At 39.6% G+C, this 61,094-nt stretch overlaps 2 protein-coding genes across 3 annotated transcripts; one reads left to right on the top strand and one right to left on the bottom strand.

Annotated features, from left to right (window-relative positions):
• The first annotated feature begins 1,179 nt into the window (after positions 1–1,179).
• Positions 1,180–2,204, top strand: FAM181A (family with sequence similarity 181 member A). Its single transcript, XM_089523587.1, has one exon. The coding sequence runs from the start codon at positions 1,242–1,244 to the stop codon at positions 2,202–2,204; it is 963 nt and encodes a 320-aa protein (XP_089379713.1). The 5' UTR covers positions 1,180–1,241.
• Positions 2,205–10,532: 8,328 nt separating this feature from the next.
• ASB2 (ankyrin repeat and SOCS box containing 2) lies at positions 10,533–50,076 on the bottom strand. 2 transcript variants are annotated; one of them, XM_089522446.1, is made up of 10 exons: positions 49,807–50,076; positions 43,391–43,684; positions 37,226–37,330; positions 32,019–32,185; positions 30,765–30,920; positions 28,525–28,770; positions 23,036–23,207; positions 17,498–18,059; positions 12,813–12,966; positions 10,533–10,804 (listed from the first exon to the last, which is right to left on the bottom strand). In XM_089522446.1, the coding sequence occupies exons 2-10, from the start codon at positions 43,636–43,638 to the stop codon at positions 10,668–10,670; spliced, it is 1,947 nt and encodes a 648-aa protein (XP_089378572.1). In that variant the 5' UTR covers positions 43,639–43,684; positions 49,807–50,076; the 3' UTR covers positions 10,533–10,667. The 2 variants fall into 2 exon arrangements, with proteins under 2 accessions (XP_089378572.1, XP_089378573.1); XM_089522447.1 differs by lacking the exon at positions 37,226–37,330.
• Between the last annotated feature and the right edge of the window lie 11,018 nt (positions 50,077–61,094).

The following is a 61,094-nucleotide window of genomic DNA, read 5'->3' on the forward strand; positions in this document are numbered from 1 at the left end:
TGCAGCGTAAACCCAAGATGTTAAGCGGTAATATAAAAATGATGCAGCTCCACATTGTGTACACCTAATAAATAAATAAATACCATGTGGCCAGTTATCCCACTCATTATGGGAGACAAATGCATATATTCAAATGCATGCATATACATTTTATATCCCTCACAGCAGATGCTTCCACACCTTGCAATTGCCATACTTCAAATGGAAACTTTTACAGGGATTCCAGGTGTCATCTGCCTATGTTTTCTGACTTCTTTGGTACCACTCTGGGTGGGGGGAAAGCAACATTAGCTTGTAAAAGACAAACAACTGCAAAATATTTTTGCTGATATTCCCAAATGCCTCTCCAAAATTTATAGAGAAAAATAGCATCTAAACATTTCCATCACATTCTGCATCTAAGCCTCTTCTGAATGAAATAACTGTGCATCAGTTTAAGAAATCATAATAAGTAAGTCTACCTGTCTCTTTCCTCACCCCCTCACTTCAAGAGTGGGCTAGCTGATTTTAACTCTCTTTTAAATTTTTAATTGTAAAGTTTTAAAAATGGTTTTATTTGTGAAGCGCCTTGTGTTCCTTACTGGGAGAAAGGCGGCATAAGAAAAGAAAAGAAATGAAATGAATAAATAACTTTGTTGCTGTGTGCCTTCAAGTCATTTCCAACTTATGGTAACCCTAAGGGGAACCTATCATGGGATTTTCTTGGCAAGTTTTATCAGAGGGGATTTGCCAGTGTGATACTGTGGTCTGAGTGTTGGCAGGGTGACCAGATGTTCTAGACACAAAGGAGGACAATGCACCTCAGAATGTAGGGCACGCAAGAAAAATGTGGGACATGACAAAGCAAAAACTAAAAACATTCATATCAACGTATATCCATATTTCTTAGCCATGCTCAAAATGGAGGATATTTTGCAATTCCTCCTGGACAGAAGGTTGAAATGTAGAGCATATCCTGGAGAAGGAGGATGTCTGTTCACTCTGAGCATTGGACTAGGACACTGGGAGGACAGGGTTTGAATCTTGGTTCCACTATGGAAACCTTGGGCAAGTCACACTCTCTCAGCCCCAGAGGATGGCAATAAAATAAGTAACTAGGATGTGGGATTTGTATCAAGGCTCATAGCTGTTGTGTGTCTGTGTTTGTCTCCCACAGAGGCCTGTGATAAAGAGAATAGAGCCTCCATGGACGAGCCCTTCTTCTTTTTCCCACTCGTGATGACTCCTTGAGTGAGGAAGACATGACCTCAGCAGACAGTGAGGTGAAAACCCTCCTCAACTTCGTCAACTTGGCCTCCAGCGACATCAAGGCTGCCTTGGACAAGTCGGCCCCTTGCCGCCGCTCTGTTGACCACAGGAAATACCTCCAGAAGCAGCTCAAGCGCTTCTCCCAGAAATATTCTCGCCTGCCCCGATGCCACCACCATCACCACCACCACCACCATCATCCCCAACAACAACAACAGCCATTGCCACCTGTTAGGGAACGAAAGACGCCTGAGGGAAAAGGACGAGGAGGCCTCAGTGCTGTCACCACTGACTTACCCGAGGCCTCAGTCAGCCAAGGTGGAAGCCTCATCCTCTCCTCAGTTCTAGGCCACAGTGACCAAGTCAACAAAGCTTCAGAAGCCGAGGCTGAGCACCAACATGGTGCTTCTGAGGTGACTACTAGGCCTGACCAAGTGCCCATGAGGAAAAGACAGCTCCCAGCCTCCTTTTGGGAAGAGCCTAGGCCACCTCCAGGCCCTCTGGGCTTAAGCAGCCTGGCCTTTTCTTCCTCTTCCTCCTCTTCCAAAGACCTGTCATTTTATGAGGGAAAGAAAATGCAAAAAGACCCCAATGGAGGGACTGAGGTGGCTGAGAGTCCCCCTGGTGGGCCAGCCACAGAGGCCATGAAGGTGCTGAGCGCCTGGAGCTACTGTCCATTTCAATACCACAGACCACAAGCTGGCATCTATCCTCCATCCCTGGCAGCCACCACCACCCTCCACTCAGCCCCAGCAGCCCCCTTCCCAAGCTTGGGTCTGTGGAGGAAGAACGTGGCTTCCCCGATGGAGGGAGAGGCCTTTAGCAGCAAAATGGAAGGCGGTGGTAGTGGTGGTGGGACGGGGCAGAAAGTGCACCGGCCAGTGGTGTGGAAACCCATCCCCACCAAGCCAGCCGCACCTCCTCCCTCCCTCTTCAGTGTTTTTGGGTACATTTAGACCTAGTGAGGTTCCCACCGTTGGTGATAGCGTCATCTCTAGTCTCTAAAGGAGTCATTGTGGCATAGTGGTTTGAGTGTTGGACCAGAGACCAGGGTTTGAATCCTAAAGTGGCCATGGAAACCCACTGGGTGACCTTGGGCAAGTTGCACTCTCTCAGCCTCAGAGGGTGGCAATGGCAACCCCCCCCCCTGAAGAAACTTGCCAAACCCCATGACAGGTTCTCCTTAGAGTCACCTTAAGTTGGAAACGATTTGAAGGCACACAACAACACTGGGTGGCCTTGGGCAAGTCACAATCTCTCAGTCTCTGAGGAAGGCAATGGCAAACCTCCTCTGAAGAAACCCCCTGTGATAGATTTGCCTTAGGGTTGCCATAAGTCGGAAATGACTGGAAGGCACACAACAACAACAACAACATTGGATGATCTTGGGCAAGTCACATTCTCTCAGCTTAGAGGGTGGCAATGACAAACCCCCTCTGAAGAAACTTGCCAAACCCCATAACAGGTTCTTCTTAGAGTCACCTTAAATTGGAAATGACTTGAAGGCACGGAACAACACTGGGTGACCTTGATCAAGTCACAATCTCTTGACCTCTGAAGAAGGCAATGGCAAATCTCTTCTGCAGAAAACCCCCATGATAGGTTTGCCTTAGGGTCGCCATAAGTCAGAAATGACTGGAAGGTGCACAACAACGTCTCTAGTTGGACTGTTGGCTGCGTTACTTTTAAGCGGCCTTGTTTGCAAGGGAGAGACAGAAGGAAGGAAGGAAGGAAGGAAGGAAGGAAGGAAGGAAAGAAAGAAAGAAAGAAAGAAAGAAAGGCGACTTTCTTTAGTTTGGGGGCTTGAAAGAATAGTTGGCTGGGTAGTCTTTCTCTCCCAGAGTTGGGGTTTCCTTGCTTGTGGGTCCAGAAAAATGGAGGGAAATTACATTCACAAGAACCCACATTCTCAGGAGGGTCTCCCATTTTACCACTAAGCCAAGAATGTCATGTGTCAGTCATCTTCCCTCATCTCACCAATCTCACATTGCTGCTGCGAGGATAACACTGAGGTGGAAGGGTAGGGTTTGAGGGGAGCCCAGCACTGGTTTTAAAATGTAATAATAATAAAAATAATAACAAAAATGAGAGCCAGTCGTTTGAACGTTGGACTATGACTCTGGAAACCAAGGGTTTGAATTCCTGCTCAGCCATAGGAATCCAGTTAGCCTGGACAAGTCACACACACTCAGCCTCAGAGGAAGGCAAAGGCAAACTGCCTCTGAACAAATCTTGCCAAGAAAACCCCATGATAGGGTTGCCATAATTCAGAAATAACTTGAAGCCACACCACCAACTCCCCCATAATCTAATATATAGTTGGTCCTCTGTATCCATGGATTTCTTATTCACAGATTCAACCATCCATGGCTTAAAACGATTTAAAAAATATATACATTCCAAAAAAGCAACCCTTGATTTTGCCATTTTATAGGGGGTTGGACTGGATGGCCCTTGTGGTCTCTTCCAACGCTATGATGCTAAATGCTAAATATAAAGAGCACCGTTTTACTACACCGTTGTACTTAACGGGACTTGAGCATCCATGGATTTTGATATCCACAGGCGGTCCTGGAGCAAAATCCCAGTGGATAACAAAGGAGTAAAACCTGTGTGCCTAAGCTGGCCAAGCATCTATTAATAAGAAGTCATGATGAATATGAAGTTCTTCAGTGGGAGGCTTTGCTTGCACAGTTGTAGAAAGGGTGCAGAACCATACTTCTGTAAACAAGAACTCAGTTTCTGCCATGTAAATACTTAGAGTGTTCAAGCAAACAAACAAAAATAAAGTTTAAAAGTTGTTTTCTTTTTGTCTCCCCTGTATGAATGCTTTCAAGTGGGAAAGTGCATTCCTGTCAGCAAAGGAAGAGATGGGAACTGTTTTACTATTTTGGTGTAAATGCAGCAATAGCTCTTTCTTCTGTGCGTAGGTAGTCTGACCCCTAAGAACACGTCCCTTTAACAAGATTGGCTTTAGTCATTTCCCATTCTGTGAACTGCCTAATATTTAGAAGCAAGAAAAATGAAATCTAAGACAGCATGGTTTAGTGTTTTGAGTGTTGGACTACGACTCTGGAGAATGAGGTCCAATTCCCACTTGGCCATGAAACTCACTAAGTTCTCAGCCTCAGGAGAAGACAATGGCAAAACACTGAACAAATCTTGCCATGAAAACCCCATGTTAGAGTTGCCTTAGAGTAGTCATAAGTCAGAAATGACTTGAAGGCCCATAATAATAATAACAACGCAGTGCTATTCATAGTGATCAATGAGACATTGGCTACCAGTCTCATGATGGGTTCACCTTAAGGACATCATAAATTGGAAGCTTATAGTTAGTAGGCATACAACAAAATAGCCTAGCACATTGGAAGAAAATAATTGCCAGTCCCCCAGATCAGAGATGCACTGAAATACACTAGGCAATCGTAACAGCATTTATTTGTTACATATTTGCACCTGGCCAGCTTAAATACTGTGTTCACCCCACCTCACCCCCGGACTAGTACTATATGCTTTTGCAAACTCATGTTTATTGCTGTTAATGGGGCCTATACTAAAGGTCTTTTACATCCATATTAAATGTATTTCACATGTTTTGTATAAATGAAACCTTAGGTTCAGATAAAAGTGTGAGAAAGATCCTTGCTAGCCGAGGCCTTAACTTAAGGTGCTGTCAATCAGAGAGCTGTGATTATTGTTGCAGGTGATCAATAAAGCTGTTTTATATAATTAACATTTGGGGAGACAGGGAAGTGGCAAGAACTATTTATGTAATGTTCCATAGGTGACAAGGCACATACTGTTATGAAGTGCTGCATACAGTGCAAATACTGATGCAGTGGCTGAGAGGGCTGGCATTTAGAAGAAAAACCAGTATTTGCAAATACCATTAAGATATTAGTCAAATAAATTAAATATATTTATGTATTTGATTACCATGATGTGTTAAGTGATGTAAACCAGATTTTATCAAAAGTAGACTGTCCTGAAAAGATTGAAATACATGAGGCAAATGTGATATGTGTGCCTCCTAAATGAGGAATCTATATATAAATGGACTTTTGAAAAGGAGGCCATATGGAACCTCCTTGTTCAGGAGCAGTAAACTGTACCACTGAATATCAGTTAATGAGGAGAAGCGGCAGCAGGAGAACTGTTGTCTTTTCTTGCTTGAAAGCTTTCCAGAGACACCTGGCTGGCCACAAAACAGAATACTAACCAGATAGTTTCGGAATCTAATCTAGTTTTTCTTGGTCTTGATGCTAAACAAGGACTAGAAGGCTTGTGGGGAGGGGGGCATTTTGTTTTTCTGTTCTTCACAGTCCACTTCTGGGTTGTTTTAATATAGAATGAGGTAAAGAGAAATAGCATGGACACTCTTTAGGAAATAACCTCTTACATTTTATGCAGACACCTATCCAATTTTTTTTATCTGGGATTATTCTACAGCATCGGTCACCTTTACTTCTGCTTACCATAATATGTGGTCTCATACTGCTGAAAACTAAGGTGTTGTATAGACTGGCGCAAAGCGCTGGCCTGCACACATACTAGGGCTGCCTCAGGGCGTCCTTTCCAGACGCCCCGCAACCCTAGTACATTGCCGCTGCGTTGTAATGGAGGCGCCCTTTCTACATGGGCGCCACTATTTCGACGTCACAGCCGCGCCGCCTCCAAATGGGGCGGCGCGGATGTGACGTCTTGGCGCCGATGAAAGGCGCTTGTGACACCCTTTCAGCAGTGTCAGAAGGAGCTCCGTTTCGTGAGGCCGTACATATCGCTGGCGTGGTCTTTAAATGGCTGTGCCAGTGATACAAAGAGAAAGAGGCCAAGCGGCCCCTTTCTCCCTTTCCCCGCCGCTGTCAGGGTGTCCTTGGGGCTTGAAGCCCCAAGGGCACCCCTTTCCAAGCCATGGGGAAGCGGCCTTTTGCCACTTCCCTGCGGCCTTGAAAAGTGGCGGATCGGGGCCTCGGGGCTGCCGCTGTGGCAGCTGAGGGCCTGATCCGTTGGGGAAAGGGGCGGGTGCAGGCTGCCCCAAAGGGGCTGTCTGTATCCCGCCTAAGTAACTCCAACAAATGCTTGTAAATCTTACTGCTTTTGTTCAATTCAATCTCGAATACATAGCAAGCTATCCATTTAAACCTTAGGAATTTTGCCTCCTCACACTGAAATCTTTTCCTACTGAAATGTGAAATGATGGCCATATTAAAATCTTGCTGTGAATAAACCAGGGTTGTTTTATGTGATGTTACCTTGCCTCTTTCCAGGAATTATATTTGAGAGTATTTATACTTTTCTTAGTTAATTCTTATCTTCAAGAAGACATTGACTGTGGCAAAAAATTAGTAATATTCACAGTTAATAAAATATATGAAGGAATGTAGAGCTTCATTAGGCTCCCATGAATGTAAAAAATCAAACAGCAGCATTCTGGCTGTAGGCAGATATTTTGTCATGAGATGTTCTGTTTGCAGTTTGTTCTCTATTCCATAGGTTTATTCATGGCTTCATGCTTCAGTGACTGCATGGGTATCAAATCATGTGCCTCCCCAAAAACAAAACAAAACAAAAAAAAAAAAACCCCACTAGCAACCTAGCAGTTTATTATATTTTATATTCTTTTTGTGCACCTTTTAAAAATTCTTTGTATTATCTTAGGCTTGTAAACTGACTCCTGTGGTGAGTCAGAACTGATTCTAAGGGACAAGACAGAAAAAGGTTTGCAATTTTAAAAAATGGTAGCTATCTTTGCTTTGATATAAAATATGCCACAAATGGCTAATGTACACCCACGTGTGCAGGGTAGTATTATAAATGTACATTTGTAACTTCTATGAATTTATTTGTAAAGCTGTTCAAGAGTGTGCAGAAAACTGTATCTCCCTGCCACATTATACTGACTTTAGACAACTTTATATGATGTCATGTGGTAGATGTGTGTGTGTTGGACTGTTGGTTTTATAGGGGCTGGGGGACAAATTCCAGAACATGTTTCTAATCTATACATTTGCACTGTGGCTCTGACTTTTACTTGCAGTTTTGCTAAAGTTACCACATTTTTTCTAATAATATGATACTTGATACCTACCAGTCGTGTGTGAGCACAGGGACTCCAATGCAGATATGAACTCACCTTGCTCTCAACTTCTCAATTCACTTTAGTGGAGGAAGCAACAACATCTACATTGTTTTATAGGAGGGAAAGTTACCCTTCTACTGAACTGAATGGGAAAACTCGTGCCTGAGCTCTAGACATACATCTAATGCACATCACAAATTCCAGATAAGGGCAAATGGGACATGTTTATGGTGTGAGAAAAATGGCAGCCAAGAACATCTGAAAATGCAGCTCTCTTTGCAGTGATTATTGTGATTTACAACATTTGGGTTCCTGTTGCAAATGTGCCTCAGTAAACAGGTACATTTCTTGTTTTGCCTATATTATTGTATTTTTTTAAAAAAAACAGTCACATAACAATTTTACTCAAATTTAATGCAAACAATAAAACCTAAAAATATAACACTTTTATAAATACTGCACACACACATCATTTCCTGTGATCAAATACCACAGTTTTAAAAAGCTGTAACAAAACCAAAGTTCAAAAGTGCCTTATTACATAAAATGGATTGCACACGTGTCTATAGAAATAATACATCAATCAGGCAACAGTGTGGAAAAAGTCATAGAATATTCCTTGAATATCTGATATATGCTGCTAAGGAATTTTCTATCACCATCATCCGTTAATATATGCCTGCATTCTATATACTGGGACTGTTGGACTTGTTATAAAGTCCTAACTGTTCCATCTTTCAAATTTACAATCATTTTTATACAGATGCATTGACTTTTTATAAAAAGATAATTTATACAAATTTGGTATAACTGGTGAAATAATTAGTTAAAACTCAAGTTTATTAGAAAATCACTGGAGCAATCGAAGGCCATATACTAACTATAGAGCCTGTCACCCACCCACTCCCAAAAGACAGTTTTGTGTGTATTAATCCAGTGCTCAAGGAGTTTTAATTTTTCTAATACATTAGTCTCCTGCAAACCAAATTTTGCTGACCTATGCATGAAAATATTTCTCTACATATAGCTCAACTGCTACGTAGGTGGAAGAAAATGAGTGAGAGGTAGCATGTACTATGTGCAAAAAAATGTAAACCAACTGTATAAAAAGGATGGCAGTATCAAGTGAAAGCACAGTTACCCAGGGAACTTTTCAATGGACCATTTCTTCTTCTCTTTATGTACATAATCTCCTGAGGTTTGTGTTAACTTTTTTCTGCAGAGTAATCACTTAATTGCCATTGTTCATGGTTTATGGACATGTGAGTGTTCTTCATGTGGGATGGAAGAAAAGTTAGGAAAGCCTTTTCTGTGATGCTTATCCTTCAATATACAGTACTGGATAACAGAAAAGTGACTTTTTCCCTTTTAAAATCCTGAGCCAACTGACTCTTCAACTCCTTCATGCACACTGGACTTTAGATTCAAGAACAATATCATTGTTCCATTCACAATTCAAATATTTTTTTAAAAACTTTTAAGCTTAATGTAAACTTGCAGTTTTGGTAATATTGTTGGGAATATTTTCTTTTACTCAATAGCAAAAACTGCTGTGTTCTGTATCTTACAGTGTTTATTATGCCACAGCCCTGCATTGCAATGTTAGAAGATATAGTCTGCTTGATTCTATTTAGGTAGCTGGGCTTTAGAGTCACCAGGATTATTATTGTCACTTTTCAAAAAAAAAAAAAAAAAAAACAAAATCTTATCAAAGCTCAAGCTTCTAGATATAATCTATATATGGAATTTTTTTATGTACATCAGGGATCTATTTAGCCAATATATATTATAAAGAGGATAAAGAAGACATAAAAAGATCATATGGAAGTGTTCAACATGAACAGAATGCCAACCAATTATAATCACAGCCCCCTCTGAAAATGAATTTGCTTTCAGCGACATTGTAAGGGATCACTTTATTAGCTCATTTAAATGTATCCCAAGCAAACTACAGTTTCATTTTGGAGTAATTTTTATTGCTATTTAGCCTCTATTTAGATAATATAAAGTATAGGATGTGAAGACTACTCTGTTTCAGCCCTTGTTCATACAGCTATATATCAGGATTCCAAATCCACAATCAAATTAAAATAAACTACTTGATCAGAAGCTAGCCTATTATCTCCTGACAGTTATGAAAATCACACTGTTTTACAGCAACAGAAGTTCTATATGTTTCTTCTGAAGTCTTTCTGAAGCCATGTAGGACCCGAATCATTATTGCTATAATAGGATTAAACATTATTGGCTTCAGTGATATCAGAATTGAAGGTTGCTGTGCTATAACAAACTAAATTATAATCCTGTATGATTCTTATGACTATTTAACATGATATACATATCCCCTATGGTTAAATCTTTAAGAATCATTCTGTTCTTACCTGTAAAATCTTCACCTTTTTTTTTTTTTTTTGGAGGAGGGGGGGATGCCATGGGCAAAAATCCAATTTATCACTAGCAGAATGAAAATCCCTTCTAGTGCAGTTGCATTGGATTGAATATTTGGTAAATGGTTGTGCAAACAGCTGTACAACCATTTTATGGAACTTGGACAATAACTCTATTGGCATCCACCTTTCTGCTAATCTGAAAATGCACAACCATTAGCTCAGTGGGCTTTGTGTTAAGATGAAATAATGGAACGCAGGCCAAATATTCTTTACAATACCAACTCTTTAAAATATGAGTTATGTGCAACAACAACAAAAATTGCTGAAGGCCCTTGATATTTATCACTGAAAATATCAACTTTGATAGAAAAAGCCAGCTAAATTAGAAGAAAAATGTGAATGAAAAAACAGCTAGAAAGCTGTATCACTCTAGAAAACCATGCTGCAATAATCTTTGCCCATTTAACCATTCTGATGTTTTTGTGTGCCTTATAATTGGGCTCATATACTACATTTATCTATGTGAGAGTGTATTATGAGATAATCGTGATTGCCTTTGTGAACTTGTCCCATGTGCTCTTTCACTCTCTCCTCCTTGCATACCATCATAGTACTGATGTGCTCAGCAATTCAAGGTGAATTTCTCTAAAAGATAGCATACAAGCTCTTTTGCCACTTGCTCCTAGTATCCTTTAACCTGATATTTCTCACCAGTTACCCATACATTTAACATTGCTGGATCATCTCCAATTATTCATATATTTAACATTGCTAGATCATCTCCTCCCATGCAGACATCTTTTTTTTAAAAAAAAAAAAAACTTCTTACATGGCAAAGCAAAATCTTTCTTCTGTTATATCAGTCTGACCCCAACATTTGATTGTGTGCTCTGTCATAAATATGGCTGTCACTCCATGAAATGATTGACTGACAAGCTCATCCAAGGTCAGTGCCTATAATCATGTTGCAAATAGCGAATTAATCTTCCCGGTAGAGGCAAAGAGTCAATAAGAGAAATACGTTTCTTCCCAATCAGACTTCGAACTTTGATGCGGCAGAGGTGAACAAGTGGCCTTGGTGGCTCTGGAAATGAGAAAATAACCTCAGGTTAGTAAGTAAATAATTATACATTTGTTTTTCAACCATTTCTTGGCTTGAAGGTTCCAAATTTCCAATTTCCAGGTTCTAATTTCTATACAATATTTTTTTTAAAAAAAAACATAGAAGTACAGCTCATTTTAAAATTCCTATACCATCAAACAATTTTAAAAATTCCAAGGTGGCCACAGGGACAACATTAAAAATAGAGAAATAGAAAAAAATCATTACAAAGACAATTCAAAAGGCAGTATTAACACTAGCATCTAGTTTGGATCATCAGATTCTTGGTTTAATTTTTAATTTTTGCAGGTTAAAATATAAATGACCTCCAAATACTTGTTCATTGCTGCTTCACTTCTCATTTTGTCCCATTACAGCAGGGCTATGGTAAATGGTTTTCAAATCAGCTAGAATATGGAAGCCGACTTTAAACCATGAATACTAATAAACACAATGTTCTACTTTGGTTGCAACATGAAGTTATGGTTAACAGAGGTTCCTGGTATACACTGGATTCCTAATTCAAAGATGTACAAGATGCAAGAATAAGGATTAGAAACAAGCATCCTCTGCTATCAGAAATCCCTTTTGTCCAGAAGTACCTTTATGCCAGGTGATCAGAGAGCTGCTGCTAGAGAGATCTGCCAATAGATCTCCCCTAGGATCTGTCAGCATAAGAGCCAAGAAAGAGGTGGACTGAGGATGGAGCAAAATTATACCAGATCTAAATCTCCTCCAGCTCAGCAACAGCTACAGTGCCAACAAAACACTAGGCCAAGGCATGGGTAGTCCTAAGTAATTTCCGGCACTCCCAGACTGAAAGGCACAACATCAGCTGCATAGTGTTCACTCAGCTGGCCTCTGGACATTTGGGTTTTAGCTCTTATATTGATATTTTCTTGAAGGAAGATGCCTGAACCTCACATATATTGCATTTTAGGTTATAATGGTTTGAGCACTGGATTATGACTCTGGAGACAAGGGTTCAAATCCCCACTTGGCATGGAAACCCACTGAATGACCTTTGGCAAGTCACTCTCTCTTAGCCCCAGAGCAAGATACAGGCAAATTCCCTCTGATCAAATTGTGCCAGGAAAAACCTGGGAATGGGTCACCTTAGGGTCACCAAAAGTCGGAAACAACTTGAAGGCACAAAATTGAGTTTAATTCTTGATTTTCCTAAAGTGCCTGCATATTATGATAATAAGCCAAATGTGTAATCATGATCTGTAAACCTGACAGTAGAACGGGGTTATCCTCCTTCCCCTGATCTTGCAATCATAAGAACTGGCATTTTAACTACTAAGCCACCCCATCCCTCTCCCAATAGAAAGGAAGGTTCAAATTTCCAAAGAGAGAGGAAGGTAGTTTTCAGTGATAAATACATCAATATAGAACATGATTCTGCTAATTACTGTTTATAACTATCCCTTGGTTATCAAAGGGATAGTATTTTAGAACAGTGTTTAGATCACTGTGAGAGCAAAGAGCCTGAGTTAAGCTCAAGCTGCAGCTGAAGAAATTTATGATTTTTAAAAACCTTTGTAGCTCAGTTGTAGCCTAGAACTGCATATTGCCTCATTCCCTATCCTCCCATGAGAGGTATAATGTTGAGCACAATATTTTTTCCATGGGTTCAGCATGTGTTTTTTTTTTTTTTATGGCAAACTTTCATAATCTTTCACCAATGAAAATTGATCTAAGAAGGGAACTACCTTACCCATCTTTTTTTTTTGCACCTGCTTTCAAAAATCCTAATGTTATCACACACACAACTGCTATCATAATGCATTATATGAAATGGTACAGTAGTAACTCTAATAATTTGCTTTTGGTATTATCATACTGGGAGGGCCCATTCTTGAATAAAGAAGATTCTGCCTGGGCCAAGGGAATTGCTGCCAGTGGACTGGAGCATCTTACCAGCAAACAGCAATTTGCAATGAATCAATTACATTCCTATATAGAACCACACCCTATATTAACCAACCTGCTTTGGTTTTAATGTTAGACCACCCTTCATAACTATCAATGTGCTCCTTCAGCCGGGAACAAAGTTGCACATTGCCCACGTAATCCAAAAGAACATCAATAATCGGTCCTGCCCAACGACTTATCTCCGGTGCTGAAACCATTTCACAAAACTGGGGAGAAGAATAAGACATTAGTTAATATTCATTACTTAACTAAAGCAATTAATTAAATATATGATCTACCATTCCCATAGTAAAGCTCTTTGAGCAATGTAGAAAAAATGAAAACAATAAAATAACAACAAAAACAAATTCATTAATAAAACCAGCAGGCAATAACACTTAACCAGGCAGATAAAAGAGGAAACTGCTCATTTAAAAGAAAAGTGCATAGTAATGCATATTGCAGGATAAGAGATTATATTGCACATATGTACAATATGTATTAAAAGTGTACAAAGCATAGTTCTTAATTTACTGTCTTACTATATATACTTGTAGCCACTATTTGCTGATTTTTTGACCTGCTTCCCCCCCCCAACACACATGGTATTCTGAAAAATATCTGGCATTGGATGAGGAACTAACCCAAATATTTCCTATGAATGAAAAAACTTTAAAATTGTAACTTTAGTGACCTAGTAGTTTTGTACGTCAGGCTGAAAAATATGTAGCTAGGATATGTAAATGTAAATTATCTAAATGTAAACATGATTTATTTATTTTACAAGAAGTTTGCTTCAAGTTTCAGTCCAAACTTTAAATGAGCTACTTCTTGGTGTAGCCCCGCTCCAGAATTGAAGCAGTGTGGCACCACTTTAAATGCCATAATGTTATCCTGAAATTTGCAGTTTTGTGAGACACCGAGCTCTCTGAGAAACCAGGGCGAATATCTCATCAAACTACAAATCCCAGAACTCCATAGGATAGAGTCATGGCAGTTAAAGTGGTGTCCAACTGCTTTAATTCTGCAGTGTGTGGTTATACCTCAGGTTGCTGAATCTATCCCTCGGACAGGTACATCTCTTTGAATAGGTCCTTTACATTTGAGAGTGAAACCAAGATCACATTTACTGGCCCATGGATTGCCACCAGCTGCCCTTGCTCTGGTGTTAAAAAATGATATTTCAAATCTGATTCCAAAATGTTTTTCTTGAGACTCTTATGCTGTCTTCTGGCAATTCCACTTGAGGGAGCTATACACACTTTCATTTGGCAAATATTGGAGGGCATACATTTGTGACTGGATGGGGAGCAGTTTTCAGGGAAATTGAATGGGGATATTCTTTTATTAAGCATGTTATGCAGCTGAATTCATATTTATATAGTCCATTTCTTCTTTTGAGACTCCCTTTCTGCCATTACTGTTATGGCAATTGTAACTATTATTATTTACTCATCTACTTTACACACACCATGATGTTGGATAAACGCTGGTAAGGAAATTAAAGAAAGGTAATGACTGCTGGGAAATTGCATTTCTTCAGTAGATTGACTTTACAGGTATGCAAGCCAGACACATAAGCAGTGTCAGATTAGCTCTGTATAATATGCAGAGCGAGGTAATGTACACTAATTTTTTTCACAATACCATTGAAAGTTCTAGGTGTAAAGAGCCTGTTCTGAATATACCCCTCTGTAAAACTTGTCACTGCAGGCAATAAAGTAGCATAACAGGGAGAAAGCTTTGATTCAGCCCACTGCCTGATGTGCTAGTTTACTACATATATGGAAGAGATTTTACAAATCTATAGTACCCCTCTTGTTGACAAGTTAAAGGCAGCATATATATTAAAATAAATACAGTCTAGAATTCTATTACTTCAATGTGTGCTGATCTTTCAGCTTTTGGCCTTTGGTCTGCAGATGTCAAAACCTGCTGTTTTACATATGTCTGGTCATGTCATAGCAATTTCCAAAAAGGATAGCCTAGATCCTTTATAATTTAGCCTTAATTTAACTGCATAATGAATTCTGCATTTAGCTAACACAAAAAAACTGATTTGCCTACATATATGTAAAACACAAAATGCAAGGCTACATTGAATCAACTTTCACACAGTGTCTTATTACAGTCTTCTTTAGCATAGTTCATTGCTCAGCTCTTAAAACACCAGTAACATCATGGGAAAATATGTTTTGAGACTATCACCCTCCTCCATTTCCATTTTTAATACTGCTCTGAAAATAAAAAAATAAAAAAGGAGTATTTTGCTGCTGTATGAAGTAAGGAAAGAACAAGAATGGGGAAACAAGTTGTAAATAAGAGTTTCTCTCTTGGTGAAATAGTTCAAATGCCCTCTAGTGGTATTCAAATCTAATCTCTCTCAAAGTTATATATACTCTAAATTTTTTAGCAACCCACTTTCTGAGTTTCTTTTCCAGTGCAGCTAAGCACCATCCTCCATGCCTAAGATGTGAATATCGGCAGGCTTGGGAGAAACATCAAGAGGGATCCCAATCCCAAAAAGAAAGTACAAAAATTCTTTAGAAACATAAAACTAAGGGATGGAGGACTTCCATGAACAGCTCAATGAAGCATGAGCATACTCAGTGGGCATCGAACATTGACAAATTGCCTAGAAATACTGAGGGACAAAAAGTAATTAGTGGTGTAGATAGGGCAGCTAGAATGACATATCCTGAAAAAAGCGTTGGAGAAGTGGCTGGAACTGTGCATAGAGGTATGCTGTAACATTTTGTTGCACATCCCACTTAATATGCACATTTCTAAGTTAATATTAACTGTTTCTCCTCTTTCCCAGTGGTGTGGAGAAATAGATTATTATTCATTAGTCTTTCAGCAACTTTCATTGTACAAAGTTCCTTCCAGCACTTCAGGCTTCGTTTATATTCAAGGTATGTGCATGAAAAGGGGCTTAAGAGGAACTTAAAGATGCTGATTTTAAGCACCCACTGAGTCCCAAACCTATGCAGATTTTTTAAAAATAAAAATCCAAGATGAAATACTGCAAGTTGACTCTAATCACATACAGTTGACCCTTCTTATATACGGATTTTTTTATACACAGATTCAAGCATACACGGTTTGAAAATGTTCAAAAAAAGTATAAATTTCAAATAGCAAAGCTTGATTTTCCATTTTTTATAAGGGACACCATTTTGCTATTACATTATATTTAATGGGACTTGAGCATACACGGATTTTGTTATCCACGGGGGATCTTGGAACCAAACCCCAGCGTATAACAAAGGTCCACTGTATTTGGAAAAAACTGCCTTACAGCTGGACAAGATGTTATTATGTCTTTTGAAAAGTTATTTTTTGGGACCATAGCTCCTAAATTTTCAGTGACCATAGCTTATCTCTACACTTTCTGAATAGTTATTCTTTTTTTCTGAGCTGAATAACATATGCCACTCAGACTGGTAGTGGCTTTGTAAAATTTTATATCAAGGCATTTCCAACAGCTGATATTTAACATATTTTAAATTAGAACAGCCAGAGACTAAAGGTAGAGCTTGTTAAGGAAAATGCAACATGGGACATACAGTGAAAGAAATAAAACATGTATGTGAAAGTCACAGTGACTAAGCAAGAGCAATTAAGAAGCCACACAGGTGAAAAAGCTAATGTAATTTAGAAGTTTTGAATGTCAAGGACAGAATTATAGAATGTACAATTGGAAACACCTGAGATTCATTAAGTGTACAAGGTGAAATGATGAAATTCTTAAGTATGGGTTGAACTATGTGAACCAATCAAAATGGATGTACACGCCCACTGGGTGGAAACTAAGTGGGTGGTGTTTGACAATGGCTATAATAATTGCTATGTTTGCCAATGTATTTTGTGGGTAGTTGTGGAGTTGTGTGAGTATTGAAGATTGTAGAAATTGTGATTTGTAGGGCATATAGTATTTGTATATAGTAGAATAAAGTAGATCTTTTATATAAGACTACTGAGTTGTCTGGTGTCTTGGGTGAAGATACAAGTGTCAGCAGAATCCTGGAGAAGTTTGGAGACATCTGAGGAAGAAGAGTGAGAAGGCTTGGAGAGTTTGTCAGAGTCTTCAGCCTATTCTCTGAAACTCTGCTGCTTGGAAGAAAAGCATTAACCACTGACCAAAGCTGGTCAGCTCTGCTGCATAACAAGGTGGTGAGTTAGAGCCAGAGGTGAAGAGCTACAACTCCCATCATCCCTGACAGAGCTTTTATGTTGTTATCTACAACTGATAACGTTCTCCCACTTATTGTTCTTGTGTGCTGTCATTTCCAACTCATGGTGTCCAATCACAAGGTTTTCAGGGCTGAGTGCATGTAGTCCCATGTTCAAACCATACCACACTGTCTCATTTAATCATTACTGGGCTTTATTCTCTTTTTAGATTTCTGCTCGAGATTAAGATGACTTTGGATATGTGACCTTTCATTTGCCATTCATGTGAGTAATTCTTCTTATCCCAGGTTGAAGCCAGTCATGCAGACCAGCACAATATGTGAACTGGCAGATCTCAAACAGAACTGGCAGGAAATCCTGTGAATGCTGCAAGCAGAGAAGATGGGAAGTGTCTGCGAAAATGAGAACTGTATAACTGGACTCACTTGCTACATTTCTCACCTGTGTGAGTAATTCTGCTTATCCCAGGCTGCAGCCAGTCATGCAGACCAGCATAATGTGTGAACTGGCAGATCCCATACATTCACAAAAATATCTTAGAGATGATAAGAGGCAGCTTACCTGTACACTGTTTTGCTTTTTATTCACCTGTTGGTCATTATACCTGTCCCTTCTAGTATCAATGGGAGGATGTGGGCCACACCCATACTGACACTTAAAACAGGAGTAGGCATCACAGCCTAAATCCATCAGAAATTTCAACAGAGAAAGGTACTTCATTGAAAACATGATGGTAGCAGGAAAAGTAGTAGGGTGGGAGGCAATGTAGGCATCAATGTTGGCTCCGTAGTCAAGAAGCAGCTTCATTGTCTTCAAGCAACCGTGGCGGATGGATATGAGCAGTGGGTTGATGAGGTCAATGTTGGGGTTGGCCCCAGCCTCCAGAAGCAGCTCAGTAGCAAAGATATTGTTGTTAATGACTGAAAAGTAGAGGACACTGGTGCGCCTGTCTTCATAAAGACGGGAACGTTCCTCTGAGAGAGTGGCGTTCACATCAAAACCAGCCTCAACCAGCTCTTCTAAGACATCATCGCGATTGTTTTCAGCTGCCAGATGCAGAGGACTGATGCCACTGCGCTTGATTCGAGTGCGGCTGGTTACTGGGAGAAGCATTTTCACAATCCTGGCAAAAAAATTAATCAAGGGCCAAATGTGAATCCAATTACTTTCATAACCAAGAATGTTTTCCCACAATCTAGGAATCCTCTTATGACAGGTGTTGTGCTAACACATCAACTGAAACAAAATCATCTCTGCTGTCAACCTGATTATAACAAATGACCACAAGAGGCTTGGGGAAACCAATGGCCTTGTGTATATCAGGCTCATGTGCAGATTACATTTACTCAAAACCTTGAAGGCAATGCTGTGGTGAATGGCAATTCCTGTCCCATATTCTCCTTGGCTTGCATACCCTGAGGCTATATCTGCACTGCAGAAATAATACAGTTTGTCACCACTTTTACTGCCATGGCTCACAGTTATGGAATTCTGGCATTTATAGTTTGTTCTAGGACGAGAACTCTCTCACAGAGAAGGCTAAATATCTCATAAAAACTACAAATGCCAGAATTTCATAGCATTGAGCCATGGTAGTTAAAGCGGTATCAAATTGCATTATTTCTGCAGTGCAGATGAGACCATAGTCACCAACTATAATGGAAAAAGGCAAAGGACCAGCAAAGGCTAACATGTTTTCACCATATCGTATTCTGCATTGCAAAGACCAAACTTACCCACCGAGATGCATTTTGTACTCAAGAAGGGGATGGGCAGAGGAGTAAATGCTTATATCTGAAATATTCTTGAACAATTTGTGTGAGACAGGCTGATTGCATATATGAAGAGTTAAAGCAGAGAAAAGGTCTAAGCTAAGAATAAAGAACTGTTGGCCCTCTGGGTTGTTAACGACTACACAATCTTTTACCATTGGCCATACTGCATGAGTTTGATAGGAATGTGTGTCAAAACATCTGGCAGGCCAAAGGTTCCCGATTCCTGGTCTAAACAGCTGGAGCATTTTTATTTATTTATTTATTTTGCTAATGAAAAACCTTAGGAAGAACAACTACCAGCTTATCTACTTGCCTTTACTCTTGCTCTCAAGACATTATGCCTTCATCAGAAGGAAATAATGAAACCTCCTGAGGAAATTCATGTCCAGATGATATCTCAAAACAGAGAGGCTGACCTCACTCCAGCAGTGATGCTCCCTGGAAGGTGGAAAGCCAGGGTGCGCTTTAGCTGGCAAGTGTCCACTAATAACAAATGCTTTGTAATAGCCATAATAGCTTACAAGTCACACACAGTGCTGAAAGGGGTATAAGCCAAGTACTAGCATTAGTCATCCTTCTGCAATTTACTGGGATTTATTAAAATTTAAGGTCTGAGATGGATTTCTTGCTCAAGCAGGCTTCCTACAGCAGAGTTAAAGAGACACTACAATGTTGGTTGGCTACTGACATTGTTTCAGTGAGACATATGTGATCAGTGTTCTTCTTTGTTCACCATGCATATGATGGATTTTTGCATGCCTTCAAGTCATTTCTGAATTACAGTGACCCTAATGTGAATCTATCACAGGGTTTTCATAGCAAGATTTGTTCAGAAAGGGTTTGCCTTTGTCTCTCTCTGAGGCTGAGAGAGTGGGACTTGCTCAAGGTCACCCAGTGGGTTTCCACAGCCGAGCAGAGATTTGACCCTGTTCTCCAGCAATCCAGGTTAAAAGCACTACAAAAATTATATGAAAGATAATCAGTTCACACATAAACCTTGAAAGAATATTGATAAAATATAATTTCATATAAAATATCTTTTATCTTTATAAAATATACTACCTGGGCATGAAATGCAATTTGATCACAAGTACAGATAAGAATGCATTCAAGTATATTTGTAAAAACTGAACTGATCATACCATCAGTACATACATGAAATATAAAATAATTTATATAAACATTTAAAAGATGTTGTAGCAATGTATACATTATCCTGAAGTGTGTGAGAGGGGAGAGAAGAGGGGGGAAAGGAAGGGGTGTATATGTTGGTATAAGATTCTTTGTATACAGTTATATAAAACATTTTAAATTTCATGTACAAATTCATGGTCTTCATGTTTTTCTTTGGTCCTCTTTTTGTCTCTTTGTTAGTATTCTTCCCTCCTTTCCATAATGACAGGCTCATCTGCAAACCTTTCTGACTGACTTATTTCTTTAATTAATTCATGGCTTCATCTTCACTGCAGAAATAAAGCAGCTTGATACTACTTTAACTGCCATGTCTCAATGCTATGGAATCCTGGGATTTGTAATTTGTTGTGGCACCAGTTGTCTGGCAGAAAAGGCTAAATATCTGACAAAAACTACAAATCCCAGGATACCATAGCATTGAACCATGGCAGTTAAAGTGGAATCAAATTGAATTATTTCTGCAGTGCAAATGCAAGCTAAATCCTGCTTTTCTCCCACCATGAGATCCATTACTTCTTGATAATGCAGATTAGCCTCCCATTATATGATGTCATTATGTATATATTTAGGCATCAAGACACAAGAAATTAAATAACCACCATTTCTCAGTCATAAATGCTAGTGGCTGTGCTAAATAATGTCTCACTAAAATCAAGGAGTTGACAAGCTCAACATACACCTTCCAAACAAAATGAGGCCATCATACATAATAGATAATAAACAGGCAATCTGCAAAAAGTGAAACACACACACACAAAATCTCTTTGGCGTTTCTGATGTTATGGAGCCTTCATGTCCTGGCAGTAACTCTGAACATGGAATTTCTGCAGGGAATTACATATTAAATCCACATGCTTACAAAGAGAGGTCACCGTGAACAGTGTTGTTGTTCAGAATACCTACGGGATTAAAAATAACTGGCTACAGAGAAGGGGAGCAAAGTGTGTCATTTACATACTTTGTATAAGCCACTACAGATGCGAAACTCTTTAACACTTTCATTTCACAACTTTTTAATAAATTCTTGATCTTTAAATAGTGTTAAAAAAATCTTTAAACCATTTCTGATCTCATGAATCAATATTAACCAATTTTTGCAAAATGAAATTCTATGTGAGGCTTTGTTTGTTTAGGTTTGAAGCAGAGAGGGGTCCAACTTTGCTTCAGTGACTATTTTATCCAGTATGTAGAGAAATCTTGTAGCACCTCTGAGATTAACTGAAAGAAAGTAATTGGCAGCATGAGCTTTCATGTATATTCGACTATAAATTGACCTTATGTATAAGTCAAGGGCAGGTTTTTGGGTAAAAATTACAAATTCTGAAATGACTCGTGGATAAGTTGAGGATAAAACTTAGGGGCATGAAGGAAAACAATGTAAAAGAACATACAAAATTCCAACAGGCATAACTCTTTGTGTTAAGATTAAAGGCTGGATGGATGATAGAATAGAGGCAGATCAGTGCTTCCAGGACAGATATGCTCTTGCCTTTCACCAGGGGATGGTTTCTTTTTAAATATGAACTAAAATACAGTACTTACATTGACTCATGGATAAGTCAGCTTAGGTTTTTTGGGTCAATTTTTAAATTATAATTTCTAGATTTATACATGAGCATATACAGTAAGTCTATGAAAGCTCATGCTGCCAACGTCTTTCTTTCAGTTAGTCTCAAAGGTGCTGCAAGATCTCTCTACATATTGATTCTACAGATTAACATGACTATATCTTTGTATTTTATCCAGCAATGTAGTCAGTTCTTTTACTCTAGCTCTCATGTCTCAAGTCGAGTCTCACGTCCTTGAAAATACTTTCAAGTTGAGACTGAAGTAAAATCTTAAATCTGGGAGCCCAATCTAAACAGGAAAAAAAAAGGTGGTGTATGTTTCTTGGAGGGGAACAGCAAGCACATTAAACAATGGGCTTGAGGTGGGGCTTGAGGTCTGCTTGGCAGCTTGTCCCTGCTGCACATCAAAGAAACCTTCAAACATTTTAGAAGGATCCTTCCACTATAACCCCATTGCCTAATACATTTGCGTTTCCCTCTGAGAAACACACCCCACACTCTGGGAGTTGGCCTTGCCTGCTGCACAAAGCCAATGATGCCAGCAAAAAAGAAAAAAAAATAACTAAAAATATACAAGTTGCACGTCAAGTCAAGTCAAAGCATCATTTATTGCCAAGTCGAGTCCGTGGCAAGTCAATGAAGTAAGCTGAAATCAACTTGAGTCTGAGTCAATTGACTCAAGTCTATGTCACTGATTTTATCCTGCAATATTATATCAAATTGAATTCTTTGGCTTCTGTTCTGTTACTGACAGCTATCCACTAACATTTTATTTACAAAGGGTTCAGCTGCTTTACTGGTGGTACTTAAGCACAGGCTTAAGAGTCATTTATCAGGGATACTCTAGTTGCAAGCTTCTTGCACTGAGCAGGGCTCTGGACTAGATCAGTGCTACTCAAAGTGGTGGCCTATGGATTGGTGATGGTCCATGAGACATCACCTACCAGTCCACAGCAAAATTTCAGGAAAGAAAGAAACAGGTGTATCCCTTTTGCACAAATATAGTGCCAGTCCCTAGCACATTGTGGTGAGGGTGGAGGAATCCCTACCTATCTGTCAGATTAGATATTTTAAGAAGCACTGGACTAAATCAATAACCTCATGGGTTATCCCAACTCTATTATTGGATGCCTAATATTGTACTTTGGTGGTGGTGGTTCACGTTGTTTCTGATTTATGGTGACTCTAAGGCATTGTGCAGAGGGGGTTGCCTTTGCCTTCCTCAGAGGCTGTGAAAGTATGATTTGCTCAAGATCACCCAGTGAAATTCAGACCCTGACCTCCGAAGCTATGTTCCAATGATCAATGCTGGCTTTGATATCCTATGGTGTACTTTGGTATCCAATGGAATTAGGACTTTATTCCCTTCCTCTACTCACTGTTGCCCTCCACAATGCCAAAAAACCCTGCTCCAAGGGGGTTTCTAGTCCTCCACGGCAGATTTTAGGGTGCAAAGGGAGACAACTCACTAACTTTGGCAGAAGCAATGATCTAACAAAAGCATATCACTGAATACAAGCTCAGAATTCTGACAGTCCTGCAGAATAAACAAAGCAACTTACTCGTAATAGCCTTTTTTAGAGGCCATGTGGATAGGTAAGAACCCATTCTTATTGGCTTTGTTAGCATCAGCACCCTGGGACAAGAGAAATTCCACAATCTTCTCATGGCCATTTTTAGCAGCTTCAAAGAGTGCAGAGGCTTTGTCACTGGCCTGGGTATTAATGTCAGCACCTGGGAATGAAAGAGATATAGGGCACCATTCAATTTTAGAAATTTAGAATCAATTGCTTATGGTGACATTTCTGTAATAAAGACGATACTGTATGTAGACTTCTCATGGTATTAGTGTAGTGACATAAACCATACAAGGACTGCTTTGAACACAACACAGCATTCCTACATGTAGAGAATACAGTCAGTGCTTTGTATCCATGGGGGTTCCATTCCAGAACCTCCTGCGGACGCCAAAAACTATGGACCTCAATTTCCATTGATTTTAATGGTGACAAAGCCACATGTATGCACCTCCATTGGGGACAATGGGGTTGAGATATATGTGGGCGCTTAAACCTGTGGATGGCAAGCCCATGGTTGGCAAGAGCTGACTGTATTTTGCTCACAAAATAAGCAGGGAGGGGAGCACATTCTCTTTGGGGTATTTGGTTTTTGTCAGAAGGTTAAAGCAATACACAGTTTGAAAATAATTCATTAAAAATTAATCCATTGCCCCTACTTTGTGAAAGTATTGAACACTTGTTTTAGTTTGTTTGTTTGTTTTAAATTTTGAGTCTCTATGTTGGAGAAAGGTGAGATATAAGAAGAAAATAATAATAATAATAATAATGCAAATTTTTAAAATAATGGTTAATGTCTTACTATCAGAGGTAATCTGAATGTGAAGGGATTTTTAAGCAATCTTTAGTAATCAATTTTTAGAACCAATTTAAAAAAATGTAAAACCAATGTATCAATGACATATTAATAACAACTGATATTAATGAATTATTGTTTTTAATGGATTGATATTAGCATATTGGCATAAACACTCATGACAGCTAGGCCTAGAAATACATTTAGAATAAATATGTCACATATATTTATTTAGAGCCAGTGTGGTATAGTGATTTGAGTTTTAGACTAGAAGGACTCTGGATATGAGGATTCAAATCCCACTCAGCCATAGAAACCCAGTGGGTGATCTTGGGCAAGTCACACTCTCTCAGCTTCAGAGGGGGACAAAGGCAAACTCTGAACAAATCTTGTCAAGAAAACTCCATGATAGGTTCACCTTAGAGTCACGATAAGTAGGAAACAACTTGAAGGCACATAGCAACACATTATTTATAATTACTGTATAATAATAACTGATAGTGGATGGATACCCACATTTTTGCTACAGTTCTGAACTTTTTATATTCATAAGGTTTTTGAAATTAGGATGAGGGCTAGAGGTTGTCCACCCCTGATTTAAATGGTAAAAGGGACATCTTGTCTATGATGTGTTTCCTTGACTGCATTGAATTTAATGCGTAAGTCCTTGCAGTCAGGGCTTGATGTGCCTGTCAGAAATAATGTTCATACCGCATGGTCATGCTACTAAGGGTGGGCATTTGTTTCTGAAATAAAATTTAAAAATAATGGATGAAGCCGGGAGCCAGTTTGGCATAGTGGTTTGAGTATTGGACTACAATTCTGGAGACCAGAGTTCAATTCCCAGTTTGGTCAGGAAACCCACTGGGTACCCTTGGGCAAGTCACATATTCTCAGCCTCAGGGAAGGGAATGGCAAACCTCCTCTGAACAAATCTTGCCAAGAAAACTCCAGGATAGGGTTGCTTTAGGGTTGCCATAAGGCAGAAACAACCTCAGTGTTTGGATAGAGACAAAGAGAACACTGGGTGAATGGACACATTTTCTCTCTCTGTATCAGCCACTCCCTCTTTTCTCTTTCTGTGGCACGGTACAGACCACCTAAAAAGAGTGGTCTGCCAGTGCCTGTTTTTCCGCCAGCGGGAAACCACAGCCACCAAACCACATGGCGGTGTAACACGTATGCCACTGGCGCACTCATTACATAAGCCCTGCATGGCACTTACCTAACAATGGCAGCACCCATGTATATAGGGCGCCACCATTGTTACGCCCTCGTCACATGCTAGGGTTGCGGGGCGTGTGGGCGCGCCACCCCAAGGCAACCTTAGCACATGACGAGGGCATCACGAAAGGCCCGTCTGTTCTGGGCCTTTGCCATCCCATTTCTTCCTTTCCTACCTCCTTTTCCTCACCTGGTCTGGGACTCAAAGTGATTACTTTCAGAGGGTTTTAGAAATCAAGCTGAAGGATAAATAGGATAAGGCTGAGGACTGCATGGGCCCAAGAACTGTAAGTACTTGCTCCATTATAATCTATGAAGTCCTACACTATGAAATCCTAACATGTCAGTCCATTCTTTCTTGCTTGACCACATAGGCTGCAGTCCAATGTATACTAAATTTGAGAATAAGCCTCACTGCACAGCGTGGGACTTGATTTTGAAATAAACATGCATATAATTCAGCTGCAGAGGTCTCTGCCAAAGAGAATCTGCTTCCCTTGCAACAACAAAAGCACTCTGTTGTGTTTGGCACTTTTAACATAACTGTATCTAGGAATACAATTACAAAGTCCTAAACTGGGCTACTTCTTAATGAGAAAGAAATGGAATCTTTATTTTATGGCAAACATTCTGCATTGTATGTGTAATAAAGTTATTACATGGGTTCTCAGAGGGGCTTTTAAAGCCTGGAATAGTTACACAGTTTTATTAGATTTTTCTCTTGTGATTCTTTTGCTGATGCTGCTCATAGAATCACATAACTGTAAAGCTAGAAGGATCCCAAAGGTCATCTAATCCAGCTCCCTCTCAATGCAGAAAATACACAGCTAAAGCATCCCTGACAGATGGCCATCCAAACTTTGTTTAAAAACCTCTCCCAAGGGAGAGTCCACTATCTTCCAAGAGACTCTATTATGAAATGAAACTATCAGGCTGTACAGACCAGCCATAAAGGCCGACATGAGGGCGGAGTGGGGGTGTGGTGTCTGCATGATGCATGCCCCGACTCTGCCTCCCATGCTGGCATGACACCGTGCACCCCACCACATGGTGGGCTGCATTACAGTGCATCCAGATGACACAGCACCAAAGGAGCATAGAAAAGCCACAACGCTGGCAGCTATGTTGCCCTTTCTGAGGCGCAGAAAAGAGCCACTTTTTACAGCTCCCTTTTGCACTGTAGAAAGGCCAGATTGGGGCTGCAGCATGCGGTTGCCACAGCCCCTATTTGGCAAAGAAAGAGGTGGCTGCGGGCCGCACCTTAGGGGCGGTCTGTACAGCCTTTTGTCCTCTTTCACACTACAGTTATAGGACTTTGGGATTTATAGTGGGCTGCTCAGCAGACTGTGAACCCTAACAAATATTTCACAGAATCATAAAGTTGGAAGGGGCCTCATAATTCCAACCCCCTGCTCAATTCAAGATCTCCAGCTAAAGCATCCCCAGCAGGTATCTGTCCAGCTTCTTTCTGAAGATGTCCAGAGAGGGCTGTCTCTCTGGGTAATTGGTTCCAATGCCAAACCACTCTCACTCTCAAGAAGTTCTAGAATAATTCCAAGTATGGGCCTCTAAATCTTGCTCAGAACCTCCTTTCCTATGAAATCTTTCCTTTTTATCTGACATTGTGGACCACATGTATATTAAAGCCTAAATTGCATAATTGTCAGTTGCTATTTGATGTTCTTTTGTTGTCTGTTTTATTGAATCATTTCCTGTATTGCTATGTATTTTATATGAATTATCTTACTAGACAGGCCCCTTCCCCACCACCACTCCCTTCTCCTTCTGTGTCGTGTCTTTTAGATTGTAAGCCTGAGGGCAGGGAACCGTCCAATTAAAAAGATTGTATGTACAGCGCTGTGTAAATTTACAGCGCTTTATAAATAAAGGTTAATAATAATAATAATAAATCTAGTTATTAGTTCCAACTACACAAGACCCATTGAATCAGTGGGAATATAGTATGCCAGCACTGATGTACCATATATGCTCAAGTATAAATTGAGGGCATGTTTTGGGGGTGAAATTATGGATTTTGATATGACCCATGGATAAATTGAGGATAAAATGTAGGGGCATGTAACAAAACATATAGAGAACAGAGCAAAGCAACACGATACAAAAGGACTTACAAAAGTCCAGCAGGCGTAACTGTTTGTGCTCACCCTAAAGGCTGTGTGGAGGAGGAGGGAAATGTGATAAATCTTGGCTATGTGATATGGGAGGGAGGTGACCAGATACAAGCAGAGCTACGAAAACATACAAACATGTCAAAAAGGCTGAAAAGTCAAAGCACAGAAAATGGTGACTACAGCCCGGTCCAGACGGGCCTATAGGGTGCCCTCATCACGTGCTAGGGGTTGGCCGAGGGCACTGTGCCCACACGTGCCTCAACCCTAGCATGTGACGAGGGCGTCAAAATGGTGGTGCCCTGTACAGATGGGTGCCACCATTTTTATGCGACAGACGCCTAGCATCCGCACATCGCAGCACCATAATAACATCACAAGTGTGCCATTCACTGCAGTGTCATTATGGCGCCTCACGGGTTCTTTGTGCTCCGTGAGGGAGCCGTGCGGTTTGTCCTCTGCGACTTCCACATGGAGCAAACCAGGACGCCGGCAGACCACCCTTTTTGGGCGCTCTATACTGGGCCCACATTAAGCAGTCATTATAGCCTTCACCTTTAATATGGTAATGTTGCCTGATTTTAACACAGAAAAGCTGACAAACATACATACATACAGTAGAGCCTTGCCTTACGCATAAGCTCAAGCCCTATTCAATAGAATGGGGCTCGTGCTCGTGGTGGCATGGCACACGCACACCATGGGCACACGCACCATTCAGTAGATTGCAGTGCAGCTTCCACATAAACCGGAAGCTGCATATGGTGCACCTGCGTATGGAATGGGCATGCTGTACATAAATGTCTTATCCAAAGTATCTCAATGCTACTTTCAGGGACAGAGCCAAAGAGCTGCCATTGCCACCATTTTTTTCACCCAGGAATTCAAAAAGGTCAGAGATGATGCCACAGCAGAAAGCAGACAGGGGTTGGTGCTTCTTTTAGATGCTCTCAGGGTGGACTAAGCTCTCACCTTTTGCTACACTACTCAGAGAAGGGAATTGTTCCTTTTTGATAGGAGTTAAAGTACAGTACTTATATTGACCCATAGATAAATTGATTTTTTAAATTAAAATGTATATACTTATAAATGAGCACCTACAGTAATTTCCACTTTTTCAGTTAGGCTGTTCCATATGAGTCTAACAACTGGATTTAGGCTTCTGTTTCCTGAAAATTACTGTAAACCTTTGACTTCTTCCTTCTGAAAGACTTCCTGATAGTGCCAGTAAGAACTAGCCCTCAAATTTTATATTGCCTATTGAAAAACTCACTATAACTAACAAAGTCATAGCACATGAAATGCAAGTTTTTAGTTCTACTTACCACACTTGGCAAGGTATCGCAAAGCTTCTAAGTGACCGCTCTCAGCTGCCACAAATAAAGAAGTGATTCCATAACAATTTGTAGCATCAATCTTGGCACCTCCTTTGATCAAGAGTTCTGTTATGTCTAAATCATTTCGAGCAACAGCTTCATGGAGAGCAGTCCATCCCCGATTGCAACGGTGATTTGCATCAGCATTGTACTGCAACAGCACCTGTACGGCTTCAGCATTTTTGCGTTCACAGGCTGTCATTACAAAAGAAGGTTAGTTTATAAATCTGTATTTTAAAAATGTATTTAATTTGGAACAATTAGCAATAGCAATAGCAACAGCAATAGCAACAGCATTTTACATTTCTATACCACTTCACAGTGAACTCAGTACTCTCTAAGTGGTTTACCATCTGCAAGCCAATTGCCCCATCAAGCTGGGTACTCATTTTACTGGTAAAGGAAAAAGCTGGGAGGTGAATCCCTAAACAAACACAAGCAGGTGAATGAGCAAAAAGTTTAGGGGAAATGGACACTCGGCAATTTTATTTAAACATGTACTGGGATGTCCCACACACAGTAGCAAGCTCCCAGTCCTAGGCAGGATATTTGGTCCATTGGGAGCTACAACTTACCCATAGAGACGGGATGTCCCCATACACCTTATAAGTATCTTTCCAAGATTGTTTCATTTGTACATGACCACTGAGGAAGACACATATGTCGAAACGCGTTTGGTCAATATCTAGTATTTTGTAATGGGCATACTGCATTATCCCTTTTTAATTTGTTAGTCATTGTGCACTCCCTAACCGGTTGTATACCCTTTTATCTCATTTTGTGAGGCACAAATGAACTGATATTTTTTGTACTGTATATGTTCCCATGGGATTTGCAGTTTTCTGGCCCAGTACTGATTGTTCATTTTATGTGTATGTCTGTAGGGCATGGCCCACAGGCTTGAATTACTTTTTATAGATCGCTAGCCTTGTATTTTAACATTTTTTAAAATACATTCATTGCATTTTAGTGCAACACACTGTTTAAATAAAATTGCCGAGTGTCCATTTCCCCTAAACTTTTTGCTCATTCACCTACTCATTTTACTGACCTACGAAAGGTCAACCTGGAGCCCTGCAGGATCAAACTCACAATGCTGTGGCTGCAGTACCAACATTTAACCACTGTGCCACCAGGGCTCTGATACTAGTGAATATATTTGTTCTCAGATCTGCTAAACATAGAAGGAATCATGTTGTAGCTGCCTAACAAAAAAAATGTATTAAACAAAGATAGCAGCTTCTCAGGAAAAAGAGATGGCATCCCTAATTTATTAATAATAAATAATAATAATAATAATTCAATAACTATGGGTAGAATTCTATTGTTTAATCCCAGCTAGAGAAGACCTATTGAGTCAGAGGCTGCATGTTAAGACAACAGAAACGTAAATCCTATTGATTCAATGGTTCTATTCTAGTCAAGATTAACAACAAAATTTGTGCCTGTGTTACTTACAGGGACATAGCCAGGATTTTGGGAAGGGGAGGGGGGGGTCCAGACTAAGTGCCATCATTATAATGGGGCTTGGGTGCGGCGGTGCAGCGCCATGCATCATTAATTGTATCTAATGGAAGGGGGGTCCGGACCCCACAGACCCCCCCCCACCTTGACAACGCCCGTTATTTAAGTGCTCAAAGACCTTGTCAGTTTTGGTTTCTCCTACATTCATTTTTTTTAAAAAATCTTGAGTGCTTTCCATTTTGAACATGAAGACATTTCTGATTTTTTAAAATACTGTACTTATAAAAGAACTAACATGACCATTCTCCCCCACTGCCATCAATCTGCTATTGTTAAAGTCTATGCTCTTCAGTGCATGTTTCTGCTATACACATCATGCCTAGCATAACCATTGTGGCAAACAAATTTATTATTTTGGAAACATTACAATTCATAAAAAGTACTATAGAAGCCATACAACCAGAATAAAAGATGAGAAACCCAATAATACATGCAAGAGAGGGGGAAGTGATAAAAGGCAAAGAAAGAAGAATAAAGCCATAATTACTATTAAAGCAACAAGATATCCCTTTGTACCATCTTATCTGAGAACAAACATAACATCGTGACAAAACTATACCATCATTTTTTTCTTTCTCCTGTTTGATTTTTAATACCTTTGTCTGTTGAATGAGCCAGTGGAGCTTTGAAAGCTTGCATCATTTATTTTGCATCATGTCACTAACCTTTATAAAGTGGTGTCTCCCTCGCTTTATTTGCAATATCAGGTTCTGCTCCTGCCTGAAGCAATGCACGCACACAATCAATATTTCCTCTGTTTGTTGCTAAGAAGAGTGCTGTTTCTTCCTGAAGGGTACGCTGATCAATTGTCCCAGGGTAAGCTATTGAAAAGACATGGAGTTAAATGTAGCAAGGCATGTAAAGCTCATGCATAATTTGGGTGAGTCTAAATGCCCTCAAGGTTCCTATGAGGATTTGTACTACTTTTATGCCCAACAGGACACCACCCTGCAACACTGCCACCACCACAGACACCTTGTATGAAACCCAGAATGATAGTCATTTCAGAAACCAAAGGTCTATAAAACCAAAACAAAACTTTATTTACAGAAGTTAAACAGCAGATTATTTATACAGGTTGAGTCTTCCCTATCCAGAATCCTGCAATCCAAAATGTCTCAAAATCCAAAACATTTTTCATGGCTGGCTGAGATAGTAACACTTTTGCTTTCTGATGGTTTCATGCACACAAACTTTGTTCCATGCACAAAATTATTAAAATATGCATAAATTACATTCAGGCTATGTGTATGAGGTGTATATGAAACATAATTGTTGTGTTTAAAGTTGGGTCTCCTATCCAAGATACTTCATTGTATACATTATATGCAAATATAGATATTCCAAAATCCAAAATATACAAAATCCCAAACAGTTCTGGTCCCAAGCATTTTGAATAAGAAAGACTCAACCTATATGTAACTTTTGAAATACTACACCTTCTCCTCTCAAGCCAGTCACTCAACCCAAACTCTTTTCTGTCACTTTAATACTAATCTGTCTGTATCAAATCCCTCTCAAGCATCATTTGGGGACAGCATCTTAGTCTTCATCTTTGCAATAGAAGGACCTTAAAAAGCATGAAACTCTGAATGAAAATTGGGCATGGCAATCTGAACGCAATCATGGGGTTTAACGTTATTGCGTGATAGACTGCCACATGCACATTCAGGCAATGGCATGCTATTTTCGGGCAATGGGGAGCCAGTTCGAATGCAATGTGTATTCACGTAAATGCAGGAAACTAGCGACTTTAAGTGAATGCGTTCTGGCCCCACATTCTTTTCATTCGAATTTAAGAGAAATTCCTCCTGTTTGATAAACGCCAGAGTGTAATGTGCACTAACAGATTGTCCTGTGCCCAGTGATGGCTTTGTATTTTTATCCTATCTATGGTCAGTTCATTTTATGATACTTGCATTTATGCAGGAATTTCAGGCAACCCTCTTGTCCATAGTAAGCAGCTTCATGTAGAGGCAACCATCCATCTTTGTTAGGCTGTGCAAGGTTTCTTCCTGATTTTATCATATCATCTAGAGCCTTTTCATCTCCTTTCTGGATTGCTGTCACTAGAGGATCTAACACTCTTTAAAACAAAATGGAGAAATGGTCACTTCTTGCAGAATTCTACTGACATTTGCAGCAACATAGCATTATTTGTGTGTGTGATTATGTTACAGGTAATTAAACATATTAAGAGTGCAGTCTGAAGTACAGTCTACAATGGTCCAGATGTGGGGGATATTTTTGATTGGAAGATGGGTAGTAGCTTGCAGAGACTTCTTAATTCTAGACTATCTAAACAGAGCCAACATCTGAAAAATCAGGCAATAGTCATCTAATCATTTTTGCATGTGGTTTGGTTCAGTTCATCTTTATTAGGGTCATAGACTAGAACATTTGAAACAGGGTAGAAAATTATAGAAACCATACAAGAATGCTTTCTATAACAGGGATGCGTATTCATCTGATAAGAGACAAGACAACCACAGTCTGAAACTAAGGTCCAAAACAGACTGCAGAAATAATCCAGTTTGAGACCACTTTATTTGCCATGGCTCAGTGCTAGGGAATCCAGGGAATTTTAGTTTATTGTGGCACCAGGGCTCTCTGACAGAGAAAGCTAAATGTCTCACAAAACTACAGTTCCCAGAATTCACTAGCATTGAACCAGGACAGTTAAAGCAGTCTCAAAATGGACTATTTTACAGTCGGTTTTGGACCTAAAAGTTAAATTGCCCTGCAACAGGCAGAAGGATGTGCCAACCTCACAAAATTGCATTTGTCAAACCATTTATTCTAGACTATTGACCATATTGAACTACTAGTCTCTCTTGAAATGGCAATGAATACAATACAGGTTGAGTCTCCCTCATCCAAAATGCTTTGAACCAAGACTGTTTCGGATTTTGGGGGGATTTCAGAATACCTGTATTTGCATATATTTGTATAATGAGGTATCTTAGAGATGCAATCAAGTCTGAATACAAACTTCATTTATGTTTCATATACATAGCCTGATGGAAACAAACAAGTTTTGCTTCGTGCATAAAATCTTACAATTTTTATATAAAACAAAGCTTATGTACATTGAGCCATCAGAAAGCAAAGGTGTCATTATCTCAGCCACCCATGAAAAAGGTTTTGGTTTTTGGAATATTTCGGTTTTTGGAATTCTGGACAAGGGAGACTCAACCTGTAATGATTGTGGCCTTAGGGCTATAAACAGAGAGCAGACATATTGCATAACAATGTAAGCAAAGCAAATAACAGAACAGGAGTGAAGCAAAAGGACCCAACAAGAAGAAGCAAAGGAAGCCAAAACATAAAACACCAAATGATGAAAACCAAAACTGTGAATTAACCCATTTTTCAAATGACTAAGGCTGGTAATTCAGTAACATTTTGTGGTAATGAATTTTAGCAGTTACATTTTGGTCTGCAATGCCCATGGATGTAAGTCATTACTTTCAGCTGAACAGGAATGGTTGTCTACTCTTATTCAATTACATGCTAGGAGCCCTGGTAGTGCAGTGACTAAATGCCACTACTGCAGCCACTCATTCACAAACCACAGGGTTGTGAGTTCAATCCCAGCCACAAGCTCAGGGTTGACTCAGCCTTGCATCCTTTTGAGGTCACTAAAATGAGCACCCAGCTTGTTGGGGGCAATTAGCTTACAGTTGTAAACCACTGAGAGACTGTTTAGTGTGGTATGAAGCAGTATATAAATGAAGCTGCTATTGCTATTGTGCTGCTCAATGGGAGAGGAGGAGGAGGAGGTATCACCATGTTGGCTGCCTCCTGCTGGGATTACTTTGTGATGTCTTTGCATTTTTCCCCCAGAGGCTGCATTCCCACTGCAGAAATAATCCAGTTGGACACCACTTTAGCCGCCATGGCTCAATACTATGGAATTCTGGGAATTGTAGTTTACTGTGACACCAGAGCTCCCTGACAGAGAAGGCTAAATGTGTTTGTTTTTTTAAAACCCTACAGTTCCTAGAATTTCATAGCCCTGAGCCATAGCAGTTAAAGTGGTGTCAAACTGGATTATTTCTACAGTGAGGAAGCAGCCAAAAGGCTTGTCATTCCAGTAACCAGGCAGCACAACTTTAATGGTAAATTGTTAATGAATAACTCATTGCATTGCCTTTCAGACTGCAGTGACAGTAATCATTTCTTGGGTGATCAGAGTAATGAATAAAGTAACTGCTTCCTTTTAAAAAGTGACATTCTAAGCTCTGATGACAACAGATTTACAGAATCGGAGGAACAGTTATGGCTGTGTGTCTATGCAAATCCTATGCTGGATTTAATCCCCTCTCCACTACCATTCCCTTTTCCTTGTGTGTTGTGTCTTGTTTAGATTGTAAGTTTAAGGGCAAGGAACTGTCAAATTAATGATTTGCAAACTGTTCTGACATCCTTTGTGATTGAACAGTGGGGTATAAATATGCTAAAGAAATAAACTGAAATGAAATCCTATCTTATATTGACTTACTTGGGAACAAGCTACATGGAGCTCAGTTCTGAGCAAACATTCAAAGAATCGGGATGTTCATATTATATTTACCATTTTAAAAAAAATGTTTTCTATTGCTGGTTTGATTACCAGTTCTGAATTTTTTTCAGACCGAAGCCATCATTCTGTTAGGGACATACATGTTTCTTCTATGCATTCAGATGTAATTTTTTGGGGGGGTATTAATATTCCCTTCCTCCCTCCACAACACCCAAAGCCACCTCCCCAATTTACTGAAAAGCCCCTGAAGCCCTCCTTCCACAGTGATTCTGGGCTTCCTCAGTGAGCAAGCAGCATTGGAGTAGCATCTGGCTAGGTCCCCATTACGAGACATGAAATGATGACACCAGCACCAACATCTGCCAAGGTCCTCCAAGAGTCTCACCGCTGCTGTAAATAATTTTCCGTCTGGCTATGGAGGCATACACTAAGGCTACTCCAATACTGTTTGCTACATGTAAAGCACAGAATTGCTGCATAGGGTGGTTTCAGGGGCTTTGCAGGAAATCAGGGGAACGGAACAGGAGGGGAGGGTATATGCTCAGGGTAGCATGCATCCGAATATGTACACTACATTGCGGGGATGTTGGTTTGTAGCCTTATAGTGCTTATCACCTGTCTATCAAATATTCCATTTTGCTCATCTCATGTACTTTTATTTATTCAGTAATGCCTTTTTTAAATGAAAACATAACTGGAAACAATTAATTCCTAATCTCCCAAACCAGGAATGGGTAACTGGAAAGATATGTTGGTTGCATTGGCCCCTGTGGGTTCCTGAACGGCTACACACTCCCACTGCTGTGCCTTGTGCACCTCACCCCCTCACCCCAATTTTTGAGAGTGACAAATAATTTTACCTTAAATGGCCAACAGCTTTCCCAAGCCTTGGGTGTGTGAGACAGTGTATGTAGGTGTTATTAGCTATTTAGGCACATTTTCAGACAATCTTACTGGTAGATGTATAGTCTGCTATATTAAAGCTCCAGATGGTGTGTTTCATTCTTTAGTTTTGGAACAGGCAAGCACCTAATCTTTATTAAGAAAATGTGGTCATTTTAAAATAGTTTGGCCTCGTATTTGGAAGATGATGGAGAAAGATGCTAGATTGAGGGAAGTAATAGTGCCACTCTATTCTGCTTTGATCAGGCCTCACCTGGAATATTCTGTCAATTTCTGGACACCACAGCTCAAGAAGGATGTGGACAAGCTGGAGGATGGTCAGAGGAGGACAACTAAAAATGGTGAAAGGCCTGGAATGAGGAGCAACTTAGGGAGCTGGGTATGTTTAACCTGAGGAGGAGAATGTTAAAAGGTGACATGATAGCTCTGTTTAAATATTTGAAGGGATGTAATGTTGAGGATGGAGCAAGCTTGAGACTAGGACACAGAACAATGGATTCAAGCTATGGGAAAAGAGATTCCACATCAATATTAAGAAGAACCTCCTCCTGATAAGAACCGTTTGACAGTGGAATACATTGCGTCAGTGTGTTGTAGAGTCTCCTTCTTTGGAGTTTAAAATGGAGGCTGGATGGGCATCTGTCAGGAGTGCTTTGATTGTGTATTACTGCATGGCAAGGGGTTGGACTGGATGGCCCTTGGGGTCTCTTCCAGCTCTAGGATTCTTTGACTTTATGATGTGGGATGATAAATATACCTATAGTTGGGTTTTGCAATTCTTAACAGCAAGAGGTATAATTTGGCAGTTGTACTGAGCTTGATCTACAACCTGTTTTTCATGACAACACTCAGCCTTTGAAATAAATAAATAAATAGGAATACATGTTCTCTGAGGATTTGCTGAATGTCTTTTTGTCATTACCTAGTAAGCATAGTCAGCTCATGCAATTTATGGAGAATAAATTAAGGATTCCACGAAAATGACAGCAGGCAAGAAAGACCTGGAAATCATTTTTTCAGAAGCTAAACATTTTTAGAAATTATTGTAAAATATTTTGGCATTATCAAATTTTATCTTATCCATCAAATTAAACAGTCAAATACATGCTGGAAATAATCTCACCTGTTATTCACATATTAGTGTTTCCATGGTTAACTGAAAACACATAGTCAATGCCACTCTGTGCCACTGTGAATGAACACAGCAATTTCTGTATCCCAATTATCACTAAGACCAAATTCTTCTCGTCTTCTCTGTTTTGATGATCTTAAGCATGTGATTCTCCCATTTTATTTTTTTAACACAGAGACCCAAGGGCAGCACAGCTAAAAATAACTACAGAAAGATTTGTTTACTCTTTTCACATGGGAACAGGTCAGTCTAAATAAATCGCTAGACAATCGTCCTGCTTCTGCCTTCAATCACGTCAGTATAATGGGAAGTCCTAAAAGATACACAGATGATTGCATGAAGTTAAGATGGTGATTTCAAGACTATTAGGTAGTACGTTAGGTGAGAAGAATGAGAAGGGCAGACAAGTGAGAGTGAATGTGAAAAGTTAGTAAAGTTGCCCTGAACTAGTTATGTGAAATTCTCATTCACATCACTCAGGAAAACGTCCAGCTGTAGAGTCAAGGCAAACATACAAGAAATTGACTTTAACAGGAAAGAAGGGAACGTTTGGGAAGGGGACTTACTCTTGTTGGGGTGAGGCAAACAAGGTGCCGTTGTACCTCCGTCTTACCCCTTGAGATGACCCGGAGCTGGAAGCTTGAGTCTGGCCTCTGGACTGTGCAGCATTTCTGAAGTGATGATGGCATGAATGAAATAGTGAGAAATATTCTGAATAAGAAAAACAAGTCATATCTGGATTTCCTTAAGGAGGGATGGAGATGGAGAAAGGATCTGAAGGACAGCCACGGAAAGAACCTGCAGCAGCCCTTCTGGGGTTTAAAACAAAAGGGACTCAGCTTGCTCAAACTCTGGTCTCAGCTGTTCTCTCAATTCAGGATTATTTTTGGCCTTCAGAGGAAGTGTCAGGGGAGTCAAATGACCATATAAGACAACAGGGAGAATAAACCCACGGCCACCAGACAGAAGGCTGGGAAAGGGGTTGAAGGCATTCTTCACCTCAAGGAGCAGTATTGGTATTGAACAGCTGAGGGGAAAATACCTAGAAAAGATTGGTATGATGAGCAGAGGAGGAAAAGATCATAGGGGATTTGTGATTATTTATTTATGTTAAAAATTTAGCATTAACAAAAAGTTAAAAAGAGAATAAAATCCTCTCTAAAATGGCTTTTCTGTTTTTCATTCCTGTGTGGAAGTTAGCATTTATACCCCAGCTTTGGGCCAAAACTATGACACTTAAGATAGCCAAAAACAGTAAATTTCAAATACAGATACAGAACTAAAATATAAAAAGTATAGAACAAAATTAAAAATTCATCAACAAAAAAAAATCCACTCCCTTCAAAAATAACCCAGATTAGGTTAATCTGAATAAAAAGGTATTTGCCTGCCTGTGAAAGTACACAAGAGTGCTTCTCTTGGCAGCAAATTCCAGGATCAAGAAGCAGCCAGTGAGAAAGTCCCTCTGTCGTGATTACCAATGCAAGTTATAAAAAAGAAGAAAAAGAAAGAAATTGGCAATATCCACAAAAATTTGAGGCATAAATGTGTAAACTTTTTAAAGTGCAAATAGTTTTAAGTGGCAACCTTTCTAGCTTTGGTACAGTTGAAGACTCCTGTTTTGAGTATGCATGTGTATGTGCCTTTAAATCACCTGCCAATTTATGGTGATCACAATTTATGGAATTTCATAGGGTTTTCTGAGGCAAGGAATCCTCAGAGGTGATTTTACCAGTTCCCTCCTCTTAAATCTAGCCTACAGCACCTGGTATTTTTTGGCTGACTCCCTCTAAGTACTAATCAGGGCTAAGCCTGCTATTTGGGCCCTATCCCAAACCTATAGATGATCCACAGTATGTTGTATATGGTCAGAAAGTAGCAAATAAATCATAGGATTATGGAATTTTTAAAGATGGAGGAGCTGCTCAAGACCTTGGTCCAAGCAAACCAGAAACACAAACCTTAGAAGAACAAATTGTACAAAATTTGCATATGATAATTCACATATGGGCAATCCACCTCTCATGGGCCACATGCATCCCTTCTTTTCATATGTGTGACCCCTTCTCAGCCAATTTATCACCCTCTGCTCAGAAACACAACAATAGGGACAGTTGATCAGCCTATTCTTCATCTGTTCCCAGATCTAATCATGTGGACAACAAAGGAAAGCATGTAATGAGATAATTCTAATTTATTTTAAAAATGTGGCATGTCCATCACCATTGTTTCTATACCTAGTAGCACTTGCAAAAAGTCCTGAAAGTGGGGCAGCTCACTAAGATAAATTTTTAGGTGATATAGGTCCTGTACAGATGAGCTAAAATACAGCTGCTTCGGGTCACTTTGGAAGTATGCTGTTTAAATGAGGCATGCTTCCTAAGAGATCAGAAGCTGCACCAAAGCTGTGTTCCAGTCTTCAGGAGTGAGGTGTCGTTTTGGCGTGGCTTCTGGCCTCTTAGGACATATGCATCATTTAAACAGCATACCTCCAAAGTGTCCCAAACCAGCTGTATTTTGGCCTGTGTGTACGGGCCCGTTGACTCTCTAGGGAAGAATCCTGATGTCTTTGATGTCCCATAAGCCAGGGTACATCATTTGCCTGAGGTCCAAAAGCTGCTGCATCTGATGAATTTGGGAGATGATCTCTTTGAGAAGGCAATAAAGTACCTATTACAGTTCCTTTGTAAATTTGTATTGAGAAAATTGCAAATTTGTATTGAAAAATTGAGAAATAGTTACTTTAGTGCCTCATCAAACTATAAGCTTCAGGATTCCATAGGATGGAACCATGGTGGTTAAAGCTGAAAGCAGTGCTATGTTTGTGTAGTGTAAATGGGCCCCAGGTGTTAATGAGCAACTTCAAGACCAGTCCTTCCTTTACCTTTTTATACTGCATTTGGACGATGTGTGTGTGTGCCTTCAAGTCACCTGTGGCAACTCCATGTGGTCCAAAACACATTGCAGAAATAATCCAGTTTGAGACTGCTTTAACTACCTTGGCTCAATTCTAGAGAATTCTGGGAACTGTAGCTTTGTGAGACATTTAGCCTTCTCTGTCAGAAAGCTCTGGTGCCACAATAAACTACAATTCCCAGGATTCCCTAGCACTGAGCCAGGGCAGTTAAAGCAGTCTCAAAACTGGATTGTTTCTGCAGTGTGTTTTGACCTGTGTTGCACAAAGACCAGATCTCCAAACACTGTTATTCCTAGCTTAAAACAAGTCTATGTGCATGTAGTGAATAAGGAGGGGAGAAAGCAAATGTGTTCAGAGATCAACACTAGGAAATGTATAACCCCCTGCTATTTATTATTATTATTATTATTATTATTATTATTATTATTTTAGTCTTAGATACTGCTGTCTGACCCCTTAGGAGAAATATACAGATACCTATATTTCTCTCCTTTTTGAAGTTAAAACAGCTGCTTCAGGACACGATTTGATTTAAATGAAGATAAAACATGGAGGAGAACAGTTAAACACTCTTCTACCATCATCACTAATACAGTCATATTCAGAGTTTAACAACAATCCATGTGTATTTTGTATAAAATGTAGTTTGTCACTGAAAACATTGCATTCTGAATTTTTAAAATGCTCTCTAGAACAAAACACAGGAGCAACTTCTCCATAAGTCAAGATCTCTATATATGAAAACTAAATATTAATCACTTGTACAAACTGTGGTGATGGATCTGTATTACAGAAAATCAGGGAAAACAGATTTGAAAGGGGAATGCAACTCTTCAATGAGAAAGTAGGATTTTCAACATGTTCTCCCATTGCCAGCTGATAAAGCCAGCGTCTTGGAAACATTAATTTTAGAACAGTATACAGGAATAGTGTTCCACTGGGTTTTGCAAGTCTTGAAATCACTATCCCCACAACTGCAGAAGAACAGATTAAATGACTTTTGCCACGGTTTAAGTCACCTGTTACTCCCCATTCTGGAAAAGCAAAGTCAGCATAACTAATTTTAATCTGATCATGTTTGCTATGGTCAGATTTATCCAAGAGGGCCTTCATCCATCCATCCATCCATCCATCCAATTGCTCCCATTATCCAGAGTCAACTGATCTTTTTTGTAATTTAAGGGTATGCTTATAAAATCACCTCAGGGTATTAGACAGGAAAATTTCAAGGGTTTACAGGAATGACTTCATTGTTTGTTATGAAGGCTTGGGTCAGCCATATAGCTATTTTTAAAACTTGTTTCTAAACATTGTGCTGAATGTATGTTTTGGCACTGGAACAGAAACTTGGATAATTCTGAATGTTAAGATACATATGCAAAAGAACAATGCTCAGAAGGAGTCTTTGGCCAGGTCCATACAAGACAGAATACTCCAGGAGCAGCCCAGAGTATTCAGACCACAGAGCTGCCCCTAATTCTCCTTGTTACCTGAACATTGGCCAGCTGTTTACATGCGCATCCCACTGAGCTGTCTGGTATTTTGTTCTGACCTCATAGGAAGAAATTTGTGCCAGTAGCGCCAGTGCCAAGTGGTATAGTGGGATACCCATGTGAATAGCCACCCAGTTTCACTCTGGATGGCTCTGGATTTTCTGGGAAAATCCAGAGCAAAAATGAGTTTCTAAAATCCATTTTAAGGGTAGTATAACATGGGTTCAGTGCTGAGAGTTCACATCAGAATCAGGGTTTCCCTCCAACATTGTCTGGACTGATCACCAGGAGCATGAGGGGAATGCATTTTATTTGGTCCATACAGACAATGCCTTATCTCATATCTCACTTAAAGATTAGTCTAGAGCACAGGGCTGTGAACAAATATTTCTTTAATTAAGATTTATATATTTTGGAGAGTACATTACATCTATCAAGTTGCAAAGCCTATCAAATAGATGCATTAATTGATTAATCAATGTAGAATTGAAAAGGGGAAACAGTAGTACTTAAAAGGCCATATGGTCTTTAATCCATGTCAGAACCCACTTCAGTATACTTAAGATCAAAAATCTCTGGTAAGCTATCCCAGGTGAAATTCAGTCATAATCAAACAGTTGATAGTTAATCCTTGATTTCACTACTTCAGCATTTAAACCTCAAACTTTACATTTAAAAAATACATTCTGCTCTGTTCCCCAAGGAGCAGAATGATTCCTAGAAATTCCAATTATTAGCTGGGTCAAACAAATTTTGCTTCCGAGATGGACAACAATCAGACACCACAGACAGTCAAACAACATCAGATTTGATATGCAGCTAATGACATCAATTACAATATTGACGTGTTTACACAATCAGGATTCTGGAATTATTATTGCTGCCAGGATCTGATTCTGATTTCTCTTTCAGCCACACACCCTTTCTACATTTGCTTGGTTCATGCTCTTTTTCCCACTAGGAAACCTCACCCACAATAAATAACAATTTTGCTATTGTTTGTATTATGTAAGTAAAACTAGGGCCCCATTCCCACTAGCTCATTTGCCCTGGGTAGATCCGGTCCAGATTCGCTGAGCCAGTACCAAATCTCCCCGGAAAGAAGTTCCCACTACCCTTTACCTTGCCTCCCTGAAGTTCACATTTGCAGTACCACTTTAAAATGGAGCTTCCTTTGTTGTCAATCAAATTCACTTCCACTTTCGTCAAAGGTGACGTGTCCTACAACCATTTTTACTCTGCTGAATCCAGTTACTGTATCCCTCTTTGTCTTGTCCAACTCATTGGGGCAACGGAATGGGTGCTTTCCCCCCTCCTTTAAAAAAAAACTGGCTGCAGCGTTTGCATATTCTGTCAACTTATGTGTGTATAAGCATGTGTTGTGTGCCTTTGGGTCATTTCAGATTCCGTTTCCCACACATATGTAGCACAAGCATTCACACTTTGTATCAATTTGCCAAATTGAAAGGTAAACATATGTAGGACAAGCATTCGCATATTCTATCACACACACACACAAAATAATTTTTTAAAATGCCACTTGCAAAGTGACGTGTATGTATCAACTTGTAGCACAAGCATTCACATAATCTGTCAAAAATAACAATTACAAAGAGAGAGAGAGAGAGAAAGCTGCTTGTGAGAAGAGAGGCATATTCCGCCCACTGCCCACCCCCTGACCTAAATCCCTCTCCTGAACTTGACCTGATCATGACTGGAACCAAGTTCACCTTTTCCGGCAGCAGGGGAAAAAATGGGTTTTCCAAAAAGGAACAGGAAATAATCCATTTTTGGAAAATTCGCTCTAATGGGGATTTGTCCTTGATCTGCTGTGCAAAACCCTGATCCTGATGTATTAAAACCAACGCCAGTGGAAACTTCCCACTTTTAATCCGGGTTACAATTCGGTGCAAAAGGTAGTCTGAATGGCACCTAGGAATCCATACTCTTCTCAGGATTGTCATCTCCTTTATCTCATTTCAACTTCTGAATTAACACTTGATGGTGCAAAGAAATCTGTCTTCAGGGATTGTGAACCCAGAGTAATTGATTGTGTAAAAATACCCTATTTCACAATTCAGAAGTCATAGAATTCTTCTCCCCAACAGAAATGAGGGTATATCAAAATATGGAAACAAAACATAAAACAAGAGGCTATGACAATGTGACAGGGTAATTACAAGAAGGCTTCAGACAAATTATGTCAGCACATAATTTAGACTGGGACACAGGATAGACTGAACATTCCTGGAGAGGGAATTTGCTTTGTCTTGATCAAACAACCTCTAAACTTTCAAATTATTACTCAATATTAGAATTACCTTTGCCAAGGATAAATTGCAAATGGTGGATTATGATTGCAAGGAGGATTTGCAATGACCTGGTCCCTTGGAGCTGTCACCATGATGTTCTTCTGTGCAGCTACTTGCTCTGCAGGATCTTCTGTCAAGCTTTGCTCTATGGCCATCTGAATGAGCTCATCTTCACTCATACTACTGTACAGACTATAGTCTTCATGTCCTATTGTTCCTGCTTGTGAATTTCTTGGTACAGTAATCTGGGTCGTCATCTTCTGCTTTTCCGTTAAATCAGAAGAAACGGACAAAAAAGAAAACCTACAATGCAAATAAATGGGTGGATCACAAATGTGTGAATCATAGGTGTTCTAGAAGAAATGGAGCAGTACGTATACTGTTCTCCACCTCTCTGCTTACTGACAAATTTGGAAACATGAAAGAATAATGTCATCATCATCTGTAATGTTAAACGACACTCTTGCAGAAACAAAGGAATTTACTGTAATGAGCTGACAAGGCAGAGGGTTTTCATTACTGGCTGTTACACCAAATACATTAATGGAGCTGCATTTTCCCTTTTTGAGAGCCGTGACTCTTTAAGGCAAACACTTTTGTCTCCGGCTTGTAAGCTTGCAGAAAGATGATGTGGCCCGCCATTCGCGGAAATAAAATGCTGGAACAGAATTTTTGTTCAAATCCTTTCAGGCTACATTTAGGTTCATTAATTAATTCACCTTATTGGTTAGACTTTCCTGTTGAAGGTATAGAATCATAGAATCATAGAATCATAGAATCGTAGAGTTGGAAGAGACCACCAGGGCCATCCAGTCCAACCCCCTGCCATGCAGGAAATCCAAATCAAAGCATCCCTGACAGATGGCCATCCAGCCTCTGTTTAAAGACCTCCAAGGAAGGAGACTCTATCACCCTCCAAGGAAGTGCATTCCACTGTCGAACAGCCCTTACTGTCAGGAAGTTCCTCCTAATGTCCAGGTGGAATCTCTTTTCCTGCAGCTTGCGTCCATTGTTCTGGGTCCTGTTTTCTGGAGCAGCAGAAAACAAGCTTGCCCCCTCTTCAATATGACATCCTTTCAAATATTTAAACAGGGCTATCATATCACCTCTTAACCTTCTTTTCTCCAGGCTAAACATCCCCAGCTCCCTAAGTCGTTCCTCATAGGGCATGGTTTCCAGACCCTTCACCATTTTTGTTGCCCTCCTTTGGATTTGGGAGACTGGGATCACATTTGTTTTAGGCTGAGGTATGTTTACTCACTAGCAGTTCTACTTTGTTCAGTGGAGCTTATTCACTCACTGTCCTTTCCCTCTGCCTGAAGTTCATGGGTGAACTGGTTTCTTGCAGACCTATTTGATACAAGAGTGCCTGCACATTTCATATCTCTGTGAAGGCTAGCAATTTACTTTGTTTTTGTTTTTTAAGGAATCTTGAAATGTGGTCCAAATTGTGTTCCAAACTGATATTTTTGACATGTGTAGAATCCAGATGAGACTGCTTATCCAGGTAGTATGGCAAGCCTGCCTGCACAGCTTTACTCGGAAGTAAATTCCTCTGTGTTGAGTGGGGTATAGGATTACAGCATGAGGCTGCAATCCTTGGAAGTAAGCCTTTTTGGACATAGTTGTCTTACTCCTTAGTAAGTGTGTGTCTGTGGTGTGTGTTTCTGACCTATGGCAATGCTAATGCAACCCTAACATGGGCTTTCCTTGGCAAGATTTGCCATTGTCTTTCCCTGAAGTTGAGATCATCTTACTTGTCCAAGGTCACCCAGTAGGTTTCAACACTCAAACCACCACGCCATGCTGGATCTAGTAACTGTGTATGCTGCAGTATATATCATATAGGATCAGGCTATTATTCCTTAAATCATTTGGTTGTCTGCCTGAAGTGGTTGAAGCTTTAGATTTAGGAGGAAGCTTCTCCAAGGAAATCATTTCAAGAAGTCATGCTACCCCTTTCCAAAACATCCAACAACTTGTTGCTACTGTATGCATTGGGAAGGAATAACAGTATGAGGGATAATGTACTTATATGATAAAAGTTTAAAAACTTGAGTTGGATTTTTTTTATTTGGATTTTTTGGGGAAAGCAGCTTATTCCCAATGGTTGCTATCAAGTTTCAGGCCATTATGCTTTCTTCAGAATCAAAAGGGGCCTCTTGTTAGAGCAGTCACATATCAACTCTCCCTCCTTCCTCCTTCTTCCCTCCTCCTCTGAGTTGTGTCACTCTTTAAAAATACTCTGCTTGGGTCAGGTTGCAACTGACATTTGCCAAATATTTTTGTGTGACATGTAAAGCAAACTAAACAGCATTCAGGAGGTCACTGTGTGAGGAGGAACGTGGCAAAACAGAACATTTTCTTCAGTATGGCATAGCATGACTCACAATGAATGTTTGTGAAAGCACTGAAATTATTGTATGGATACTCTGGAAGAAGACAGCAATATGTCTTAGTTTAAAGACCAGCAGATGCACCCTTACATATGTGTATGTACACACATACCATTTATGGCAGCCCGGCCCTTGCAGTCTCTTCCAACTCTACGATTCTATGATTCTATATTTTCAAAATTTCTGATAACCATTTTCCGTCTCTGGAGGTGATGTTCACGATGAAGTGAAATTGAAATTATGAACATAATTCAGTACTGTACACAATACCTATTAGCAGAGGTTAGCTGAAGCAGTGTATAAGATTTTAGCTTATGTGCTCACAACAAACAAACCAGCTGGACCATTTGACATAAACTGGCCACTGAGGTGATGCATGGTAAAAGTGACTGCTAAAAGCAGGTCAGTTGTGTGTGTATGAAGATGACAACAGTGATGGTTAAAATATTTATATCCCACCTCATATCATAAGCTATTGGGCTACCTTACAATAAAAATCAATTAAACAGTTTTAATTTTAACACAATAAAATAACTTAAAACATTTAAATAATTTTAAGAAAGAATAAATTAGAAAGTTAAAAAAATTTCAATCCATATATGTGTGTATACAGATTTGGATGGCATCATTAGGCCCTGACTGCTCAGTCTGGCTCCTGACATGAATGTGTCAGCTGGAATGGGAGAATGGACTCAGTTTTACACATGGAGGTCCCATGTACCCTGTGGCTTGGTCCTCTACATTGAATAGTTGGCTGGGGTTTCGTTCCACCACCACCACCACCCAACCTGTGGATACCAAAATCTGTGGAACCTCTAATCCCATTAAACACAATGGCACAGTAAAATGCTCTCCCTTATATAAAATATCAAAATCAAGGTTTGCTATATGGAATTTATACTTTTTAAAAAATATTTTCAAGCTGTGGATGCTTGCATCCATGGACAAAGAATCTGTGGATACACAGGGTTGACTGTTATTGTATATTGACTGTAATCTAATCTGACCCAGATAGCCATAGCGCATTTCCCATGACTCTTAAGCTTATCGCATGGGGCTTGGGGAATGGGAACGGGGCAGAACGGGGAAAATGCATATTATCACACAGGAAAATGCCGCCAATGCCGCCGGGAGTCCCTGATCCATTCCCCATCCATCCCACAGCAGCCAATTTACAAGAACTGTTCTGAACAGTTCTTGAAAATCGGCTTCTGTGGGATGGATGGGGAATGGAGCAGGGACTCCTGGCAGCACTAGCGCCATTCTTCCGTGCAATAATATGCATTTCCCCCCATTTCTCCCCATTTCATTCCCTTCCGTTTCACCCCATTCCCGTTCCACAAGCCACATGCGATAAGCTTAATTGTTACTGAATGGTTTCCCAGCTTCTGTTTGGGATTTTTCTCTCTTTCTAAAAGGTTGAAATGCTTCCCGTAATGCCTAGTTACTTCTAAGACTTTAAGCTAAAATATGCTGGTATTTTTTTATCCTACCCTTTTGACTTTGACTACACCCACCACTACAGCATCTGAGAAATTCTATGAAATTGACTTTGGCACTTGGTCTTAAAGAGTTTTATGTGGACTTATTTAAAAGATGTAAGATAAGCACAAGAATGTAATCACAAGCTATTGATTGGTCAGTTTAAATTCCCAGTCTCTCTATGGGATTTCCAGGTCTCCACAAAAATACTTTTTATTGTAAAATTTTGTTTTGTATTCTTGGTAACTGATGGAAATTGGCATCTTCTGGAACCTATTCCCCCTCCTTCACCTTCATGCTGTTACGGTAATTTACTCTTAGGATTTATGTTACATGGGATCTCTTGCTATATGTCCTGCATTACAAGGACAAAGTTCAGATTCCTGTTTGTCACAAGTAATAAACTTAACAAAGAAGTCTCAACTGTGTATAAACTCCACTTAGCACTGTCCAGTTAGTGGTGAAGTTAGGTAATAGTAGACTCTGGGCTTAATGGTCTTACTGAGGCTCATCTCTTTAAATGGTAAGTTGTAATTCTTCTGTTATGTCTGAATGCATAAGCAGAGAAAACCTTGAACTTCAGCCCCAAAGTTCTGTCCTAAATTCAACACTACTTCCAGTTTTCGATGCTGACAGCTCTTCTTTGCTAGAAACTAACTTGGAAATGACTTTAAAGCAATGTTACAAGTCTCATGGTTGTCAAATGTTATCTTTAATAGTCTCCTCAGTCCCATTTCTATAAATGCTTATGCTGCAAATCTATGCTCTGTTAAGCACATGCCTGGTCCACTTCTATCAAGGGATTTTGCACCTTCTTACTTAAGTACAGAATAGCAATGGAGTCTGAACCACCAATTGTTTTTAGGACATGGATGCACAAACACACAAAACTAACACACCTTCTTTGTTCAGTTAACTAGATTCATTTGTAAAGTTGCTTTCTAAAAGTAATTAAAAATAGTGTTATAATTACAGCACTAAAAGCTGATTTGTTACTTCTTGCATTTTTTGAAAAGGAAATCATTGCATTTCTCATTATTTTTCCATTACAGGGGATGAACTCTGAGATTTCATAGAAAAATTGTAACAAACATGGAAAATTCAAGTTAAAATGCTTCTAAAATGACATAGAAAAGTTAACTCATTGCACCAATAGTCACATTGTTTCCACACATTAAGTTATTTTTAATATAATTTCATTATGTCCAATGAGCAATAATAATAATAATAATAATGTAACTGATTACAGATAACTACAGTCTTTTTTCTACTACACAATTAGAGTAGTTTGACATCACTTTAATTGTCATGGACCCATCCCATGGGATCCTGGGATTTTTAGTTTTATTTACTTAGAAATCACTACTAGAGAACTGTACTATCTCAACAGAGTACAAATACCAGGATTCCATAGGATGCAACCACAGGAATTACCAGTTGGTCGTTACTTTCAGGCTCTACATTCACGGAATTAAATGTATACATAGGTATACAAGAAGGGAATATATGTGTATTTTTGTGAGTACAAAATGGACATCATTGTATAAATGTAAGATTTGTGCATACTTCTAGACCACATAGATCTAGACATTCAGATACAGGTCCTCACAAAAAGTTATCATTACAGAAAATCAACTTCCAGTTTAGTTTTATTGGCCTGCTTTCTTTATGTTCTTCATAGCTCATAACTGGTTATATGTGATGTGACAGAATATGCAACTTGTTGTTCAGAACTTCTTATCACAAGATCGGTATCTTTGCGCATACACTTGTTTCCCAAACACTGAGATGAATGTGCTGACTTTCATAAGCTAATACTATATTTGCACCTTCTTATAATGTAGGTCAGAAGCAGCCAAATATATTTTTGTACCCGTGATTCCTATGAGCTGGGAAGAGACAATGTTTTCAGATGATGAAACATTTCTGAGTAAATAAATCCCCCCCCCCCAGTCTGCAGCTGTTGAGATACATCAGAGTGTTTATGAAGTGAATTTGGCATGTCTGACACCACCAATATGAGGATACAATGTGGTTTTTAGCACCTGCTCTATTTTACTCTTTACCCTTAGTGCTACTTTATTATCTTGGTAAGTCACTGAAACAAACCCAATGTTATCTGAATGAAAGAAACAGTTACTTACGGTGGCTTTACTCCTTCACTTTAGACTCTGTAATGGACAAGCATCATAATCTTTCAGATTCCTTTGTTAATAATATCAATCTCTGCATATAATGTTTCACAAGGAAAGGGCACAAAATATTTATATAAAACTGGTATGTGGGGGCAAGGAGTCATTAAGTTGCATATTTATAGGTTAGAATTCAATTTGTCATCAAAATATAATACATTCTACTTTAAAAGTCCTCAAAATAAAATCAATTTAAACAGTCCTTTGTTCTCAACACTATTTCACATATAAAACCCTTTCTTCATTGTTAATTCACAGCAATTCAATATCTGGAGGGAGGAAAAATTATGCATATTCTTCAAAAATGACATGTCCTGGACCAAACAAAAGACATTTAAAGTATGTATTATATTACCTTGTGGTTTCTCTAGCAAATGAAGTTTGCCCAGAGATATTTTCCTTGGTGAATTCTTAATTCATAAAAGTACATTCCCCCTTTGGATGCATCTCTCTCCTGTCTCTCTGTGTTGATAATCTGCAGAGCAGCTCTGAACTCTTTCCCTCTTTGAAGTGTGGAGTTTATTTCTGGATCACCCCATGATCCATGATTACAAGCCAAAAACATAAGTTGCTCTGAATCTCAGATTTCCTATGTGAAGTTCGGAGCAAAGTGACTTCTACAGGATTCTCTCCAAATCTCTTGCAGCATTATAAAGTGTAGAACTTAATTTTGCTCAACATGCTTTTACTAAATGTCACGTGGCAAGGATTTTGTTTGTTACATCATCGTTTATTTATTTTCTTGGACAAGTATGCCATATATGGCCATGTTGCTGAAAATTAAAGAGAGAGGGGAAATTGCAATATAATTTGAAATGAATAAGATTGGCCTGAAAGATTTTAGGGGTTCTTTTTGGAATATTGGTCATATTTTTATTGCATACTTCCTCCAAGGCAGGCATGGGAAACCTGTAGCCTTTCAAATAGCGTTGCATTCCTATCACCCAAGGTAAAATCTGAGGTCAAAGGATCCACATTCCTACTCTACTCAGAGGTGGGGAGGGATGCACACATTTTCTTACAATTTTATTATCACAACAACCCTGTAAAGTAGGTCAGTAGGCAAACAGTGACAAGCTAAAAGGTAATCCACAAATTTCTGCTTCTGGCAAGGAGCAAATTTGGTTTCACAAGATTTAAATTTAACAGTCTGTCTATTACATTGTAAATGTAGTTGCTGACCTTAAAAAAAAGCACAGAGTAAAATCCAAATAGGACAATAATGTTGGACCCTCCAGATGCTATTGGACTGCATTTCCCATTCACATATGACCCAAAGACTGCAGTTTCCTCACTCTTGCTTTGCAACATCATAGAACATTTTACCTTTCCCTAATTTATGCATTATATGTGCAATAATATTTATGAATTCTGAAGATCATCTCAGAGATCTTCAGCCAACGTTTGCATCCCAGAATTGTTGGATTGCAACTCCAAAGGTTCCATTAGCTAAATTAAGTATAATTCTTGGGAACTGGAGTCCAACACTTTGCCCATCTCAGAATTACGCAACACAAGCCTTCTCTAATTCAGCACACTCAAGATGCAGCATCCCCAACCCAGCAGAAACTTTGGAGGAGACTGGTTTTTGGAAGTTGCTGGGCTAGTTGTTAAGGGAGCATACTGGCTGGATAGTGATACCATGATTATGCATTTACCATAGTCATAATCTCAGAAAAGAGAAGTAGAAAGTGATGGTCAACTATGGCTGTAATTCTATTGATGCACTACACTAACAGATTCAATTTTTCTAGGGTTATGGTAGTGAGAAAAGGTAGACAAAGGTCTAATTTCTGTTTTAGTTGTAATTAGAGTAGATTTGGAAAGGCAGCTGTGAAAGAACTAGACAAGATCTTCAAGTGCAAATCATTGAATACCCAAGGTCAGGACTACCCATGCCATAATATTTCTGATTTCTTTGTATGGCTGTGAAAGCTGGACTTATGAAGAAAAATGATTAACTCTTTTCAAGTGTGGTGCTGGAGGAGAGTTCTGCAGATACTATGGACTGCCAAAAAGACAAATCAAGTCTGAACTTTCCCTGGAAGCTAAACTACCTTTGAACATATGAGAAGTCAGGGCTCCTTCGAAAAGATGATAATGCTTGGTAAAGTGGGAAACAGTATGAAAAGAGGAACACTGCATTATAGGTGGATAGATTCAATCAAGGACGCCATGGCCCTGAAACTGGAAGACTTGAGAAGGGCAGTTGATAACAGAATTATAACAGAAGGTCTCTCATTCACAGAGTCACTAAAAGTAGAAGCTGACTTGATGGCAATTAACTGCAGGAGTTGGTATGTAGAGAGATCTTGTAGCACCTTTGAAACTAACTGAAATAAAGAGGTTGGCAGCATGAGCTTTCGTAGACTTCACTTGGCTTCCTCAGATAGTTGTTAACTGCTGTTGAGTCGATCTAGACCCATGGCAACCCTGTGAATGAAACGTCTCTAAGACCCTCATTCTCCAGCTCTCTGCTCAGGTCCTGCAAGTTCAGGCCTGCAGCCTCCCTGATTAAGTCTAGCCATCTGGTGTGCAGTCTTCCTCTTTATCGGCTGCTAATTTCTACCTTCCCTAGTATTATTGTCTTTTTTAATGTCATGCCTTCTCATGATGAGGCCAAAGTACAACCTCAGCCTCAGTTTTGTCACCTTAGCTTCCTGAAAGAGTTCAATTCATGATCTGTTCTAGGACCCATTTGTTTCTCTTTTTGGCTATCCATGGTACAGCACATCTCAAATTAGTTGATTTTCCTCTTATCTGCTTTCTTCACTGTCCAGCTCTCACATCCATACATGATGAGGAGGAATAATATGACTTGGACAATTCTAACTTTAGTGTTCAGTTTATATCTTTACATTTTAGGATCTTGTCTAGTTCCTTCATAGCTGCCCTTCTCATTTCTAGTCTTTTTAATTTCTTGACTACAGTCTCCATTCTGATCAATGTTTGATCCAAGGTATGGGAAATCTTTAACTGTTTTGATTCCATTCTGTTTTTCCATATTCTGTTTTAACAGTTGCCACTTCTCCTAAGTACAGATTTCTCACTTGATCTTAGCCAAAAGGAAGAGGTCTCTCATTTTTTATTTTTGTGTGTGGTTGTTTTCTATTTCTCTGTATTGATTATTATAGTAATTCTTTTTATCCTTGCACTCTAGTCATTGAACAGTTACATTCATTAGTCTTGTTCAACAGGAGTAGACCCATTGAATCCAGCAGGTTTGTCCTTGTGTTGACTCACCGTTCAACAATTGATTAAACGAGTGTACTCCAATGAAGAACAACAAACAAGATGCCTTTTCACAAAATCTGCTTTTCCAGCCTAAGATTGCAATGCTATACATACACCTGAGAGAAAGGCCCAATGAGATTTACCATATATACTTGCCTATAAGTCGACCTCATGTATAAGTCAAAGGCAGGTTTTGGGCCAAAATTATGGATTTTGGTATGTTCTCTGGATATGTTCAGAGTCAAACTTAGGGGCATGAAACAAAGGATCTAAAGGATGAAACAAAGGAAAACAATGCCAAAGAACTTAGAAAATCCCAACAAGCATAATTGTTTGTACTCACCCAAAAGGCTGGATGGATGAGAGAGCAGAGGGGGATCAGTACTTCCAGGGCATATGACACTGTTGCTTTTCACCAGGAGATAGTTCCTTTTTTAAAATAAGAGTTAAAGTGCAGTACTTACATTGACTCATGGATAAGTTGACTTAGGTTTTTTGGGTCAATTTTTTGGCTAAAATTTCTAGACTTATACTTGAGTATATACAGTACACAAGGAGATTTATTTCTGTGTAAATAAATATATACAATTTCACTGTTAACTGGATTATTATTTAAAAGGTACTATGTCGGTTTGAAATTGCACCTATGAGTGCTAGGATAAAGGGACTTTCTTCCACCAGTTCTAGGTCTCCTCCTATTTTGCATAAACTCAAGCCCAACAAAAAGTTCTGGATAACTCAACAACTCACTGTTTTATAACATTTTGGGTTAGTCCTCATGTAGGCATTAGCTTACAACTGCATGTTAATTAACACACCTTCTGTTGTTTTGTGTATTTTTTGTCCAAACAGCTAGAAGAAAATAATCCAGTCACATTTGGAGAAACATAGTGCATAAAATAATGGTCTATTAATGGTCTTTTCTGTATTACCATGATTTGCTTCTGTTAAGTTTCCTGCAAATCTTGAGCAGGCTAACTGCAATGCAGTGAATTAGACATGACATTTCGTTCCATTCCTAGAACAAAATATAGGTCAACATTTTTGCATTCATGGTATGCATCTATCAAGGATAGATATCTGTTTGTGCTATTCTTTGAACTCTGCAGGCAAGACATCCATAGTGGTTGCATGAGGAAACATGGAGGCATTGCTTTCTTGGAAATATCAAATATAGCTGACCATCAGTGGTGAGACTTCAGACTATGAGAGCTATTTGTTTGTGCCAACACAAGACCTTTATGCAATGATAAAAGACATTTTTGTGACTGGTCTGAATGAGAAAGCATCAGAAAAATCTGGCTGTTACTCATCAGGACTAAGCTGTAGGTGACAGTCTGAGGTGAGCCAATATTGAGAGCGAGGAGCTGGAGGATGAGCCATCAATCAGGAGCAAAGAATAAGAACTGTAGGCCAGAATTAGAGAGCAGGGCAGGTTGAAGAAGCAAACCAGAAATCAGGGTGGAACACCAAGTCACAGAGCAAGGCAGCCAGCTAGCTCAGAAAACAGATTTGAAGTGTCATGAACATGAAGAAACAGAAAATCATTAGTCATTTAATTTCATATTGTTAGAATTGCACTGCTAGAGAGGGAGGTATTTGAAGGACTGTTTACCCTCTGTGCCAAAATAACTTAGCTGGCTCACACTGTATACCACTATGGTGATACTATAGCAGACATTGAAATGCCAGTGTGTGGCAATTTATTCTCCACACCTTGACCTCAAGGTCTCCAGCCTTGAGTTCCCAATTTGATAGGGCCGAAGCCAAGAAATTAGAAAAGTATTTTTATTAAAATTTATTTCAATGAGAATGATTATCCTTATTTTTTTAAAAAAAAGAATGTATGTTGCTGTGAAATTGTCATAAAAGATCTCCAAAAGCCACTTATAAAAAAGTTTGCAAATGTAAATATTGAACAATTAATCAATCACTTGCAAGAAAGATTAATCAAAAGTTCAATCAGTAGACAAGCCTACGTTTAATGCAAATACAATTAGACTGATAAAAGAATATAGGATATTTTTTTCTAAATTTCTAAATGGTATCTGGTGAAATCCATCATCTCTTCCCACTTCAAGAGTACCTTTAGACAACTAGGTGCTTTATTTGGTGTCAGTTTACTTAATAGAAGTATAATGTCATTGGGAAATAAATAAAACAGTTGATAGGAGAAAGGGCTTACTGGTTTCTTGCCAGATAAATGTATTGAAGGAAAGCTAAGGTGAAAAAGCAGAAAATGAGAGAAAATGAAACTCCAAGGAAGGAGACTCCACTACTCTTCGAGAGAGTGTGTTCCACTGTCGAACAGCCCTTACTGTCAGGAAGTTCCTCCTAATGTTGAGGTGGAATCTCTTTTCTTGTAGCTTACATCCATTGTTTTGGGTCCTGTTCTCTGGAGCAGCAGAAAACAAGCTTGCTCCCTCCTCAATATGACATCCTTTCAAATATTTATACAGGGCTATGATATCACCTCTTAACCTTCTCTTCTCCAAGCTAAACATCCCCAGCTCCCTAAGCTGTTCCTCCTAGGGCATGGTTTCTGGACCCTTCACCATTTTAGTCATCCTCCTTTGGACATGCTCCAGTTTCTCAACATCGTTTTTGAATTGTGGTGCCCAGAACTGTTAATGGTCCAGTGTATTATTATTGTTATTATTGGAGTTTTAAATCTTGAGATAATAATAATAATAAAATTTTAGTTATATTTCCCGCCTTTCTCTATGGATTGAGGCAGGATTACAACAGTTAAAAACAACTATACCGTATAAAATACATAAAATAAAATTATAACATTGCTCTTAATTCAATACAATGAACAAATCACCATCTAAAATACATAATTATAACCAGAAGTAGGCTGTTTTCTTAGACTCTTGATTGGGTGGATAGGCCCGCCGGAAGAGATCCATCTTAAGTGTCTAATTAAAGGCATCAAAGGTGGTAATAAGAAGGATCTCCTCCGGTAAATCTTGAGTTAAGTCTTGGAGGTCCATGACAACAAAAGATACTTATAAGTATTTTCTTCGAAAAGTTAGGAAACACCGCTCTAAAAGCTTAAGGCAGTTTTACCACCATTTGGGTTTCAAAAAAGGTCTCTCTTGGGCTTAAATTGGTCCAGGAGCCCCTCAAAATGTGGTGGAAACAACCCCACATCCCCCAGTGTGGAAAATTTAAAGGACAGTTTGTCTGGAGCCAGGAGGGCTCCAAATGTGGTGGAAATGCCATAAAGGTAAAGGTAAAAGTTTCCCTTTTGACAAGGTTATCAAGTTGTGTCCAACTGTAGGGGGCCATGCTCATCTCCATTAGTAAGCCAAAGAGCCAGCATTGTCAAAGACTACTCTGTGATCGTGTGGCCAACATGACTGCACAGAAAGCTGTTACCTTCCTACTAAAGTGGTACCTATTTGTCTACTTGCACTTTTACATGCTTTCGAACTGTTGGGTTGGTAGAACCTGGGACTAGTGACAGGAGCTCACTCTGTCGTATGGTGCCTGGGCCTCGAACTGCCAACCTAGCAGTCTTGCAGTCCCCTAGTTAGCATCTTAACTGCTGAATCACCATGTCCATATACACCCTTAAATTGCATTTGGGGGCATTATAAATAAAAACGGTTTACTCCAGTTGAGGGAGGGACTGGGGGCAGAAGACATCCCTGGGGAGCACTTGTGGCCCATGGGCCACACTGTTCCCACCCCTGTTTTAAATTCTGAAACATATTTGGAGGGAAAAGAGGTATCCTTTGCTGTTTGTTCTTCTTCTTCTTTTTAATAGGTACAGTACATTTGTGTTAAATAGCACTTTTGCACTATAACTCTAATTTTAAAAAAATAAAGAGAAGAATATTTGCTCTTCAAATCATAGGACCAACTTAGCAAACAATGCCCCATTTTAAAGCTTTGGAAGCATCCTAGTGCAGATCCAAGAAATTACAAGAAACAGCCCCTCAAAAGAATGTACTAAGTGGATGCAGAGTTCCTAGAATCATTGGCCTGTTACAGACTGCCAAAATAAAGCTGCTTCAGGTTTCTTTGGAGGTATGCTATTTAAATGATGCATGCATCCTAAGAATCCGGAAGCTGCACCAAAAGCTGCACTCCGGTGCTTAGGAATGGAGTGTAGCTTTGGTGCGACCTCCAGACTCTTAGGACCCATGCAACATTTAAATAGCATACCTCCAAAGAGACCCGAAGCAGCTTTATTTTGGCAGTCTGTAACAGGCCATAGAATTGGAAGAGACCACAAGGGCCATCTAGTCTAACCCCCTGCCATGCAGGAAATCCAAATCAAATCAAATCTGGCAAAACCCAACGAGCTGTCCCAAAAAGTCACATCACACTTCTTTAGACCAATACTGAGAAGCCCATTGTTACTCTTTCATACTCAGGGAATTGGGGGGGGGGGGGGAGTAACGTCACAGTCTCTTTTTATAATGCTAATGGTTACCCTTCCCCTTTCCAGTAACCAGGAGAGGTTATGAAAATGAGTTGTTTAAATGGGTCGTGTATATTTAGTTCAGTAACCATAAATTCAGTTTGAGTTTGTTAGAATCATCTCCGCTAGGCAATGTTTACATCTTCTCTTGGGTGTTCCCTCCCTTTGAGGCTGCTCCAAAGTTTCCTTCTTCAGAATTTATGGTGCTCCTCTCCTGAACATTTTCCTTTTCTTTCCACTGGTGCAGAAGGAATATCTGTGGTGTGTGTGTGTGTGTGTGTGTGTGAGAGAGAGAGAGAGAGAAAAGTCTCTGTTCCACTCTGTTGCCACAACAAATGACCATTGTGCAAATTCCATCGCACTGAGCCATAGCAGTTAAACTGGGATCAAACTGGATTGTTTCTGCAGTGCAGATGCAGCCTCAGTTTCCATTACAGATGCCAGAGTGAAAACTGAAAAGGGCTCCTGTACCTTTAATGGTTGTGTAAAAGAATTTCTGCAAATGTTGTTTGTCATCACCTGCTGAAATTCCCTCTTCTATACAGTCATTAAAGATACAAGAGCTGTCTCCAGTTTTCACTCTGGCAACCCTAGTTCCTGTTGACAGAGATTCAACCCCAGGGAAGCAATATGGTTACCTGAGCTCCTCAATACCCATTTTAACTGCCTGCTGACTCAGGCTGACAAGTCAAACCTTAAGGGAACTCACTGTTATTACAGTCCCAGACTCATTCCGTGTAAATATCACAAGAAGGTCATGTACACTGCCTCAGACTGAAGGCAGAGTCAATACAGCAGGAGTAAAGCAGGGGGTAACCAGTGCATGGTGAAATGAAGGAAAACAAATGGGAAGAGACAGAAATGCACACTTCCTTGGCAAGCAAACATTGCCAGCTAGTTTCTTTATTTGGCAAAGATGAATGATATTTCACCATGAGGGTTAATAAGAATTTCAATGTTAATTAAAATGGCACCCTTCAGTTTTAGGAAATATCCAGAAATCTCTTCCCATTAGCTACCTCAAGAACTAATGATGGAAAGGAGCCACATACAATAATATAATCTGAGGCTGCAGCAGAGGCAGGCATGGTGGAAAGAAAACACTCTCTGGTGGCCTCAGTGAAGATTATCACACAGGGAGGGGGATAAGGATGGGATCACTCCCCCATCCTTATCCCATCTTTGACTGTGATCCCATGAAAGGCTTTCAGATTGCAGTGCTATTGTTCTGTCACTGAAGTGGCATTGCATTAATGCGAACTCCCATTAATGCAAAGTGCTGGGCAATGCCACTTCAGTGACAGGACAATGATGGGATCTGAGCGATGTCATTTGAAAGTGTTTTGTGTGATCACGGTCAGTCATTCTTTCCGGATGGGATAATGTTCAGATAAGCAAGTATAAAAATCTTCTCACAACCATTCTATGACAATGGGAAAAGGATGGGACAAAGACGTTTCATTCCCCATCTGATCACTTCCTTTAAAACTTTCTTTCCCTCCTTTTCCCTCTGTTGTTGTGGTGTACCTTCAAGTCGTTTCCAATTTATGGTGACTGTAAGGTGAACCTATCATGGAGTTTTCTTGGCAAGATTTGTTCAGAGGAGGTTTGCCGTTGCTTTCTGTGAGTCTGAGAGCATGTAACTTGGTGAAGGGCACCCAGTGGGGTGACTTGGCCGAGGTCATAGCCAATTGGGGAATTGAACCTTGGTCTCTAGAGTTGTAGTCCAACATTCAAACCACTACACCATGCTGGCTCTCTCCCTTTTCTTCTCCCTATGCCTTTTTCCTTTTGTATTGTGTCTTTTTTCGGCAATAAGCCTGTGGGCAGAGCTGGTGTATGCCACTCCACCTAGCCCCAGGGAGCAACCCAATTTAACTTGGTTGCCACTTGGCCTGGCTTCTTGTTGGAAGTTCCTGGCCTAGGGAAACCCTTCTCTAAGGTCCTGTGACTTAAACTGAGGACATCCCTCAGGTGGGGCCCAAGGGTGGTCTCCTTCCCCAACCCACTAGTTTGCAACTAGAAAGGGTGAGTCCAGAGACCTCCACTTTACCAAATGGATGCTGTGGTATCCTGCATTAGACTAGAAGTCTATGCTGGCCCCATTTCTCCTTCCAGTGCCAACAAAGCCATCCCTTTCCTCATGGCTTGTAGTTTCAAGGGTACATTTGGGTTGACTTGTTTTCAGGGTGACCAGCTGTCCTGACTACAAAAGAAGACAAGGTGCTGCAAAATGTAGGATGTGGAACAAAAATGTAGAGCATTACAAAATAAAAGCTAAAAACACTAATATAAATATACATTCAATTCATGTGGTATATTTACAGTTATATTACATATACTGGATTTTATTATGTACTCAACTGTATTTTTCTCATGAACTTTTCTTCATTAAAATGCCTTATTGGCTTATAGCACTCTGGGTAAGACAAATGTTTTAAACTGTATGTTACTAGCAACAAACCCTGGACTGAATCTACATTTAAATAATTCCTTTCATTTTTTCATGTGGTAAATATACCAAATGAAAAAAACCCTTTCAACATTTGCTGTGTCCTAAAGCATCCTATTGCCTAACATGCTTGCTGTCCTTTTCCCCTCCGAAAAATGAACACCCCTGAACTCTGGAGGCAAGTCTTGTCTGCTGCTGCTCCTAGGAAAACAGGAACTTTAGAAGGAGTCATCTTATCCCCCTATTTGAAGCGAGGACAAGCTGCCAAGTAGACAAATTTCTGAAAGGGGAACAGCAAACGTGGTGTTACTCAATGGGCTTCTTAGCCATGCTCAAAATGGAGGACATTTTTTAATTCTTCCTGGACAGAAGATTGAAATGTGAGACATGTCTTGGAAAAGGGGGACATCTGGTCATGCTGCTTCCTTTGCATTTCCTCCACATCTGAGGAGCAGTAACTGGAACTGTACATAGCATTCTTTGTGCGACTACTTGGTAGGTTTGCCTAAAGCAGTGATGGGAATCATATGTAATACTAGCTGTTGTTGGGCTGGAACTCACAGCATTCCTCATAGTTAGCTATACTGGCTAGGGCTGCTAGGAGTTGCAGTCCAACTATATCTGATGGGCTGTATGATTCCCCTCCCATATAAAAGCATTGTAGTACTAACAGTTTAGTACTTAGTACTAACTATAGTACTAAGCTTCAGTTAGTACAAAATATGGTGGCCAGATTGGTCACTGGTGCTTCCAGGTTTGACCATTTAACACCTATTCTGAAAGATCTGCACTGGCTGCCTATTCGCTTCCGAACGCAATACAAGATGTTGGTTATTACCTATAAAGCCCTACATGGCTTGGGCTCGAGTTACTTGAGGGACCACATCTCCCCATATAATCTGCCCCGCACACTCAGAACAACCGGGAAGAACTTGTTGGAAATTCCACCTTCTAAATATGTTATTACTTCCCAGAGGGCCTTCTCAGTAGCAGCCCCACAAATCTGGAACAGTCTTCCCGACGAGCTCCGTCTTATCACCCCCCCCCCCCCGGAAACATTTAAAAAGAGGCTTAAAACCTTCCTCTTCTGTCAAGCCTTCCCCCCTGGAAAATGAAGTCGTGTACTCTGATCCCATTGACTTCTACCTCACCCTCTTGATTGATTGAATGATTGTTTTTAGATTGTATATTGCATTTAGTGCTCTTGGTTTTATGTATTTTATGATGTGTTTTGTAATTGGTTTTAAACTCTATGTAAACTGCTTTGATCTTTTTGGAAAAGCGGTATATAAATAAAATTTCTTCTTCTTCTTCTTCTTATTATTATTAGTTATGTTCTCAATTTCTTTCTGTGGAGAGAAAAACCATAGCACTTTTAATTTTAAACAAGTTTACACATGACTGTGGAGTTTGGCCTTAGCACACTGTGTTAAATCTAACCTTGTGTTACCAGATGTCTGTTCATCCAACAAGAATATCTGTCTCTCTTCTCCTCTGCAACGCTTTTTAATATTTCAGAATG

The sequence above is a fragment of the Sceloporus occidentalis genome, unplaced genomic scaffold, assembly GCF_023333645.1.
Source record: "Sceloporus occidentalis isolate IW3139 unplaced genomic scaffold, rSceOcc1.0.p SCAF_4, whole genome shotgun sequence".
Classification (NCBI taxonomy): Eukaryota; Metazoa; Chordata; class Lepidosauria; order Squamata; family Phrynosomatidae; genus Sceloporus; species Sceloporus occidentalis.

Coding starts and splice junctions, on each gene's coding strand:
- FAM181A (XM_089523587.1), top strand. CDS start 1,242: ATGACCTCAGCAGACAGTGAGGTGAAAACCCTCCTCAACTTCGTCAAC.
- ASB2 (XM_089522446.1), bottom strand. CDS start 43,638: ATGACGACCCAGATTACTGTACCAAGAAATTCACAAGCAGGAACAATA. Junction 37,331..43,390: donor GCAATTTATCCTTGGCAAAG/GTAATTCTAATA, acceptor TCATCACTTCAG/AAATGCTGCACAGTCCAGAG. Junction 32,186..37,225: donor TTTGCCTCACCCCAACAAGA/GTAAGTCCCCTT, acceptor TTTGTTTTAAAG/AGTGTTAGATCCTCTAGTGA.